Source organism: Papaver somniferum, chromosome 6 (genome assembly GCF_003573695.1).
Source record: "Papaver somniferum cultivar HN1 chromosome 6, ASM357369v1, whole genome shotgun sequence".
Lineage (NCBI taxonomy): Eukaryota > Viridiplantae > Streptophyta > Magnoliopsida > Ranunculales > Papaveraceae > Papaver > Papaver somniferum.
Genome location: NC_039363.1, coordinates 107,070,343 through 107,141,094, shown reverse-complemented (window position 1 = coordinate 107,141,094; position 70,752 = coordinate 107,070,343). Strand labels below are relative to the sequence as shown.

The 70,752-nt window shown below is 36.3% G+C and overlaps 8 protein-coding genes and 1 long non-coding RNA gene across 12 annotated transcripts; 7 read left to right on the top strand and 2 right to left on the bottom strand.

The window, feature by feature from the left end:
- Window positions 1-429: 429 nt before the first annotated feature.
- LOC113291278 (protein MAINTENANCE OF MERISTEMS-like) lies at window positions 430-1,765 on the bottom strand. The gene is made up of 3 exons (XM_026540831.1): window positions 1,603-1,765; window positions 876-1,124; window positions 430-800 (listed from the first exon to the last, which is right to left on the bottom strand). The coding sequence occupies exons 1-3, from the start codon at window positions 1,763-1,765 to the stop codon at window positions 430-432; spliced, it is 783 nt and encodes a 260-aa protein (XP_026396616.1).
- A 20,499-nt stretch (window positions 1,766-22,264) lies between these two features.
- Window positions 22,265-23,171, top strand: LOC113291277. The gene is made up of 2 exons (XM_026540830.1): window positions 22,265-22,591; window positions 22,701-23,171. Exons 1-2 carry the CDS (start codon window positions 22,265-22,267, stop codon window positions 23,169-23,171), a joined length of 798 nt encoding a protein of 265 aa, XP_026396615.1.
- Window positions 23,172-24,874: 1,703 nt separating this feature from the next.
- On the top strand, window positions 24,875-25,984 carry LOC113291276 (uncharacterized mitochondrial protein AtMg00810-like). The gene is made up of 3 exons (XM_026540828.1): window positions 24,875-25,017; window positions 25,441-25,583; window positions 25,692-25,984. The coding sequence occupies exons 1-3, from the start codon at window positions 24,875-24,877 to the stop codon at window positions 25,982-25,984; spliced, it is 579 nt and encodes a 192-aa protein (XP_026396613.1).
- A 3,822-nt stretch (window positions 25,985-29,806) lies between these two features.
- On the top strand, window positions 29,807-31,010 carry LOC113291275 (zinc finger BED domain-containing protein RICESLEEPER 2-like). The gene is made up of 2 exons (XM_026540827.1): window positions 29,807-30,543; window positions 30,617-31,010. The coding sequence occupies exons 1-2, from the start codon at window positions 29,807-29,809 to the stop codon at window positions 31,008-31,010; spliced, it is 1,131 nt and encodes a 376-aa protein (XP_026396612.1).
- Window positions 31,011-32,501: 1,491 nt separating this feature from the next.
- On the top strand, window positions 32,502-35,225 carry LOC113288761. Of its 3 annotated transcripts, none has more exons than XR_003330701.1 (3): window positions 32,502-32,950; window positions 33,317-33,569; window positions 35,086-35,225. It is a non-coding gene; the product is annotated as an uncharacterized LOC113288761 (long non-coding RNA). The 3 variants fall into 3 exon arrangements; XR_003330700.1 differs by lacking the exon at window positions 35,086-35,225 and adding an exon at window positions 34,609-35,071; XR_003330699.1 differs by lacking the exon at window positions 35,086-35,225 and having other exon boundaries at window positions 33,317-34,285.
- A 9,388-nt stretch (window positions 35,226-44,613) lies between these two features.
- On the top strand, window positions 44,614-46,629 carry LOC113286014 (diacylglycerol O-acyltransferase 1A-like). Of its 2 annotated transcripts, none has more exons than XM_026534737.1 (4): window positions 44,614-44,780; window positions 44,864-44,985; window positions 45,496-45,668; window positions 46,338-46,629. In XM_026534737.1, exons 2-4 carry the CDS (start codon window positions 44,896-44,898, stop codon window positions 46,339-46,341), a joined length of 267 nt encoding a protein of 88 aa, XP_026390522.1. In that variant the 5' UTR covers window positions 44,614-44,780; window positions 44,864-44,895; the 3' UTR covers window positions 46,342-46,629. The 2 variants fall into 2 exon arrangements, with proteins under 2 accessions (XP_026390522.1, XP_026390521.1); XM_026534736.1 differs by having other exon boundaries at window positions 45,466-45,668.
- A 3,760-nt stretch (window positions 46,630-50,389) lies between these two features.
- LOC113291274 lies at window positions 50,390-51,046 on the top strand. The gene has a single exon (XM_026540826.1). The coding sequence runs from the start codon at window positions 50,390-50,392 to the stop codon at window positions 51,044-51,046; it is 657 nt and encodes a 218-aa protein (XP_026396611.1).
- A 7,902-nt stretch (window positions 51,047-58,948) lies between these two features.
- Window positions 58,949-60,939, bottom strand: LOC113291273. Its single transcript, XM_026540825.1, has 3 exons — window positions 60,736-60,939; window positions 59,911-60,583; window positions 58,949-59,061 (listed from the first exon to the last, which is right to left on the bottom strand). Exons 1-3 carry the CDS (start codon window positions 60,937-60,939, stop codon window positions 58,949-58,951), a joined length of 990 nt encoding a protein of 329 aa, XP_026396610.1.
- A 3,752-nt stretch (window positions 60,940-64,691) lies between these two features.
- On the top strand, window positions 64,692-67,065 carry LOC113291272 (protein MEI2-like 6). The gene is made up of 4 exons (XM_026540824.1): window positions 64,692-65,007; window positions 65,117-65,261; window positions 66,567-66,708; window positions 66,895-67,065. Exons 1-4 carry the CDS (start codon window positions 64,692-64,694, stop codon window positions 67,063-67,065), a joined length of 774 nt encoding a protein of 257 aa, XP_026396609.1.
- The last annotated feature ends 3,687 nt before the right edge of the window (window positions 67,066-70,752 follow it).

The following is a 70,752-nucleotide window of genomic DNA, read 5'->3' as shown; positions in this document are numbered from 1 at the left end:
TGCGTAGCCGTTAGGATACCAAATTGGTCCATAGTAAGGCGAGACGGTAGAGAAACCATTCATGTCTTCTTCATCTACAACAGCGTATGGGTGAAATACCACATCGTTCACCGTAAGTTTATCCAATTTATCCCTCGAAGAAGTCAACTGCTCTTCTTTATACTTCTTTCGTGCGTCCAAAAACAACAATTTTCCTGTTGTAGGTTGGCCATAGGGATAAGGTGTCTTTTCCTTAGCCAATCCCAATTTAGGGAAGTGGTCGTAAATCCAAACCTATGCGAAAATACGAAAATATTAACCACATATATGAAAATTGAATTGGAAGCAGAAAAATTTAGCAAATAATTTTCTAATTAACAATGTAGAAGGTCACCTGAACAAGAGTTAAGTAACCTCCAATTTGATTTGTCTTAATCCCCGACCCTTTGCTCATCCCCCTAGAACAAAAGCAAGCACCCCAGTGGCCCAAGAGTATTTGTTCATTTCATCGAGATGCTCCAACAGCTGTAGATAATGTGCATCCACCCAATTTCCAGAAGTGTCGGGGAAAATGACAGTTCCTAGTTGATATAACCAATAAGCGGTGACATGATGCCTAAGGGTCTCCCTATCCATCACCAACTTTCCTTTCTCCACCTTCTTTTTTGTCCCTCCAAATGTTGCCTTCGACTTTACCAACTTGAATTTCTTCACCTTCTTTTTCAATGTTCCATTTGCCTCTCTTGGATTATACTCATCGTCACGTTTAGGGGACCTCACAGAACGTCTAAACCCACATTGATCCTTTCTTGCATCCCATCCTAGACATTTTAGAGCCAATTCTTAAAGAGCTTCACAAGACATCGAGGGGTTGTAGCCTTCTCGAAGACATTTACCTTCCACTGTTAAGCCGGTGATACTATGGAAATCATCGTGAGTAATTCCCATCTCGCCAAATGGAAGATGCATAGTATATGTCTCGGGATAATTCCTCTTGAGAAATGCGGATACGGCAACATCGTCAAAATCCACATGTGCATACTCAACAGCTCTCCATAACACACATTCTTTAACCTTCGCTTGAAACTCGTCACACTCCAATGTTAGATCCCATTTGGACGCCTTTTGACGTTTAATAAGACGAACTGCATCATTATGATCCCACGAAAAGAACATAACACTATTAATACTTGACGAAAAATATCAAAAAAAAATAAAAATTTGTTAGTTAAGAATGAACTTAAAGAATATCTTTGTCGCATAGATCTTCGCGGCCCATGAGTGTTTGTAGATAAACAATGTTTCCCCTCCATCATTTGGAGTACCATAAGTTGGGTTCTTTGGTGACAAACACAAATTATCAGAGGGAATGTGTGAGTATCTAGCACTAGGCGGCTTCGGCTTATTTTTCTCTTTAACAAGAACAATTTCTTGCTCTTCCTCCTATTCCTCCTCTTCTTCCTCTCCCTCCTCTCCTTCCTCTTCCTCCTCTTCCTCCTCTCCTTCATCTTCATCCTATCCCTCCTCTTCATCCTCTTCATACTCTCCCTCCTCTCCCTCCTCTTCATACTCTTCCTCTGATTCTTCCTCTTCCTCCTCATCCTTGTCCTTCTCCTTTTTTGCCCTGTCCTTGTTCTTCTTCCTCTACATTTTCAACGTGTTCTCTTTGTTGTCCAACCTCTTCATTTCCTTGGTCTTCATTTCTTTGCTCTTCTTCGTCATCCTCCTCTTCTTCAATAACATTATCAATTTTATTCTCCATCACCTCTTCATTCACATATTGCATTACATCACGAACATTCTCTTGGTTCACTTCCTATAACGAGCCCCCTCCATGTTTAGCATTTTTGGCACCACGGTTCCGGAAATCTAAATGTTTTGCTCCACGAGGGGTGAGAGTTTTCAAATCCTCGTCTAAGTGTAGTTTCAATCTTTTTCCTTTGTTCCTAAAGAACAAAAACCAAAGTATTAGCTACACATAATATAATATTGTGTTATCAAATCAAATAGAACTAAAGAATGAAGTAAACACAACATTTGGAGTTAACAGACTATAGTTCATTTATCTGACAAAAATTGCGAGGTAACCGAACTACATATTTCACAAGATCGGTAACCTGATAAAAATAGCGAAGTAACCGAACTACTTATTTCAAAAGTTCGGTTAGCCAAAAATTTTATCTACAAAACCGAACCCATTCTTTTAAATGACTGAGTTAGGTTACGAAAGTTTTTTTTGCGAGCACACCGAACTATGTAGTTCGGTGAACATATATTAGTCTACTTAAACGAACTGTTCTTATTTTTGGAAGTTGGTTAGAAAATCTAGGGTTTGACGAAAAATATCCTAGCCAAACTGTCTACTGTAACTACCATTTTCAATGAGTTTTCATGATTTCTAATCGATTTCTTCAACAAATAACGAATTAAAAAGAATGGGTATGAAGGAAATTACTTGCGGATTTGCATTTCACTCAAATCAGACTTCTTTTTTTCCTATTGGATGCTTGATTTGGTCTCTCAACTTTGCTTGAAGTTGTTTATAAATTTGAAATTGATTTGGGAGATTCGCTATACTTGCAAGTCCAGGACTCAATCCTGGAATTCTTGGTGTCTGTTTAGAACGCATTGTTTATAAAGATTGATTAATCGACGATGAAATTTTTTCGAATCGACGATTAACGTCGATGTCTACGAAGAAGAAGAAGATGAAAAAGAAGAAAAAAAAAATAATCAGTTTTGAAACTGATTTTAAGTTTCAATCTAGGTTTTAATTAGTGGGTTATTAGGATTAGTTATAACCTTAATTAGGGTGAGGGCAGATTAGTCTTCCCTAATCTTTTAGGAAACCCCTTATAATGTAGGGTGGACATTTCTATCACAAATTAGCCCCCCACCCTTTTTGAGTAGTCCCCAAAAAACGGTTCTTCCATAACCCTAAAGGAAGTTTCTGCAACACCTAGAAGGGCTGCTGGCCCACACAGAGAATGTTCTGGACTATTCCAAAAGGCATGCAGGGCAAGTAAATTCAATTTATCACAGGGAGGCATGCAGGGAATTAATCACAGGGAGTCATGCAGGGAATTTATCACAGGGAGGCATGCAGGGAAATTATTACAGGGAGGCATGCATGGGAATTATTACAATTTATACTCACCTCAGAATTAGGTTGTGGGCCTAATTAGCACCATATAAATACATGGGTTCACAACCCCAAAGGGTATGCAATCTTCCCCACTAAAATAATCAGTGAAAAACCTAAGCTAACTTAAGTATCAGAGGGTTTTTTACAGGTACCCCCCGTTAGAGCATAGATCGGTTGAACCCACCAAGCGTTGGTATGTCAAGTTTGGTTGTCATATTTTAGTGAATCAAAACTAATGTTAAGAGTCGCTTGATTATATACTAGAGTCAACTTTGTATAGGTTACCTTGAAAGTATTAGGATATGAGACATTACAAGTATTGCGAAGACTTGAAGATGTGAAGAAGCAAAGAGCTACAACGACAACAATCATCCTTCCACTTGAGGTTAGTGATATTTTACTTGAACTGTTTCATTCCCTAAGGTATCTTTCAAGTCGTGCATATTGAAAACAAAACTGCGAATCATATTTGAACTCTAGATAGACATAGTATTAAGGAATACAATACGGGGTTTATTGCTTAACCATTAAACTTTGTAGATAAGACATCGCCATAATCATTTGAATGATATTGTGATTATGTATGGGTATGAGGTGAGGATTTCATCCTAGGGAAAAATGTTTTACATGTGTTCTAAGGAAGTAAGTTCATAAACTTGTTTGTGAACCGAAAAGGAAATTGCCAGGTGTTATTGGTTTTGTTATTCATCGCTTATCTTATGAACAACCAATATGTGTGATTGAGTATAACCGCTCACAACTTGTTTGTGTTCTTGGTAGAACTATTCACAAAGGCCTGACTTATGTATTGGTATGACTTTTATTAGTGAAACCGATCTTAAGTAATCATCTGAGATGGTATGATCGGGTTTGTGTTTTGTCTGACCAAATTTGGGAAAGGGAAACCGATCCTAGTAAGAGGTGAAGTATGTCACAAAGGGGAAGAGATCCTTGTACGAGGTGCAACAAGGTTTATAGCAGAAAGGGGAACCGATCCTATGAACATGTGCAACATGTTTTTAGGCAAAGGGGAACGGATCCTATGGACATGTGCAACACATATAAGTTAGATACCATATATATGTGGGGAACCGATCCTAGTACCTAGTCAACCGAATTTTGGAAAGCTAGTGTGACTATGCACAGTACTCACATGGAGGTATAACCGAAACTTGTTTTGGGGAACCGATAAACCCATGATTGTGATTGAATGTTTGTTTGATCAATCACATAGTTATTGAAAACCAAATGAACCAATTCTAAACTTGTTTGGAAGTGTGTCAAATCGGTTTCAAGGTTGTAAGTGTGAAAGAGAACTTACAAAGTAAGGATGTCGACATACTTTGAACACGTGCTGTGAATGTTTATTTCTTTAATTGTTGAAAGTTATTCCTTAATAGCTAAAGAAAGAAAATCCGAGGATCGAAACATAAGTAAGTTAAGAATCTTTTAATTAGGGATATTAATTTCATTTTGTAGGGAAATACAAGAATTAGTAATGTGCATTTACTAATTAGATTTTCCGAGAGATTTCGATCATTATTTTTGGACAGAGAATTTCCAGGAATTATGGAAACCGAATTTGTGCTTTAATGAATATCTTGAGCATATTTTCGGTTTTGGAAATTCGCTGGTGTCCGAACTTCCTTGTCTATAAATACTTGAAGTTTGCCTTTCTAGAAAACTAATCCTTTGTAACAACATACTTCCTCTTTTGTTGTTGTTACTGGTGTAGCCGCCTATTCGGAGAGGAGAGTAACCTAATTAGGCGAAATCTCTTACGGCCGCTCAGTTTAGATTCTTCTTTGGGATTGAGAAGCTCTAGCGTGTACCGTTGGTGGGAAACTAGATAATTGCGGTTTATATTTTGTTTTCGATTGATTTGATTGACTAACGGTGGTTGAAATCTGATTGCACCTAGTTTGTTTATGCTTGAGAATCTTCTCTTCTGATATAAGATTCACTCAAACTAGTTCGGAGTTTTCGACAGGGATCTTTAGACTGTTGTTAGTTCTAAAGATGATCTTGCGATAATCCATTGTTAACAGACTCCATTCTGTGCGTGATTGATCATAAGAGATTCAAGTGATTGTGTGCAGGTTTATATTGAAGATCTAAGAATATTTAAAGACGAAGAACATATTGAAGATTTCTGATTTGTGAGTTCATAATCTTTGGTGCGCACAATACTTGTTTCGGTAAAAGAGGATCCAATTAATAATCGGTTTATCCTTGTGTAGATTGGATTGATTAATTAAGTAGATCGGCATCAACACAATTATTTGGATTAAGAGTGTTGTTGGCTTAATCTTAAACGATTACTTCGGTAATTGAACATAAGATAGATCTAAGAACCTGACGAAGGAGTTTATGTTAAGATAAACAGAAGAGCCTTTGTCCAACTCATATCACTTGGTTGAACAGAGTTCATACCAAACAGATTTGTTGTTCCTTTACTGTTTGGAATACGAACCAAAGGAATTGATCCAAGTACGTGACTTATTTATAAGTTGGAGGCGTGGGAATACAGACGGAACTAGGTGAACTATAGGTTTAGTTGCTTGGTCTCAACTATACGAAGTTGGTGTAATTTTGTGTAGCGGCTTAATCCTGAGAGTATTCAATTATAGACAAGGTCCCGAGGTTTTTCTGCATTTGCGGTTTCCTCGTTAACAAAATCTTGCTGTGTCATTTACTTTATATTTCAGCATTATAATTGTTTTATTATAATTAAAGTAAATTACACAAACGTTAATTCCTATTTACTTGATAAGCAATTATATTGTGTTTGGTTAAGTCCGAACCTTTGTATCAAGTAATCATACTTCGTTATTGTATTGTCTTGATCTCGTATCCATATACGATCACACGAAGTGTGAACCGATTAGTTGTATTGTTTCGACTCAGTCCATAGACAATTACTTTCGGAGAAAGAACTTATAGGTAGGAAAAGTTTTAGCTTGAGGTATATTTGGGTACCCTCGCCTTTTCACCCCCCAACACTATTCACTTGGAGAAATGCAGTGGATCGATCATCAGCAAATCACCATTGAAATCGTGTTTGAGGTAGAATAATATTTTACCATTCAAACAGCGGTGATAATCCATGGTTAAAACACAACCATCATAAAATATCTTAAATATGCATGGCGGTGATCATTTATTTTAAATATGTCGGTAAAAATTATTTGTATGATTTCCCAGCCAATTAACTGAAGAGAATCAAGTCCTAATTACAGGTGTAGTTCTATATAAGACAAAGTAGGGACCCATTAGACGTTATCTACAAAGTAAAAGGTTTTGTCTGTCATTAACTGAAAGTTATGCTTGATTTTTCAGGGTTAAAATGAGCACAATCAAAGAGTATGGATACAATAGTTACTTCATATAGTGTGGATTAAATACTGATTGTTGGTATTATTTATTTGAAATTATTGTCATAAAATGACTTAAAGAATCGCTCAATTCCGCGTATATGTTAAACGTACTATTGAATTCCAAAAACATCATGTATAATCAAAAGGGAAAATATGACCAATAAAAATGACGTCCATATCCATGTACATGACTATACTATAAATGTAGTAGGAACATTTTCGGGAATGCACTAATAGGGCAGTCGAAATATTGACCAGTCAACTGGACTAATATTCATGGTCAACAACACTCGACACTCTGTAGTCATTTTTCTAGTGTCCAGTAAGAGTGTATCCGAGTGCTTGGGTCAGTCAACTGGTATAGTCAACAGTCAATGGTATGTTTGTGGGATTTAACAAGTCCTCAGAACAACTGCAGCGCTCAGGTTCTATATTTTCAAATTGCTATCTCATATATAGCATTTGATTTGGAAATTTGGTATCGTGGTGTACTGACACACCAAATTCTGATAAACAACGCAGTTTAAAAATGCGTTTGTATGTAAACGTAATTATTAACTCTTTGTGTCTTACACGTGTTTTATAAAAGCGTTATAGTTTAACGCAGTTGAAAATTCCGTGTTAACTTAAATGTGATCTAATACTACGTCTATAATCGAGACGCAATTTATAAAAGCGTTTTGTTAAACGAATTTCAAATCGCCGTTTTCCTGCAACGCGTTTTTAAACTGCTTTTGGAAGCCGACGCAGTTTATAAAAGCATTTATCTTTAAGGTTTTCAAAAAATCATTTAACCCAAACGGTTTTATAGACTTCATTTAAAAACATCTTAGTAGTAAACGCGCTTTATAAACGCGTATTAATAAGAGAAAAAAATGAAGACATCTCTGCCGTATGAAAACTAGGATTAATCTTGCCCCTCCGCTAAATTTGAGCAATAATAAAACAGAGATTAATTTGGGCAATTACAAAAACACGTAGCAAACCCTAAAATCTTCACACGTCGTCTTTTTCGTTTTTAGTTCTACACCAGCGGCACCAAGCAAACCACTCTACACCAGCAACACCTCGTTCTCCTCCAAATTTATCTAGCATCAGCTCGTTTCTTTGAACAGGAGATTCGGATGGAGAGTAAATAGAAGAGAAAGAGTATTTATATCAAACGGATTTATAAAATGAGTTTTGTTTATCACGGATTTAGAATTTTTTTTTGATTTAAGCGAATTTATAAAAGGAGTTTCACTACCACGAATTTATAAAATGAGTTTAGATATAAAAGGATTTATAAATACCATTTCACTAAACGTAAATTTTAATTGCGTTCTTGTTAAAAGGATATATAAATAACGTTTAAAGTGAAACAGATTTTATATACACTTATATTCGAACGGAATTTAAAAAGACGTCTCACTTTGACGCATTTATAAAACGCGTATATTTGTAGACGCAGTTTATAAAAGCGTTTTTGAAAACGCAGTTTTAAGAGACGTCCACACCTGACGGGTTTTTAAATACCTTCCACTTTCGAGACGAGATTAAAAAACGAGTTTCGATTTAAACGTAATCTAAAAATACGTTTCAACAGGAACAATATTTATAACAACGTGGTCCTATATTGTCAAATTGCCAAATATAGTTATCAAATATAGATATTCCGTTTGGCAATTTGACAATTTGGCTTCGAATATAACATTTGACAATCACGAGTACGCGATGTTTTGTTGCCAAATATAGCTTTTGGCAACAACACTACCGCTGCTCTCATTTGACCAAAACAGTTGTTAAAAATCTATTTTTGAGGATAAAAATGGTACAAAACGCTTGATAAAAGTTCAAAATGTTATTTTTGTAAATTCCAATCAGGAACACTAAGTGCGTCAACTTCACCCTCTCTTAAGTGCTGTTCCGGTAAACAGCTCTTATTATTTTGGGTTGGCTACAGTTTTGAAAGGTGTAAATGATGTTTACCGTTGTTATAAAAGGGTTCGGTTATTTTTGTATGACTTTGAATTTGTTTCTTGCATTTGAAATCACAGGGTGAGTCAGTACTACGCTTCACTGGTAGTGTGGACCCTGAAATACTTTGGAATTTCATATTGTTGTTGGTGTACCAATGGCTAATTATTTAACGAGGAAGGAGAATCCCTTCGCATTTTTATTTTCACTATCTCACATTTTGAACCTGGCGTTTTTAGGGGTCATTCAAAAGGATTTAGGGGCCAACAATAAAACAAAAAGATCATCCAAAGGGAAAATATACCCAGCCCTTATCTCGCGTAATTCGTAATGGCGAAATTACCCTTATATATTCGGAGGATATGATAACATTGTTACCCTCCGAATGCAATCGAAAGCCAAAATCGTTCCCATACTTCCGATTGTAGTCGGTGCAGTATTAGAATGATTTGTGTTTCATTTTTTCCATTTCTTTTTAATTTTTGAGTTGTTAGAGTTATAGAGAAGAAGGTGAAGGAAAAAAAAGAGAAAACCCAGTTTATCACTACAAAAAGGGATGGATACGAAGAAGAAGGTGAGAATCATGACGAAGAACAAAATGTTGAGGGTTCACGACCGTTTAGAGAAGACGATTTGGGGTATATGTTGAATGATCCAAACTTTTGTGGAGAGGAAAACATAGACGACCCTTTCATGGAAGAAAATGGAGAATCGCATGATATTGAAGCTAACGATGCATGTAAAACACAGGTATTGTGTTAAGAAACTCAAATACTCGATTTGCATGCGTTTGTGTGCTTTTGTAAACAAGAAAAACCGATTATTGCATGCATTGAATGCCATGAACTACCCAGATTCGGTAGATAATTTCTAGATTAAACTTACGAATATAACACAGTGAGTACCAAATATGTATATTCGGTAGTTACAAGATACTAGTTTACTGCCGAATATGAGAAAAACCCCAAACTGGTTTTCCAAAAATATCTACATTCGGTAGTTATGTAGAGTTATTTACCTCCGAATGTCCCCAAAAACGAATTCCTCAGAAAATTTCAAAACTCAGTATTCTTATCCTTTACAATCGGTAATAGTTTAACATTATTTGACTGCCGAATATAACAGTGGCCTCAAAATAAAATTTCCGAAAACTTGAAAATCGGATGTTTATCGATTAAAGTTATCTCCCGGTTATTTATATTCGGCTGTTTTACTATATATTTTAGCTTCCGATTATATCATTTTTTGCACTCAGTAAACTGTGTACATTCATTTGCATAAATCGGGTGTTTTGGGTAACCGATAAGATTCCGAATATAAAGTATTCGGAAGTTTGACTTATTTAATTACCTCTGAATATATCATTTTTTTCACTCAGTAAACTGTGTACATTCATTTGCATAGATCGGGTGTTTTGGGTAACCGATAGGATTCCGAATATAGAATATTCGGAAGTTTGACTTATTTAATTACCTCCGATTATTGTATAATAATTTGTTGCTTTCATATGCAGGCCGTTGAATAGTTTGTTGATGACTTCTATTTGAGGCCCGACACTTCCCTATACTATGCAAACGATTTGGTATACTCATCACTACTTTTTTCTTTTTTTTCAAAATTTATATGTTAAATGGTTATGCTTATTAGGTTTGTTTTGTTTTATGCACGTTTAGACATTTGGAAGTAAGAAGGAGGCAAAGGAATGGCTTATGAACAAGGCAAAATATAACATGTGCATGGTAGTTCAAAATAATCATGTTAGTGACACTCGATTTGAAATGATTTGTGAGCGAGGTGGGACGCGAAAGAGTCACCAGGGAAAGAATAGTAAGTACATACGGAAGACGAATAGGAAATACCGAAGCAATACCAAGAAGATAGGATGCCCATTTAAGATTGTCTTCTATAAGCCCGATGGTATTAAAGGTAAAGAGTATAAAATGTATAAAGTTGATAACGGTTGTCACAACCATGATGATCCGTTGGATTTAATTGGACATGTAATGGTTGCCAAGTTAAAACCACATCAAATGCAGACGGTGAGGTCTATGCGGATCCAAAAAGCGAGTGCGATCTTAAGTAAAATAAAGGCGGACGATCCCGACAACTTGTCTTCTTTGTCTACAATTAAGTCGGCCCTAGCTACGATCAAAAGGACTGATTGGGATGGTAGAACGGTCATGCAACAATCGAGGTTAGGAGTTAGCGGAGTTACACGGCTACACCTTGAGAAGGGAAGAAAAGGATGGTATAGTGGTTCGTATTTTCTTGGCACATCCCGAAATGATCCAATTGGCTCAATGCTTTCATCAAATTTTGTTGATAGATGCTACTTATAAGACAAACAAGTATAACATGCCGTTGTTGAACATTGCTTGCCATACTTCGGACAAAAACACGTTTACGATTGCATGGGGTTTAATGGATCATGAGAACAATGTGAGTTTCATTTGGATTTGGAGACGTTGAGGTCCATTTATAACGGTGATAATTTTCCAAGGGTTATTGTAACGGATAACGATCAAGCCTTAATGCATGCAATAGCGGTAGTGTTTCCGGAAGCCCAAAACTTGCAATGTACGTGGCACATTCAATGCAATCTCAAAACCAATTGCCATCATCATTTCCAAGCTAAAAGACCAAGGAAGGGTACCAAGAGGTCAAAGGAAGAGGATGAGCGCATTAGTAAATTAACCTTGGAAGAACGTAAGGAAGAGGATAGGCTATTTGAAGAAAAGTGGAAGGAGGATGGAATAATTTGGAAAATGTTCATGAAAGCATGGGACAAAATCGTTTGGTCGATGACCGAGGAAATTTACGAATGTAACTTGAAGAAATTTGAGGATGAATACAGCACGGACTACCCAAAACCGGTTGAGTATTGTAAAACACAATGGTTAACGATTAAGGAGAGGTTTGTGTTTGCATGGACATATGAATATCGTAACTTCAAGAACGAGGCGACAAGCATTGCGGAGGGGTCTCATGGTCGACTAAAGAAAATACTAATTGGTAGTCAAAATGGAGTTGTGTCGATCCAAGAAGCAATCCATGAATTCACCAATCGTGATCTCGTAAAGATTAGGAAATGTATGCAATTTAGTGTACACCAATTCCCGATGGAACATATTAAGGAAAAATTGCTTCTAAGGGGAGTTGTTCATAAAGTTTCAAGATGGGCAATAAATCGCATGATGAAACAATTGAAGTTATATAAAACTTATGATGACGAGAATACGGTTTGTGTTTGCAAGGATATGATAGGTATTGGACTCCCATGTCGTCATAAGTTGGGTAGGTATGTTGAAGTGATTGACATCGATGATATTCACCCATTTTGGAAGCAATTAAATTTCACTCCGAACACCCCGGTAGTTGATGGTCCGTCTTTCTTCGAGTCGGAATTGTATGCACGAATAGCCGAGCGTTACGCTACATCAAACGGCACCAAAAAGCAAATATTGATGCATAATTTGGAGGAAGCCCTTCACCCTTGTTTAAGGGAGGTTGATGAACCTATTAAGCAAAAGAACACCGGTAGGCCGAACACCGAAGTGTCGAGGACCATCCAAAGAAAAGAGTTGAAGGAGTATTTGTCTAATAAAAGAATATTGTCTAGGCACGAGTGTTCGGAAGCCGAATTTGAAGATGAGCCGGAACCTAAGAAAAGAGGTCGTCCAAGAAATGATCAAAGTGGACCAACCACCCGACAAGTAAGGCCAAAGATCTCTACAGAGCCTTCTCAAGTAAGTCAACCCAATGTTGTCGAAGAAGTTGTTGAGCAAATGAACGCCTCGCAACAAACCCAACCAATGGAAATTCTTACTATAAAAGAGGACAAAGGTACTCTTCGTTGCCCTAGAGATCTTAATGGAAGACCAAATCGATCCACATATACAATATACAAAGAGTATTTGGAACAACTCCCTCCACTTATCATTCCATTTGTTTTGTCGACCGACGAGGTTGATGGGGATGGAAATTGTGGGTTTCACGTTGCTACGGAACAAATGGGTTACTTTAGAGAGGCGGATATCGAAGATGTCACCCAATGCCAATATTTAAGAAATAAGATGGCGGTACAACTAGTGAAGGACAAGGGTTTTTATATGGAGATGATGAGGCGAGGAGATAGATACGACAAAGAACAAGAGTTCAAAGACTTAGTTGCGCGTGTGAAGTGTCGAAAGGGATTGAAGACAATCGGATCCAAGTATTGGATGACAATGCCTAAATTTGGATATCTCCTAGCGGACGTTTTGAATTGCGTGGTACATTTCTTCGTTCCTCCTATGTATGGACTTAGCATGACGTTTGCACCCACAAGAACGGCTTGCGACGAGTCGGTTAAAGATAGAAGAATCGTAATGGCATTTGTGAATGAAATGCATTTTATCGGTTTAAGAGTAAAGAAAGATTGTCCGTTACCTCCGTTGAGTAAGTGGCACGATTACTTCCCGATGAACCATTGCAAGGATTGGGTGAAACAATATGAGTCCAACATGGTTGATTGGGATCGTGTTATGGACAACAATTTTCCCGCTGAGTTACTCGAATTGATCCCCTCGGATGATGACGATGTTTGATCGTTTTTTTTCGAGGCACGATTATAATTTTTTTTGAAACTATGTAATCGGAACAACAGTATTATAACACTTCAATACGATTAATCATATTCGGGAATTCCATATTTTATCAAACCGCCGATTAATATTAAAAATTTGAATTTACAGCACTCAAACATCACATGTTATTCTTTTTTCCCAGTCCAAGATGCAACAATCAACGCGGCTTCGAAATGTAGAAACGACTCTCCTCTACACTTGGAATAAGCATCTTGTGCCGCAAACCTGTCGTCTCTGTGCCTAGCAAGAATACGGTTGTACTCGGTGCACAATTTTATAACATGGTGCACCCTTGAAGAAACATGGGATGGTTCATAATTGTGGCGTGGCTTCTTGTACTTACCAACAAAAGGACCCAATGAAACGTTAATCCAAAATATACGATCGTCCTGCTGTTCTTTGGGTAGATCTTTCACAATGTAATAATGGGCTGTCTAACATTCTATATTGGCCCTTGGAACCACCTAGAGCCAAGGCGTGGTTTGTTTTGAACTTGCTATATTCGGAGGATAATTGTTTTGTAAAGTCCCGAATGTACGATGGCCCAAAAATCAGAATTTGGGAAAAACTTATACTTTTCAAATTTTGAAATTGAAATAATCGGAAGTATAATTAGTTACCCAAACTTCCGAATATGGGCTGTCTAACATTCTATATTGGCCCTTGGAACCACCTAGAGCCAAGACGTGGTTTGTTTTGAACTTGCTATATTCGGAGGATAATTGTTTTGTAAAGTCCCGAATGTACGATGGCCCAAAAATCAGAATTTGGGAAAAACTTATACTTTTCAAATTTTGAAATTGAAATAATCGGAAGTATATAACATTATATTGTCTTCCGAATAAATACTGGCCCCAAAATGGGATTTTTCCTATATCAGAAATTTTGAGATTTTTCAATATATATATATATATATATATTCGGTAGTGAGTGTACTTCTGAATACTGTGTGTCTACTTAAATATATTCGGGAGACAAAAAATTCATTAAACTACCGATTATTACCAGTTTGTATCCAGGAAGATATGACCAACAATATTCGGCCGATAACCATCAAATATTTCTCCCGAATACTGTCGATGTTCTTGAGAAATGAAGAACACGACTACATTCGGAAGTAAAGGAGCATGAATATCGCCCGAATCTGGATAAATAACCGAAAACCCTAGAATTATTTTTTCTCGATTCGCCGAATTAAAGCGAAATAAACCCCAAAAATGATAGATTCTTACCTAATTGGGGCCATTTGACTTTGGAGCGGAATTTTTTTTTTCTTCCACAATCGAAAGATAATAGGAAACTGGAAGAAGAAGAAGAGTTGAAATGAGTAGAATTGTTTTTGATTTGGTTTTCATACAGTTTTACCATAAGGGCATTTATGTAACTTCAATATCATATAGGGTACCCCTTAACTAGAGTCTTTGGCTGGGTATAAATTGATGGCCCCTAAATCCTTTGGGGTGGCCCCTAAAAACGCTAGGATTTTGAATCCTAATTCTTCCAACAAATACAAACGGTGGCTTAACTGGAACTAACAATTTTCCTTCCTAATTTGGGTCTAGTGTGATTACCGGGGGCGTATATTTTTCTTCATCAATATGGAAAGCGGGATATGTGGTAAAAGTATTAAATTATCCTTTAAATAAATCTTAATAATTCAAATATAAATACAAAAATATAATTATTTCTATTAACAAATACAAAATCTTTGATCAAATCCCTTTTTCTTATCTATTGCTATCAAAATCAAAAATTAAAACCGAATCACAAACAAAAATTGAATTCTCATTTTTTTGGGATTTTGAAGGAATATTAGTCGATAAACAATTCAAGTGATCGAGTTAAATCCCTTTAGTCCGTCCTTTAAGAGAAACTCAACAATGATTTAACCATGAATCTTTGAAATTTCCTCATCAAATTTTCTGAAAATCAACCCAGAATCGGTATATGTGTACATTAGCGTAAAACCGATTGTAGTTGATGTTTCTAGGAATCGGTTTTTGTTGTACACATACATAAACCGATTCTGGTTTGATGTGAAGAACATCAACCACAATCAGTTTATCCTAATGCACACATAAACCGATTCTGGGTCCAAGTTTGGATTTGTAGAGAAATCAAGAATCGGTCTTTATGTGCCTCACAAATGAACCGATTATGAGATACCAAGCTTTCTGTATGTGTTTTTTTCTTTTTTCTTTTTTGCTGAAACTGGATTATGTGAAAGACCACATAAACCGATTATATATTTCATATAAAGACGGATTCTGGTTAACCAATTTTTTCCCAGTTAATACCCGATCACAGAATGAGTATGAAATCATACTAGATTTCAGTTGGAGTACAAATGAAAATAGTTTTATACCCGAATTGAAAATGCGTATGATTTTACACATTTGAAAAAAAGTATAATTTTATACTCGAGTATGACATCTCAAACGATCTGAAAATGAGTATGAAATTATACTCATTCTCAATCGGGTATATATATGGAGTAGAATGAATTTTAGTTTTGTTTGATGTTTAACAACACATAGTTTACCGATCAAAAAAAAACAATTTACCCATAATTGGTTTATGTTCATGTCCATATAAACCGATTCTTGATAATCGGTTGATTTTCATGTCCATATAAACCGATTCTGGGTAAAAGCAAATTTCAAAAAAAAAATTTATATGTTTTGAAGTTACAATCGATTGATACGAATGTCAACATAAATCGATTTTGGGTTGGTGTTCTTAAAAAAATTTCAAATTTTCAAATTTTCCATGTTTCGATGATTTCTTAACAAAAGATAATTTCACTTCTAACACGATATTTTTACTACTAATCAACTAAATTAACACTAATAAATTAGGGGAAATTAGCCATTAATTAAAATAGTTGGATAAGGGGTTTTTTATTTTAATTCAAAGTATCCCTTTTTATCTTTTAGTCGTAGGCCCAAATAAATTGTATCGGCCCAAATTAGGAAGGATAATTTGGGGACATGTTCGTGTTACAAAGCTTTACATACCCATAAAAATGAGCGCATTCCGAAACGTATAACTCCACCGTCTACTACTTTGGTATTTCAGAACGCGCTTATTTTTTTATGGGTATGCAGAGCTTTGTGACAAAAGCGTATCCCCAAAATATCAACTTAAAATACTGACGTATTTGAGTTTTATCAAGAAAAATGTCAAAATGTGAGACGGTGTGAACTTAAGGGTGTGAGGGAATCTCCCCCTTATATAAATCAAGAACTTAAGGCAATACAAAATAGGATAAAAGGTGAATATAAAAACTAAAATAACTACATGTTATATGTGCATCACCAAGTACCGCTGCCATGGGGAGAGCTTTCCTCAGACATGGAAGGCTCATAAAAATGAGCGCATTCCGAAACGTATAACTCCACCATCTACTACTTTGGTATTTCAGAACGCGCTTATTTTTTTATGGGTATGGAGAGCTTTGTGACAAAAGCGTATCCCAAAATATCAACTTAAATACTGACGTATTTGAGTTTTATCAAGAAAAATGTCGCCCAAAATGTGAGACGGTGTGAACTTAAGGGTGTGAGGGAATCTCCCCCTTATATAAATCAAGAACTTAAGGCAATACAAAATAGGATAAAAGATGAATATAAAAACTAAAATAACTACAGATTATATGCGCATCACCAAGTACTGCTGCCATGGGGAGAGCCTTCCTCAGACATGGAAGGCTCATCCCCGCCCCGGAGTTTAATAGATAATCCTATTACCAGGAAAGAAAAAAAAGAAGTACTGCTACCAGGCAGGTAAAGCATTTTTACTTCATGGACTGTTGCATTCAACAAAACTAAAATATTACTACTAAAAAAGCATATTTGTGACACTGAATCAAACTTTTAAGTTTTAACCCCTTTTTAATCTGTTACTTATATCTAGTTAGATTCTGGCCTTTTAGCTAGGGAGGGTGCATATATTTAATACATTATCGCTTCTTAATTTCTTACGTCTTTCTTCCATGTATAGAAACAAGTCTAAGATTTGTTCTGTTTTACAAAGCATTCATTCTTACTTTATTTATAGCCTCACACCACCGCTTTGCGTAACCAAGGAACTGAGTTGGGAAAACAATATCCCGCGTAATATGCGTCCCCATCCTCTGGTCTGATACTCCCCATGCACAAGCCATTACTAGACTCACAATGATTGTAACTTAAGGCAGCAACAAACCAAGCCAAGTCGGCTTCTTCCTCTTCTTCTTCTTCAATTCATTACTGTAAAAATAACTGACGACAACTGACGACAATTTCTTACATCTGGACAACATGCACATGTCATGGCAGTGATAATCTTACGGTTAAAACACAGCCGTAGTAAAATATCTCTGAGCATTGTCTTAAAATCTCACGGTTAATATCTCTGATCACTGACTTAAATATGTCGGTAAAAATAATTTGTATTAATTACTGGAAGAGAACTCCCACTTGGAGTAATTAAGTCCTGATCCCTGAAGTAATTACAGGTGTATTCTAGATAAGACAAAGTGGGGACCCATTAGATATTATCTACAAAGTAAAGGGTTTTTCATAAAATTATCAATGTAGTACGAAGGGGATGAACTGCAGTGAAGAACATTCTCATTCTTTATAAAAAGCATAACCCTAATAAAATGCTATTCATTTTCTCTTTCATTTCTTCACCCCTCCGGCTCCAGTGACCTCCTTCGAAGTACTTCCCTCAAACCTTCGTCTTCAATGGCAGCTGACAGGCTGAACCCATATGCTAGAGAATATTATCACTCATCTTTACTCCCGAAAATAACTCATCCGATTCATCTTCCTTATGACATTAGTAGTTACAACAACATCTTGCATTTTCCTCCTCCTCCTTCCATCAGTTTCAATCCTACTTACTTCTTCGCTTCTCTTGATACTACTCTTGCTTACTCCTGTAGACTTCCTTCTCCCCCAAATCTTAATGTTCTTCCAGCTGATTTTTCGGTTGGAGATTGTACTACTACTCAACAGACTAGTCCTCAACCTTACTGCCCAAAGTACTGCCCAAATGTTAACTTCAATGATATGGGTCTCGATTATTATCATCACTGGCAGCAAACAGGGATCCAACCACCATCACTACCACTAGTATCTTCATATTCATATTCATCATCACCAATCATGAACCAGAGTAGGGTTTCGGAACTAAACAGTACTGATGAAGCTGATTATCATCAGCAGCAGCAAGCAATAACAGTTGCGGCAATAGCTTCTGAATATGATGATCTGGTGGGAAATAAGAAAATCATAGCAGAGATCTGTGAGAAAGAACAACCAATTACTACCTCTTTATCTCCTCCTTATGAGCGAGGGAGTAGTAGTAGAAGTAGCAACAGCAGCAGAAAAATTTGGAAGAAGGGTTTCAATGGTAAGCCGGTGGGAAGATTTTTTTATCGGATATGTAATAACTCGCTGGGAAGTACTGCTCATCAACATCAACATCCGGGTGCGAAGATCTACAATGGAAAATCAATATTACCTTCAATGATGTGTTCCGAAGGCAAGATTCGCGAAGACGATGAAGTTGAATCGGTTCAACAGAACAGCGACAAGACAACCGTTATGATCAAAAACATTCCTAACCAATACACGTATAATACTCTCTTTATCTTTTGATTATTTTCGCACGGGTTTTTGTCCAAAAATGAAGAATAGTTACTGATTGTGGTTTAGGGTTCGTCTTATTGTTGTTTTTGATCATCTGACTAATTTTTGCTTATACCCTTTCCGATTCCTCGCTGATTATGAAGTTTTCTAGGGTGAAAAAATGGGGATGAGGTAATCCATAAGCTTACACCCTTATAGACGGGTGTCCCATTAAGCTATTATTTCCAAGGAAAGTTGATTGATGGCATGGCAGAGATATCAAGGAATTTTTCATGTTTGCTTTATTGGTTGTTGTGTGTTTCAGGGTATCTTAAAAGGTTTGCCTGTTTTTAACTCTGGGTATCGATCTTTTTATTTCTTCTAATACTGCTTTTGTTTGTTTGGTGTGTTTTTAGTCGGAAAATGTTGATTGAATTCTTGGACAAGCATTGCCAATCTGAAAACGAAAAGGCGAAGTTGTCATCAACTGACAAAGAAAGTCTACTAACACATCTATCAGCTTATGATTTTGTATATCTCCCCATTGATTTCTGGTTAGTACCACGGAAATACAACGTTTGCAGCAAATTAACCTTGATTGTAAAAGATGAGTAGAGAGGCCTTCATATGATAGCCTAGATTAGCTGCTAATTTTCTGTCTAATTTCTCTCTACTTCTGTAGTACTGATGCGAACAAGGGATACGCGTTTGTGAACTTCACAAACCCAACTGCGGCTTGGAAATTGAACTCTTTCTTAAACAAATATGAGTGGAATGTCTTGAACACTAAGAAGATTGCTCGCGTTACATACGCGAGACGGCAGGTGAATTATTTCATTTTGGGTTTCTCTATCTTACCTTTAGCTCTCTAAATTTTGTAAAATTGATACATCCCAGTGGAGTGATCATATACATTTTTATATGCAGGGTAAGGAAGAACTAGTGAATTACTTCGACGGCACCGAGTTTTATTGTGATTCTGATGAATTGCTACCTGTTTGCTTTGTTCCGTATCGAGATGGGTCTGAGAAGGAGATGGTTAAACAAAGTATTGTGGGGAAATGTATTGGCTATCGCAAAGAGTGCTATCGCCACTGGTGTCGTTGCCATTCAGCTCGAAACCAGAAAAATGTCTAGTGTGGCTAAATTATTCCGTTATTGTGTCTTTCATTTTAACCTGTGATTAGTCAAAATCTTGGCTAACTAGCTAAAAAAGTTGAATCTCGAATTAGGTTGGGCAAGGTAGACCTTACCACCTGTAATGGTACTGATCAAAGTACCTTGTATAGGTGGTGGTGTCAACCATAACCCCCGTAAGGTTAAGTTTTCATTTACTAGTAGTAGTACACGATATCAGTTTGTGTGTTTGTGTTCGGTTTCCGTCGAGCGAAAATATTGTTGTTAATCAGCTAAAAAAGCTAGTTTGTTGTTTAGGTTTGGTTTCTGTTTCACTAGCAACAGTGCTGTTAGTTAATGTTGGTTTGCTGTGCTCTGTGGATCATGTAAAAGCAAAATGAACGTAAAAGTTAGTTATAGTCTGGTCTAACCAGTGTTATGTATGCTTCTTCTTTTTTGAAGCTATGTATGCTGTAGTTGGCCTCCTTCAAACAGGCAATCCCGATTTGGAATGGCTCCTTGAGAAAAACTTATTTAGGAAATGGCTATACTTGTATTACTATTATGACCGATCAAGTACTCTGTTATTCCGAAGAACAACCATCGTCATGAGCAAGTTTGAACTAAAACTTTTTATATTTTTATGGAGGTTCTATAATTTAAATTGGCCTCTATATGTACTACGCAACTACCTTTGGTTACCGAGTGGATTGAGGACTTGTGAATGTGCAGGAAGCTCTCCTGAATCACTTAGATTGTTACGCATTGCCCAGTGTTCTTTTAAAAGTTCTTTTGAAATACAGAAAAACCTCCGGCTTCCCGTATTTTGCACCTTTTATTGGGCTTATAGTTCTCGAAACGAGTATATTTTTTTTGTGAAACATGTGTTTTTCACTTGCATTTTGAGTGATAATTTTTGTTTTCACTCGATATATTTAAAAAATATTCAATAGTGAATGATAATAAAAAATTCAATTTGTATATGAACTTGTGAAGTGATAGTTATCTTTGACACTGAGCTTTCTTTTACTATAAGATTTCTGGGAAAGAAATATTATTTTCATTTAGAGAGAGAAAAGGTACAGGGTTATGGGCTGTCAAAACCCTAACTTGATTTAAATTCTGGAAATGCCAGGTCTTATTTAATTTCATCTTCGTGATTACCTAAAACTAACGAGCTTTGTTTTCCATTACGTTTTTCTAAGGAGATAATGCAGAGTATCTTTACGCAGGTGAGGTCAGAGTGACACAATCTGACTAATTAGTCTCGTCTAAAAAGGTGATCCTGGAGAGAGAGCAATGAAGAAGAGAGGCAGAGTGGCAGACTGATGGGAAAAGCCACTGAGCCTCTTGAGTATAACTTTCTTGTCAAAGCAAGGACGGTGGAGGATGAGGAAACATTCGGCCGCCGTCTGAACATCCACATTAACGGTATCACATCAGTAAATGTATTAAATGAGCTAACCGGATAATGTGCGCTGGTGGGTCATCGGATAAGAACTAATCCAAAAGGTTAAGAGTTTCACGGAGTGTAGGTTTTCTTAATAGTTCACGGCCGGGCCAAAACAACAATTCTAATTCTACCTATGTAAAATGGGTCATTTGTCCAAATATTTTTAAAACATGATTAATAAAAAAATGGACACAAAGAAAATAGCAAGAATGAAACTGGATTCATCGTGGCTTAAATTTAAAAAAGAGCGGGGATGAAACTGGATGCATCTTGACGTAAATTAAAAATAAGAAAATGTATTTGAAAATAGGTAGGATGAAACTGTTTATATCCTGACTATTTTTACATTTTCGTCCATTTAAACAATATCAAATTTTACATGTCTTTTTCACCCAGGAATTGTTGATTTTGATTTTTTTAACCAATTTTGCGTTCTACTTACTTAGTAACTCTGGGCCTCAGGATGTATCAGTGATAAATTCAGTATGTTGTTAAGTTAGTTTATTCATACAGGAAGTGTTGAAGAATAAACCAAGATACTATGAAGAAGACAGAAGGAATCAACAAGAGTTGTTGATACAGTAGTGTGGATCAACTATGAGAACTACAGAGTATGGTTGGATCAATTGGTACAGTTGATATGAAGTAAATGGATCAACAAGAATTGTTGACGCATGGTACGATATTTAGAAGTTTACTTGGGTTGCAAGCATTACTGGTTTTAGAGTTTGTTTACATGAGTATTTTCTAGAACAGTCTTTGTTAGAGTTTGATTATGTTAGGAAAGTGTTTATTACTTGAGAGTCAAGTTTGTAAACATATATATAAATAGGCTGTTAAGCCGTGAGTTTTAATTACATCAATTAAGAGAAGTTTGTTTGAGTTTAGTTTTGTGTTCTTTCATTAAGTCTTTGATATCAGATTTTCTACATCTGGTATCAGAGCGCTGGTATCAGATTCTAGGGCTTTGGGTATGAGAAGTTAAGTTGAAAAAGATGACGAGTTTAAGTTCAATCAAGGTGCCAGTGTTTGAAGGCAAAAACTTTGAACATTGGAGGTTACAGATGGAGAATATATTTACATATCAAGAAGTATGGGATATTGTGAAAGATGGTTATGTAGAACCAGCAGAAGGAGTTGTAGTTGAAGGAGATGCACAAACTCTATTAACTGAAAACAGAAAGAAGAATTCTAAACCTACATATATTCTTCATAAAGGTGTTCATGAATCTTTCATGGACAGAGTTATCTATATTAAGCAAGATAAAGCAACATGGAATGGTTTGGTTAGCTACTACACAGGGTCTGACAAGGTCAAGAAGGTTAGATTGCAAACTCTAAAGAGAAAGTATGAATTATTGCAGATGGAAAGTACTGAAACAATATCAGATTTTTTTCTCAAAGACTTTGAATCTTGTCAATGAGATGAAGGCTAATGGTGATACTGTAGAAGATTCAACAGTTGTTGAGAAGATATTAAGAAGTTTGCCTGAGAAATTTGAATCAAAGGTGACTGCTATAGAGAAATGCAACACAGTTGCAAATATGACTCTTAATGAGTTATTGGGTTCATTACAAGACTATGAACAAAGATTGCTAGAGAAGACAGTTGTTGTAAAACAAGTTGAAGAAGCACTTCAAAGTCAAGTTAGCTGGAGAAGCAACCAAGGAAAACCTAATGCTGTAAGGTTTCAAGGAAGATATAACGATGGAGGAAGATCTAATACTGGAAGTTATCAAGGAAGAAAACCAGTTGATAAATCAAAAGTTCATTGTTACAACTGTGGAGATTTTGGGCACTTTGCTCCAGAGTGTCCAAAACTTAGAAACACTACTGAAAATAATTATAAATCAAATTTCAAAGCTAATATTGCTGAAAGTCAAGGAGAAGAAAAGGCATAAGAGCAGAAGGCTGAAAACATGTTACTAGCATGTCATACAGCAGAAGAACAACCTCAACTTAAGTGGTACTTAGATACAGGTTGCAGCAATCATATGTGTGGCAGAAAAGATTTGTTTGATAAGCTTGATAAGCCTGTCAGATCAATAATAAAGTTTGACAACAGTTCTATAATTCCAGTTATGGGAAAAGGAAGAATTGGAATTGTTCTTAAGAATGGTTCAAAAGCATATATCATGGATGTGTTTTATGTACCAAGATTACATCAAAACTTGTTGAGTATGGGACAACTATCTGAAAGAGGATACTCTATGAATATTTACAATGGTCTGTGTTTCATCAGAGATAGAAGAAGAAAATTGATTGCTAAAGTACATATGACCAAAAACAGGTTATTTCCTTTGAATATTCAGCATCAAAAGGAAAGTTGTTACAATACTAGTGTGCATAATGATACTTGGTTATGGCATAAGAGGACGGGACATGCGAACTTTAACAGTTTACAAAATTTAGCAAAGAAGGAGATGGTGTCAGGATTACCTTTCATTCAAATTCCAGAATCAAGATGTGAGAATTGTATCTTTGGCAAGCAGCATAGAGATCCATTTCCAGTTAACAAAGATAGAAGAGCTGAACAACTGTTGGAGATCATTCATAGTGACTTGTGTGGTCCTATAGAAGTTACAACACATGGAGGTAATAACTATTTCATAACTTTCATTGATGATTTTAGTAGGAAAGCATGGATATATTTACTTAAGCAAAAGAGTGATGCTTTTCATGATTTTAGAAGTTTCAAAGCATATGTTGAGAAACAGATTGGTAAAAACATCAAGATATTAAGAACTGATAGAGGAACAGAATATACTGTTGTTGATAGTTTCATGGAAGAACATGGTATTCTACATCAGCTATCAGCAAGATATACACCTCAACCGAATGGTGTAGCAGAGAGAAAGAACATAACTATAATGGAGATGGCAAGACTATAAGAAGAAAAAAAAATTTACCAAAGAATTTATGGGGTTATGCAGTAGATACAGCAGTATACTTACTTAACAGATGTCCTACAAATAGTTTGAACAATATAACACCAGAGGAAGCGTGGAGAGGTGTAAGACCAAGTGTAAGACATCTGAGAATTTTTTGATGCATTGCATATGTACATGTGCCAAAATAACTGAGAAAGAAGTTGAATAATAAGAGTGAAAAATGCATTCTTGTAAAGTACAGTTCAGTGACAAAAGGATACAAGCTATATAATCCAGAAACTGGAAAGATAGTTATAAGTAGAGATGTGATATTTGATGAAGATTCACAATGGAATTGGAATAATGGATCAACAACGAATGTTGATCCTCATAACAATGGATCAACAAGGGATTTTAATCCACATAATATTGAGTCAACAAGGAATGTTGATCCATCTACTACTGTCAGAACAGTTCCAATTGTGGTTGAAGAAGAAGAGCAAGCTCAAGACAATGTTGAAGAACAACATGAAGAAGCAAGAACTGAAGCAATAACACAACAAGGAAATACAAGACCAAGAAGAAAATATATCATACCTGTTAGGTTGAATGATTATGTTGTATCAAGAGATGATGAAGATACTGATGATGATGTGGTGAATTTTGCACTATTTGGAGATTGTGATCCTGTAGCTTACGAAGAAGCTTCTAAAGAATAAGGTTGGATTTAAGCCATGAATGAAGAATTGGAGTCAATTGAGAAGAACAACACTTGGGAATTGACAACACTCCCACCAGGAAAGAAACCTATTGGTGTTAATTGGGTTTACAAAACAAAATACAAGTCAAATGGTGAGATAGAAAGACTGAAAGCAAGGTTAGTTGCTAAGGGATATATATAGAGACAAGGAGTTGATTATTCAGAAGAATTTTCACCAGTTGTAAGACTTGATACAATAAGGATGATCATTTCTTTAGCTGCACAGAAGCATTGGAAGATTTTTCAGATGGATGTTAAGTCAGCATTCTTGAATGGAGTTTTAGAAGAAGAAGTTTATGTTGAACAACCAGCAGGTTACATTATGGAGGGGAAGGAGAATGAAGTATACAAGCTAAACAAAGATTTGAATAGTTTGAAACAAGCACCAAGAGCTTGGTATACAAGAATAGATTCTTATTTCATTAAGAAAGTATTTACAAGATGTCCACATGAGCATACTTTATATTTGAAAGCTGATACTCTTGGCAATCATATTATAGTATATTTGTATGTAGATTATCTTATTTTCACTGGAAATAGTTTTGAGATGATCAATGAATTCAGGGAGGATATGGCGACAGAGTTTGAGATGACAGATATTGGTTTAATGTCATATTTTCTTGGCATAGAAGTACAACAAACTGAAAGAGGAATTTTTATCAATCAGCAAAGATATGTAGAAGGTATACTAAAGTGTTTCAAGATGGATAATTGCAATCCAATCTTAACACCAGTAGAGGAGAGATTGAAGTTGACAAGAGAAGGATCATGAGAACTTGTGAATTCAACAGACTTTAAAGGTCTTGTTGGATGTCTGAGATATTTGACTGCTACAAGACCTGACATTATGTATGCAGTTTGTTTGGTTAGTAGATTTATGGAAGAATCCAGACAATCACATTTACAAGCTGCAAAACGTGTTTTGAGATATGTTATAGGAACAACTAGTATAGGAATTCTCTATAATGCTTCAGAAGATCTAAAATTAGTTGGTTTTACTGATAGTGATTGGGCTGGTGATACAGAAGGAAGAAGAAGCACATCAGGTTATGGATTTCAGTTAGGAACTGGTTTTTTCTCTTAGTCATCAAAGAAGCAACAAGTAGTTGCTTTATCTACAATAGAAGCTGAATATATAGTTGCTAGCAACTGTGCTACACAAGTTGTATGGTTGAGAATGATGCTGAAGTCATTATTTCAAAAACAAAAGACACCAACAACAATAGTTTGTGATAACAAGTCTACAATTTCACTAACTAAGAATCCAGTACTTCATGGAAGAAGTAAGCATATTGATATCAAATATCATTACATCAGAGAGATTGTAAGCAATAAGGAGATAGCTGTTGAGTTTGTTGAGAGTGAAGAGCAAGTGGCAGATATTTTCACCAAGTTTTTGAAGTCTAACACTTTCATTTACTTGCGTGGAAAGTTGGGGATGATTAGCAAAGAGCATCTTGGTTTAAGGGAGGATGTTGAAGAATAAACCAAGATACTATGAAGAAGACAAAAGGGATCAACAAGAGTTGTTGATACAGCAGTGTGGATCAACTATGAGAGTTGACAGAGTATGGTTGGATCAACTGGTACAGTTGATATGAAGTAAATGGATCAACAAGAGTTGTTGACGCATGGTACGGTATTTAGAAGTTTACTTGGGTTGCAAGTATTGCTTGTTTTAGAGTTTGTTTACGTGAGTATTTTCTAGAAGAGTCTTTGTTAGAGTTTGATTATGTTAGGAAAGTGTTTATTACTTGAGACTCAAGTTTGTAAACATATAAATAGGTTGTTAAGCCGTGAGTTTTAATTACATCAATTAAGAGATGTTTGTTTGAGTTTAGTTTTGTGTTCTTTCATTAAGTCTTTGATATCAAATTTTCTACAGGAAGCATGTCTAAAGTAGTTATAGTTGTACTTACCATGCATTTCGTACTGCATGGAATGAAAGTTAATACTAGTATATGAATGTTGCAAACATGTATTTATTAATTTTATTCCCGCCGGACTGGAGCAACTGCAAAATGATATTTTTAGTGAGTTTAAATGCGAAACTTCTTTTTGATTATCGTAAAAGAAAGATGTTCGGAATTTGGATCCTGCAAGAAAATAAACATTGCATTCGCACTGTCAAAAAGAGAGCATCAGGGGATAAGGGTTCAGAAAGGTGGCATCAAACGCTAGCGAAGTAGCACGAAGACCTAATTGTTGGTAGAAGTGGGACTTGATTGGGTCGACCCATCCAACTCATGCGCAACTCGAATGTCGGGTAGGCAATATAACCCGAAGCCTTGGGTGAGCATGGAAAAAAATAATTTTACTAACCCGAACCAACCAGAAGAATTATGATATAGTTATAAATGAATTGCTTTAATGTAAGATATATAATTATTTACAATAATTTATAACTATAATTCTTAAATTTAACATAGAACATTTTATATTTTATATATATATTTCATTTTAAATTTATTATATAATTGTAAATAACTTCAATTTTCCTGAAATCAATTTGTAATGACCTGTTCCTCTATCGATATTGTCCCCACTTAGCCACTACGGTCATCCGATGGTGTGGGATTTTCAGCAGGCAATGTTGTGGTCATCCTTCAACAACTTCCTAGGAGGTCACCCATCCATGAATTACTCCCATCCTAGCATGCTTAATTGCAAAGTTTTCTGCCAACTTTAGAACCAATTGAGAAGACCTCAGTATTAAGAAAGGACAAACCATTTAATTATATTTCTTCCGTTAACCCTACCTTCTGAATTGGGGTATTACATAATTATAGATAAAGTAGTCCAATACTTCATCTATTCGAAGTTAAGTGGGTGGAATTTTGATTTGAGTTTGTAGATCTATTTCCAAAGTGGTTTCTTAGGTATGTCCCGTACTTATGATGCATTGGTGTCACCAATATTAATTTAATAAGGTAAGTTTATTAGAATATGTTAAAGGATAAATTAGAAAAAAAGACCAGAAATGTACGAAAACAATAATATTTTCTTAAAATTTTGCGCATACAACGAATTTTTAGTTCGAGTTTGGCTTGGCCAAGAGCAGCGGTTATGGGATCAGAACGATCACTCTAAGCGAAAGAAATTGAACGAAATTGGAGCTACTATGGATATTAGAGAGGTCCACTTTTATCCAAACTCATTTATACATCAATTCAAGTGAAGGAGCGATTGGTAATAGAGATTAATTAAGAGGTTGATTTTCAGCTGCTTGAAAAGAAAATATCTTGATCGGCCGATCATATCTAGGACTCTCAATGGGTACACATTATCCGGATCCGAAACCGGACCCGGTATATTAGGATCCGGTTCCGGGTCCTAAAGTTGGACCCATTAGTTACTTAGGACCCGGCGGGTAATTACCCGATTGGACCCGAATTTAAACGGGTCCTAACGGATAATATCCATTGGGTACCCGCGGGTATCGGGTACCCGTTTATTCATTCTTTTATTCATGTTTTTAGCAAAATTATAAGTATTTTTTCTAGTTTTAGCTTTGATATTTTACTTATTTAAATTTTTTCTCTTACATTTAATCTTTATTTAGTACATTCAAAAGAAATAATAATAATCTTTTATAAAAAATTACTTAAATCCAAGCTAAAAAGAGAAATATATTAAGTTTTTGGGATTTTCTAAATAATTTTCTTTAGACCCAATGGGTACCCAGGTATTTAAATGGGTCCGGTTCTGGGTCCACAAATTTAGGAACCGAACCCGGAACCGTTAGAAACCGGACCCGACCTTTATAAGTAGGGTCCGGGTCTAGTGATACCGGGAGGACCCGGACCCGTTGACACCCCTAACCATATCTCTTAAATATTTTTTTTATTCTTTTTAAAACTCTTTAACGTGGATCCCGTGCAAATTAAATTATTAATCTATAAAAAAGGGGTAAAATTCAGAATTTTTTTTGCTTTTCAAATGTATCCCCGTATTTTTGAACTTTACAAAAGTACTCCTGTTTTGACTTGGTCCCACTATTTAAATAAGAAAAAACGGTTTCCATCTAGTTAAGTGCAAGGTGACAATTATCCCACTTATTAGAAAGTCTTATTTATCCATGAACCACGTCTCTTTTGTGCTTGGTCGATTTTCCACCATCTGAAAAACTCTAAGCCCTGAATTTGGAAATGATAAACCCCAAACTAAAAACCCTGAATATCAACCCTGATATTGGAAATAGGGATGGCAATTTGCCCCACCCAAACCCATCCCCGTGGGGATCCGCCCCTATGGGTTAGGGTTTTACCCGTATAAACGGGAAACGGGGCGGGGTACGGGGAGTCCCCGAAGTACTAATGCGGGGATGGGGTGGGGATGAGATTCAAGGTCCCCACCCCATACCCGCCCCGTACACCTATTATATATATATATATATCTGTTATCTAGGGTTTAATAAAAATATATATATATCGTTTTTGTTTATTATTTCGGTGTTCATGCTTATTAGGGTTCAAGGCGCTCGTAAGGTATAACTCATAACTCCCTAATCTATACAATTTATATTTTTGATGATTGATCATGGAATGTTAATTAAATCATGTTGTAATCCATTTCCATACCGAAGCTTCGACGTTTTCTCATTCGAATCTATATGTTCAAATAAGACCACATGTTTCGTTGAATTCATTGACATTTGTAAAAAACAAGTGATACTTTTTTGTAATTTCTTTCTTATTGTATAAGAACATAAATGATTTTTGATTTAATAGTTGGTTGTTTCGTCTTCTTATTAACTCCACAGTTCATAGTGGGGTATATGGTCATGATGTGAATCTTTAGAGATGGATACATAAAATGTCTTTTTCTGATTATGAATCTTTTACTATTTATTTTATCTTAATTCTTTATGTGTATACAGTTACAGTGATTCCAAAGTCGTAACAAGATGATCATTACACCGATCCTAGACGAAACTGAAGAATCTCAATATGAAGACCATGTACGGACAACTCCAACTTCGCCTCCACCAGCTAATGACGTCCAACTTCAATCTAATGATACTGCGCAGCCAAATGCAGCTGATGGTGACGATGCCGAGGATGAAGCTACCAAAACAAGAACAGGGAGGAAGAGGTCCATAGTCTGGGGTCACTTTAAAAAAAAGAAAATAAGAGGGGAAGACAAAGCGGTTTGCGATCATTGCAACAAGATACTAGGAGGAAAAAGAAACCATGGGACAAAGCATCTACATGATCATATGAAAAGATGTCCTCGACTTAAACAGACAGACATAAGACAAGCGGTACTTACTCCGAGTAGAAAAAAAGATGTGCGAAACCAGCTTACAACATATAATTTTGATCAATCTGTCGCCAGGAAGGATCTCGCTTACATGATAATTCTACATGAATACCCGCTTTCCATCGTCGAGCATGAAGGATTCAGAAGATATTCAAATGCACTCCAACCACTGTTTAAGGTGGTATCCCGAAACACCATTAAAAATGACATTTTCAAAATATACGATGAAGAAAAAGTTAAAATAATGCATCTTTTAGAGAAACATCAAGGAAAAATTGCATTAACCACTGATATGTGGACCAGTAAACAAAAGAAAGGATACATGGTCATTACATCTCATTTTATCGATGATTCATGGATCCTACAAAGCCAAATTATCAGGTATGAATACATATACCTATATATTTTATGTAAATGTTTTTTCTATTGCTAATACATGTGTTATCTGTACTAGGTTTATGTATGTTCCATGTCCACATACAGCTGAGGTCTTCTCGGAAGCATTGATGGGATGTCTGTTGGATTGGAATATTAATGGTAAGATATCTACTATTACTGTTGATAATTGCACCACTAATGATCTTATGATCAAAAATACCTTGGAAAAATTGTCAAGTAACTCATTACTATTGGGTGGAGATTTGTTTCATATGCGTTGTTGTGCGCACATACTAGCTCTCATAGTCAAGCAAGGATTAGAAGGGATTAAAGGGGCAATCGAGTTGATTCGTAATAGTGTTTCTTACTGGAAAGCAACACCAAAACGAGTTGAAAAATTCGAAGAGGCTGCCGGTCAGTTAAATATTGCATGTACAAATAAGCTAGTCCTTGATTGTGAGACTAGATGAAACTCTACATATGTGATGCTTAATATTGCTATTAAGTATCAAAGGGTCTTCACTCGCCTAAAGCAACGAGAGCCACAATATAAGTATTTGCCCGGTGAAGAAGATTGGTCGTTGGCAAGGGAGATGTGTGATAAATTGAAGATATTTTATTACTTCACGGAGAAGTTTTCTGGAGTAAAATATCCTACAACCAATCTTTTTTTTTCCAAGTATTTGTGAGATTAGATTGTCATTGAACGAGTGGAGTAAATCTAAATTTGATGTGATAAGAGAAATGGCATCAGGTATGACAGAAAAGTTTCAAGAGTATTGGATGGTGATCAATGGGATAATGGCAGTAGCAATTATGTTGGATCCAAGGTTTAAGATGAAATTGATTCAGTTTTACTTCCCGCAAATTTATGGTTCATCTTTTGCAGACTTCGAAATGACTCGAGTAAGCAATTTATGTTTTGATTTGGCTAAAGAGTATGAACTGAAAGTATTTGCTGATAAATCTATTGGCCAAAGTGATTTTTCATCCACTTCTCGATCAGAGATGTATGGTTTAGATGATGACGTAGATCCTTTGGATAAATTTGATATGTTTGTCTCTAATAGCACTCAGACTAGTACTGTTAAGTCAGAGTTAACATGTTATTTGGAGGAAAGTCTTTTACCTAGGGCGAATGATTTTGACATACTAGCATGGTGGAAGACAAATGGAATCAAATATCCGGTCTTGCAGTGTATGGCTAGAGACATCTTAGCGATTCCAGTGTCTACAGTTGCTTCAGAATCTGCTTTTAGCACTGGAGGTAGATTTGTGAGTATCCAATGTAATCGACTTCATCCAAAAACATTGGAAGCTCTGATGTGCACTCAAGATTGGCTGTGGGATAAGATGGAAGGTAAAAGAATATTTGTTATTAAAGCAATTTTTACATTTAAATACTTATTTACGGTTATATATGATACATTTTATTTATATTTCAATAGGTGAATTAAAATCAGAACGGGGAACTTTTTGGGAAGATAATGAAGAAGACCATGATGAGATTATTAACATGGAGGAAGATGGTTAACAATGAGGAACTAAGAAGTAAAAAGAACCATGATTCTTCATTGTGGATCAATTGTTTCCTTTATTTTTCAGTTTTAGCTTAGTTATGATAAACTTAAAATTTTAAGATACACTGCACGGGTTATTATTATTGTTTGAAACATTATAATTATTTTTAAACTATTATTATTTATAAAATTCTAAATATTTACTATAGTGTTATGGTAACCCATGGGAAACCCATCCCCTACGGAGATTCCCCATACCCGTCTCCGCCCCATTCTTATGGGGAACGGATAGGGGATAGGTTTTGGTTTTTTGAACGGGGTAAGGGATGGGATTCAAGGTCCCCGCCCCATACCCGCCCCATTGCCATCCCTACTTGGAAATGATGAAACCAGAAATAAAATCAACAAACCCTAATCTGGAAAATGACAAACACTGAACTAAAATCCATAACCCTAAATTTATGAAAGATGAATCCTGATCTAAAATCCATGAACCCTGAATTTGTTGTAGGCATATCCTAAAAAGCCCAAGTTTAAATGACCGGCACTATTTGTCATATGAGAAAAGAAAACAGACTCATTAGAATCTATACTCTTTCCTCCTTTATTTTCACTATCAGAGAGAAAAAGATCCAGATCTCCAACTACTAACCAGGGGATTTCGACTGTCCTAGCTAATTCTCCAAAATAATTCCAACTCACATGTTTTTTAACCCTATAAGGACATCCATAAATCGCAGATAGCATCCAATCCAGTTTCCTATTTTTATCACATCGATTTGATTATCAGAGGTGTGAAGAATTTGGAGATCAATCTTAGAAGACCAAGAAAGCACCATTCCTCTAGTTGTTCCAATAAATCCAGTTGGGTTCACAACAATCATATCCAGGTATTGAAGTTTTCTTATTAAGGGGTTAATGAATGATTCATGATGTTTTGTTTCTCGAAGGAAGATTAAATCCGGATTATGTTTTGTGACTAGGTTTCTAAGATGATATTTTGTGTTTTTTCCTAATCCCTGACAATTCCAAGCTAGTATATTGATAGATATTAATCGCTATAGCACTTAAGATATTTGGTGAAAAGATCAATAGAATCAAGAAGTAAATGAAGAAATGAGGAACCCTTAAGATTTATGTTTAGGATTACCCGACTTACCACTGAGATTTGAGTCCCATTGCTTGAGCTAGAAGTTTCGTTAATTTCTCTGCTTGTTGTTGTAGTAGTCCATTTCTCATCAGATGCTTTGGTGCAGCTTTTGAGGGCAGCCATCATGAACGTTTCTTTGCTAGCCTCCAATACTCCAACAGTTTGAGGCAGGGGAAAGGATGGACTGAGGATATCATGCATAAAGGGACAAGGAGATGAATAGGAATGAGGAGAAGGTTTGTGTGGAGGGTTTTGAGATGGTGTGCTGATTAATGGCCTTTTTTGGGCTGGTTTTGGCTGAGAAAAATGGACTAATTCCTGAGAGGCAGGGTTCTCAGTGTTTAGCTTGGATATATGAGGTACTTTTACTTTTCCCATGAGATGGTGGGAGAATTTTAAGAGAGGTTTTAGCTCAAAATTCATTTCAATTACCTTTTCCTTTTGCTTATGTTGTTCTTTGACTGTTTCAGAAATTATTGCCTTCATCAATCTTTTTTCAAAATTTCTTTTTAGAATCTTGCTTGAAAGTCTCATTGGATGCTTTGTTACCCTTGATTTAGACAAGATTTTCTTACCCTTGACCAATTTATCACCTTTCTTGATACCCTTCAGAATCTTTGGTAGCCCATTCACCTGAGCCTTCATGGGATCCAAGTCTGCTGCTGAAACTAGCTCAAGATTTTGTTGTTGAGCTGACATCACACCCGTTTTTGTGGTTCCTATGGTGTGCCTACCTTTGGAAAATTCCTCAAACTCATAGCTTTTCTTTCCTGTTTTATTATCCAAGACCAAAGTAGTTCTTCATTTCGCTCCTAAACAGAAAGTAATATTTTCCCTACTTCCTCTTCTCATGTGTTTGCAATTGTTACTGTGGTGTTGCATTTGTTTGCCCCCGTATTATTTTGATGTTGATTCTTTTGGTGTGAGTACTCTTGGTTTAAAGTTTTCAAAACTTGGAGGAGGATCTGAAAAGCATTCTTGATTTTGGATTTTGAATAAGGAAGTTGCATTTGTATCAAAATAAACTTTTGCTGGGGGACCATGCACAAAACTGAAACTACATAGTTCTTTCTCTTTTCGTTTCTCTACAATACTGTCAGATCTTTATAGTTTTGTTGTTGTCCCTGTTGAAATTTCTTCATTAGCATGCCTTTTAGCTGAACTGGACCCTGCGTGTTGCTGGATTCTCCTATGTAAAAATTTGGAGTAGATCGGTTCGCAGGTTCAGTACCTTATTCACAGAAAGCATTTGAGATGTCTTCTAGCTGCTCCTCTATAAATCTTGCTTGCTCTTCTATCTTTATTATTTCCTCCAGATAAGAGTCAACTGCTGCATTAGCCAAATGCTTTGTAACACATTTATTGGTTGGATGATTGAGAACTCTACATCGTTTGCAGAAACCTTTCAGAAGTTTTTCGAAGAACAAGTTAACTCCTAGTTTTCCTGGTTTCCCAATGTTAACTGGTATGTGATCCCACATAGTGATCACATCCATGTTAACAGAATCAGGTGCTACTCGATAAACATATTCTTGTACTACTAGCGGAAAAGGACCGAAGCTCCATATATTTTCTTCTAGAGCTTTGTTGACACCAGATTGAGATTCTATCCCAAAAACAAAGATATTTCTATTCCTTTTATTATCAGCGTACATTCAAGTTCATAAGAAAGATTCCAAATTTTTTGGACAACATCTTTTGCCTTCTCCTTGCTGAGCTTGAAATAACAGTTAATTTTTGCTATGATTGGTGCCTCACTTTTGTTTCTACTTTTCTGCATTTGTTCTTGTGAATCGGTACTCCTTGTTAATGCCCATTTGAGTACTCATTTGATCAGCTAAATCTTCTCCTGATAACTACATTTTCTTGTTGAAGATATTAAAGCACCCAGATGAATGGTTGAGAACTATATCTTTGAGTGCATCACACCACATAACAGATTTCAAGGGACCAGTTCGAATAACCAAATCCAGAAGTACCACCGATAAAATTGAACTTCTTCTTTGACCATAGGGTTAAACCACATTGGGGGGTGGGGAAGGGGGGTACTTTCCAGGAGAGAGCCATAAAGGAAAAAGAAAAAAAAAAGGCAGATATGGGACAATGCAATAGAGGGCAATAAGGTGGTTGAGAACAATTAAAAAAAGAAATAAAAAAAAAAAGCAAAAAATGCGGGGGAGAAGGGAAATGAGAAGAACGATAAAATGAAGAGGGGAATGGGATGGGTCAAAGGTCATTGGAGAGGTAAGGGTGGATGGGCAATGAATAAGGTTGAAGACCAAGAAAGATAGTGCATTAATGTAGATTTCTATAGATGTTAACAGATTTCATGGTGAGCGGTTCGAATGACCAAATCCAAAATTACCACCAATAAAATTTAAATTCTTCTTTGACTATAGAGTTAAACCACATTCGGGGGTGGGTGTACTTGCACAACATGAGAAAGCCATTCAGGAGAAAAGAAGCAGATATGAGACAATGCAACAAAGGGAAATAAGTTTTGATGGGTATAAGGTGGACAATAAAAGAAAAATGAGAGAGAAAATAATGCGGGGAAAAAGGAATGAAAATAAGGAACATAGTTTGTTGAACAATAAGAATTATCCTCAAGTGGGTTGTTCTTGGTTGAACAATAAATGAGATAATCCAATGAACATTTCATGCTTGAGCTCATGTTTCAAGATTAAGTAAGTTAGAACTTCAAATTTCTTCTTTGCAACTCATCATCAAATACAAAAATCATCGATGTTGTCTGTTTCTTCAAACCTGTGTGGTGGTATATTTAAGAACAACAGAAAAATTCTCAAGCTTAATGTTACTGTCTATGCACACTTTGAAGAGCCTTCAAAGATTCGAAATATATTTTTCATTACTTTTATGTACAGAACTAAACATATGTACCCCAAGAAACTACAAGTGAAAAAAAATGCTCCCCCTCTCTCTCTCTCCCATTCACCTGATTTCTCCCCTTCTATTCTTCTAACGGTTATTTGTGGCCGTTTTTTCATGTATTTTCTCTCCAACGTCTCTCCCAGTGGCTCTTTCTCGTCGCCGTTACCCTGATTCTTGCCGATTTCTTCTATCTCAGAAATTCTGATGATATCTTCTAACTCTCTCAAGACCCAATCATGAATACTACCCAAAGAAATCACATTTGCAGCTGTAATTGCATCACACATATCATACAAATCACAAAACTCACTTAACTCACACAAATCACCTATTCCGGCAACAATAATCAAATCACTATAATCTCATCTGATTTCCCATTCCTTTCTACTGGAAATTACAACCTTAATTCTATTATCACAGACGATCTTCAAACTTTTGTTGCCTCAAGACAATCTATAAACTCTCACCATCCAGGTATGTGTGTCCTTTATGAGACCCTTCCTCATTCTAGTTTACCTCAATCTCCACCTGTCAATATTGGGAAGTTATACTACAAATTGGGTTCAATGGAACAGCCTATATCAAGTTGCTTGGCTGCTCAAACTCAATGTCAAGTTTACATCTTCAATCACAATTTGCTAAACGAGCTCAGACAACTCTCCCTGAAACTCCACACTATGATAATATCTTTGATCTATGGTTATATAGTTATACTCAATCAGTTTCTACAAATTTTATGCAATAGCCATACCATCTCTTAAGGTCTGATTTTCTACAAAATCTAAGAAATTTCTAGCTACTAACGAACATCATAAAAACAATGCAATTGCCCCCTCATTACCCATACACCCACTTATCACTACAAAGAAGTTCTTTTACTTATTGTGAAACCAAAAATCCATATATGTTTTACAACCCAAAGCAATAACAGAAAGCAAATAGTTCATTCAACATCCAAAAAAAAAGAAAAACAAGTTGTTCTTTATGATTGTGGGAAAGATCATTCACATTCACAACCAGGATACCCACCACAGAGCCCTAAAACAAAGGATATCAGAAATTCAAGTCACTCACCAACTCCTGTTGCTGCTGCCGAGTATGACTTCGTGTCCCCCTGCTAACACTGCGAGTCTGACTACGAGTCACTCGCCGAGTTGGCCTGAAAATTTCAGTTCGTCCTACCACGACTTCCTCCTCAGCCTGCTCAGCAGCTGCACCAGCAGAACCTTGAGAAGGCATCTCCTCGGCTTGTGGATTAGTGGCTGCTTGACTAGTACCGGCAAAAATAGCACGACCAATCTGACCAGTTGCAGGACAAAGCGCATCAAGAACAGGGAAATGCATTGGCTCACTCTCACTCCATGGCTTAGCATCCAATTGGCGAACTTTGGCTTGAGCATCAACTGGCAAAGTGGTGGACTGAAATCCAACCCTGCTCAATCCAGACACGAGAAATCAATCAACAACAACAACAACTCCTTCATGCACTTCAAATGGGTCAAAGCCCGGATGATATGCATACAGGACCCAATCATCATCATCATCAGATCCATGTCGCTTTGGTTTCCTCTCGGGCTCAGTATTTTCTGCAGCACTGCTTCCTCATCCATGATGGGTAGCACCAGGCATCCTACAATCACCTTGTTCAACGCTCAATTCAGGCCTAATAAACAGATTATTGGTACTCTGACTCACCGGAGTTCTTTGATTAGCCTTGAAGAATTTCATTCTTTCTACAGGAAAATCAAGCAGCAACTCATGCACATCACCGGGAGCACAACAGTGCAACAATCTCTCAGTTTCTATCTTCACATCTATGTTATGTTACATATCTTGCAAATACCAGTCGAATCCTGCTCTGAAATTGAGAGACTCGATTCCTTGAGGAAAAGAAATCCCATGAGGCAAACAATTCACCAAATACTCATAGGCATACCAGTGAATGCATGGTTCCGACTCCACCTCAGAAAATTTTCTTTTTCCTTTTCGATCAACGGGTTTGTTTGCACCAGACATGACTTGGATCGTTCCAGTTTTTTCTCTGATGGAGGTCTTGGTGAGAATGAAGAAGTGGTTACTCTTCCGCAAAGAGAAAATGCCATTTTATATGGGGAATCTCAATCAACTTCGACGGCTTCACCAATAAATTGCGTCTCTCCCCAATGATTTTCTCAGAACACTCAACCGTCTCCTCTCTACTTTAGCATTTCTAAACCTTATTTTCCTCTGTTAGGTTATCATAGCCTAACCGACAGATTATACACTCTCACACTTCTAACCATTTTCTACAGTGTGATGATGGCTCCAACATGTGGCACCATTTGTTTTGAACTCATCTACCTTCCTTACTACATCTGTTGGACATGCAACATTATACAGATCTCTAGAACACTTCGGACTCAGAGGATGACTTGTGCTCACTCCACTCAGAATAAAGCTAACTCGAGTGCGGGAGGGGCCGATTTTTTTTTTTTTTTGCACGCTTTCAAAGCCCATCATCGGTTGGCAACGACCCATCAATCTATTAAAACAGTACACCCTCTTCTACCAGATGGACAACAAGGACTAGATACAAGCTTCCCACACGTTTGAAATACATGTTGCTTCTTTAACAAATAACTCAATGTTCCCTGACTCGCCTGCAATCAAAGCTCAATGGGGACGGAAATGTGTTCAACAAGACTAAGCCCATCAACAGTAAGCAACAACTAAACAAAATTTCACAGACAAATATAGGGGTAAAAAGCCTACAATCCTATTTACCCTCAAGCCACACTAACTCTCTTAGGCCGAGTAAGGCTTTTCAGTATTTCTTTGCCATGAACAGGTTTTGGAAAACTCTGCTCTTAGTCATGCTGGTCCGAGTCAACAACTCTATTTCAGCCTGCCCCAACTGCAAGTACAAGGACGATGTCCGGATCATCTTACACTATTACGACAAGAACCACTGCCATCCCGTGTAAAATTTTCAAATTAAATTTAGTCACATCACCATCACTTACTTGGATTATAGTAGCTCCATTTGGATTACAGATAATGCTACCAGGAACTTTTAAGTATATGAAATTCAAATTACTATCAACTACCCCTAACGGAAAAGACAAGGTAAAATGTTTAACAACTTAGTCAACAATATAACCCTTTGTTTGTGCAGGAATCCGAGCCAGATCCCATTAGACATCAACACCAAAAACAGTCACCACAAGCCAAAATACGGACACAAGTGCATAAATAAGAAACAACAAGCCAACCAGGAAAAATTTAATCACTGCAATTGTTATACCCCACCTATTGACCAGTACCCATCTAATCCATATAGAATAAGCATGAGGACAACCCACAAAATAACCAGACACTTACAAAGCATCTGGTTTGCTGACAGGGTGAAGAATCTTTTTCAAATTAAAGCCTGGTTTGAATCTCTCCATCATTATTGCTGGCTATATCTCACCAAAAAACACAGTGGTCAATATAGTTACTGGAGGATCCTCTTATATTTTCTCATCTTCTCTCCACAAATGGCATCCTCTTCAAACTCCTCCACTCCATCCATAGAAAAACTTGTTGCTCAGATAAACAAATCCCTCAATATGCCTGAAGAAGATCTTTATCCCAAAGTTTTCTTAAACCCGGAGAATGTCAGAACAAAACAATCTCTAGACTGGAAATGGTGTTTCATTCAAAAGCTTTGCAGCAATATATGTTTTGGAACATCCAGAGTTAGCAACTTCATGAACAACAACTGGGAATTCAATGGCAGAGTTGAACTGGATATTTGGAACATGAGAAGGAACTACTACATTCTCAGACTCACTCAAGAAGAAGACTAATCAACTCTTAGGAATGAAGGAACTAGAGTTGTGTTTGATAAGATTATGGTGTTGGTTGGAGTTCCAGAGGGAGGTACAGACTTAATTCATGAAGAACAATTCACAAAGGTTATGATATGGCTCCTCATCAAAAGAATCCCAACCCACGTTATATACCAGATATCCAAAACATCCTGAAACCTGTTGGTACTACCAAACTGCTAAGAAACCCTATGCACTAGTGGAAAATGGGGTATTTTCAACCCACAACCGTGACTCTCATTGACGGTCAACAGACCTTGGACCGGTCAAGACGGTCTAGGATTTAAAAAAAAACACGGAGCACATCACCGATCGCCTGTACTGGTCGTAGAATGAATTTTTTCATTATTATTTTATCCTAATTCGCCGACCGATTCTGTGACGGATGCACCTAGTACTTCCTATGGTTCAATTTTCTAGGCAGTCATCTCCCCACCACTCTCCTTATCTCTTCATCTCTATTATTTCTCTCTTCTCTCTCGAAACAAGAAAGAGAAATTATTTTGTTCTGTAAACCTTCTTCATCTCTCTATTACTCCTTATTTACCAAAACTAATTAACCTGCCTTATCTCTTTATTATGCTGCTACAACCTAAATCTGTTTGAAACAAAAAAACTTCTTCTCAGGAAACCCGAAACCCTTTTCTTCATAATCAGAAAACCCGTTCTCTCTGTCCAAAAAAAAAACCTTTCTTTTTTATCATCACAATCAGAAAACCCTAACTCTCCATCGAAGATGAAAAGGTATGACCCTAATTTTTCCAGTTTCATACTTGTCAAGACTATTATTCCTTAGTAACAGAAATCATTTGAAGAGTAATAGAAATCAGTGAAGATGTTTCGGTTGGATGAATTGTTGGTAATTTTTCGTATCATTTCTTCTTAAATATTTTGTGAATTTTTTAACCCCAGACTTCATTTAAACATCACGAATAATTGGGGATTTTGTTTTTTTTTTTGCAGATTTGGGCTTGATTTTGAAGTTGGGACTTCAAAAAAAAAAATCGGGGGTTATGTTGTTTGCAGATTTGGGTTTGATGTTGAAGTTGTTTCTTACAGAGTGAACGCCATTTTCTTTTAAATCTAGGGTTTTATTGATTTTACGATAAGAGAATCATAAAGATTGAAGCTTATTGGTTTGTATTAATTGTTGTTGTCAGTTGATTAGATTGTGTTTGATTTGGTTGTCTGTATGTACAGGGCATCAGCTTCGGCTCATAGAAGAGTTAAGGAAAGTCATCTTAGTTCTGATGCCATCTTCAGACAGGTGATTTTCATTCATTCTGATTTCGTCTACTCAAATTATGAATTTTGTAATTAGTTAGCTAAAAAGTTATACTTTATTTGAAATGAAAGTGGAAAATTCTGTAAAATTAATGTTTTCTTGCAAAATTAAGATGCCCATGTTGTGTTTGTTCGTAAGAACTGTTAAATTTGATCAGGTTGAGACTAGTGTTCATGGATTTACATCAATTTTAGGAGATAACACTATATTTAACTTCTCTTTCGGATTAGTGGGGTACTTTTAGTGGGAGTATCTTTGAAAATTCTTGTTAATGCTTTGTTAAGTTCTCTTATTGCAAAGGATTGTTACAAGCAAGTCTAAAACTTTGTTTTTGGTATTCAGGTTTTGTCCAACTTTTGAGTTTGGTCTAACATTTGTCCAGCTTACTGTTTGGTACTTGAAAATAACGTTGACTCACGTTGACTCTCGACTTCTTTAAAATTTATTAAAATTAATATAAAATCTAATATTTGACTGAATTTACTATTATGCCCTTCATTTTAAACTGAAGGGGAGTAAAGTTTACCATATGTTTCCACCGAGTTTACATGATGTGTCGTCCGCCTCTCGCCATCCCATCCCATCACCGCCTCCGCCGCCGCCACACCACCACCACCACTCTACCGCAATTATCACCATCAAGTTATAATGAAACCTTTTAAGGCATACTAAAATTCAGTTACAACCCTACTAATCACTACCAAATCATTCCTACCATCACCCATCTCACAGTCGTTTCAGGAAATCAATTAACACATTCAAGATCCCCAAAACAAAAATCAAAACTTAAAATTTCAACTCCTAAAGCAAAAAAATACAATTGAATCGAGATCCAAATTACAACAGCAACTCACTACCATTTGCAGCTTAAGTTCAACTGCATCATCGGGCAAATTCACTTAGACCACCTCTGCAATACTATTACCAGCACCAATACCCATCATAAATCAATCACACACAAACCAAAATCAAATCTGCAACCCAATTTTTTAATCAACAACACCAGCGTCTTGTTCTTCTCGATCTCAATTTCATGTTCTAATTCGTCACAAACCCTAACCTTCATTCTTCCTATTGATTCAGAAACACCCACTTTTCTGCTCTGTAACTTCAAGAATCATCCGTTGAGTTTAATTTCTTGTCGTAGAACTAAATCCGACAACCTATAATCGATTCCATTACAACCATCTCCTCTCTGGGTTCTTATCGCAGAAACCATCATTATTACCACCTGTATCTTCTTGTTACTTCGATTCTTATCTTCTGTTCTTCAATTTCATCTTCATTCAACCAACAACAGCTTCAATCTCCCTGCTAATCTCTGTTCTTGATCTCCTTTCATAATTCCACTCGATTTCTCATCATAAATCTTCCCTCTCTCAATCTCTCTCTCTGTTCTCGATTTACTCTGTTTTGATCTAAGTTAACAGTAGAAGCGGAATAAACGAAGTGAAGAAATGAAAATAAAAAGTTAGGGTTAATAGATTGATCACGACTGTAGACTAAATGGGTTTATTAAAACCGTTGGATCTAATGTAAATATTAAGAAAATGATGGGTATGATAGTAAACTCATCTAATAATTATATTTTTACCATTTTCTAAAAATTTATTTATTAATTCATTAAAAGAAGTCAAGCTATAACTGAGTCAACGCCTCTAGATCCGACGGCGGGGAGTAAAGTGAAGGACGGTGGAAGCGTCTAGATCACGGACGGGGAGTAAAGTGAAGGACGCCTCTAGTCAACGCCTCTAGATCACGACCGTACATATGGTAAACATATGGTAAACTCGTCCAGTTGAAGGACGGTGGAAGCGTCTAGATCCGACGGCGGGGTTGATATTGTGGTCAACGTCTTTTCCAAGTATCAAACATCAAGCTGGACAAATGTTAGACCAAACTCAAAAATTGGACAAAACTTGAGTACCAAAACAAAATAACCCTATAGAATTTCTAATATGAAATGTTGGAAATGTTGAATGAGTTACAATAGCTAGTAATCAATCTCAAAATCTTGCTTTAGCTAGGAAATGTTGTTGTGATAATTGTCTGAAGATATTGATGTGGAAAAGTGTGGTAACTTACTATGAACCAGTAATGAAGTCTGGTTATTTGATTTTGTTAGTTGAACTTCTTATATTGATTGCAGAGTCATCATGCTGGTTTGTCCAATCTCTGTATTGGTGTACTGGTCGCGGCCAAACGAAGACTTATTACTGAAAATTTAATGAAGGTTTGTATTTTTTTCCTTAGTATGCTACGCAGTTGAATTGGAGTCCGCTATTACAGGAGGCTTACTAATATATTCCTCAGTTTTAAATCCAATCCTCTTGTGTATACGACTATTTGGTTGTTTGAGTTTTTGTTAGGGAAAATTGGGAAACTGCCCCAATTTGGAGTGCAATCTTGGAAAACTGCCCCAACGTTAAAAAAAGTTGGAAAACTTCCCCACTGTTAGAAATCTCAGTTAACTCCGCGTGTGCGAGTTCTCACGTGCCAAAACCTTGAACCCTAAACCGACGCCACCACCACCCGAACCTTAAACCTTGAACCCTAAACCTTGAATCCTGAATTTTGAACCCCAAACCCTGAATTCTGAAGGATATATTTGACTTTTTTTTTCGCATGTATAAGCTCACACATGTGACTTAACTGGATTTCTAACGGAATGGGGCATTTTTCCAACTTTTTAAATGTTGGGGCAGATTTCCAACATTGCACCCAGTTTTGGGGCATTTTTCCAATTCTCCCTTTTTGTTACGGTTATTGCAATATGGCTTACTAATTGGATCTGGATTTTGGTTCAGCTTTACATCACTAAGAGACTGGCCACTTTTAAGTGTTGGTACGCATCTACCCATGCTTACTTTGAAGTAACTATATCATTGGAACTTCCTGACATGAATATTGTTGTACCGTGTTTATCTGAATTCAATCTCAGTCTACCTTTGTTTGCGGTTGCTTCTTATATGGTTGAAAAGATAGCTCAAAATAAGCTCGTTTCGGAACCAGTAAGTAATAACAAGGTTATTTCATTTTGCATTTTATGCCCTTTAGCCATCAGCATAGTTATCCATGACTGTATATGTTCACAAGATGTTCTTTTAAGCTCCCTTGGGAAATTTTAGTTCTTGTACTGGACTTGCCAGTTTGACATGTAGGTGAATACCCTTCCATTTTTTCAGCATACTTGACTTCGATTGTTAGTCTTTACTTTAGTTGCTAATGCCCACACCATATGTCACACGGACCCATTTTTGAATTAGATCGAAAAATTGGGTAACTGTTCGGAATCTTAGGATCTCTCCTGAACTAATCACTTAATATAACGCAAATATTAGCTTTCAAGATTGGAACAAAGGGAAAAAAAAAGGAATGAATGGTTATTGCTAATTTAGAAGCTTGCTCAGTTACTCTCATATCTTGCAGTTTGTAATTTCTCTTCGTGTAGTTATTACCACAGGTTCAATTATGTACCCAGCTTGTATGATTCTCAATTGAGTGAACTTAATGCATTTCGACTTAATCCTTACATTCTCCGGGTACATTTTTTTGTTATATCAATGTGATGGTTTTACTGTTGTATGTTAGAGACCCCGGTTTGAGTTATTTAGCTTTTGTGCAGGTTTGATTCAACTGTTGTATTTGGTGACACTAATGCTTTTCGCTAGTGTTGTCTGGTTTAAGTTGGTGTCATATGCACATACAAATTACGATATGAGGGCGCTTTCCAAGTCCAGCGACAAGGTAATCTCAACACTCCTGTCACATAAGTACATATAGAAAAAAAAACCTAGTGGTGGAATATTCTAGAGATTTCAATTTATTGAATAGGTGGATATATAGGTAACGTGCAGTAACATACTTGGCCATATGAGGACTTAGATCATATTAAGCAACTGTAACACCAAAAGCAACATGAGCTTCTGTTTGTTATAATGTAATCCAATCCACCAAGGAACAATCACTATTTTATTAGATTGTTATTTGGTGTTCGTATACCATTATACATAAAGGGAATAACATTCCAATGGTATGCAAGTACTTATGAGAGCACAAGTGTGATATCCCAAGTTGGCCGAACTTCGATAACTTGTTCTAAACCTTCTTACGATTCCATATTCTCTTTCTAGTATACAGAAATGTTGCTGATGGACATTATGGATCCATTTTCATCCTACTCATTCTAGAAAATGATCAGAAAAGTTATCGATCTTTCCTGCACAGGTGGCCCCTTACAGTACTTTCTATTCGCAGATGGAAGAGCACATGAGCCAAGTTGGTGTCGACACAACTAACAACAAATGGAACGAAACGCTTGTTTTGGGTTTGGTGGATCCAAACGATTCATTATCTCATCCGGCAGGGTCTTTGATGTTCAAGTTAATTCTGCTACATGCTTTGATTCTGATCATTTTGCCAACTTCTTGGTATGTTTCCATCTCATTTTCGTCTTAATGGTGTGAAAGAGAGGATTCAATTATGTTTCAAGCTCTGTAGTATAATTTCATTTCTTCCTTGTATGGTAGTTTTCTTTATCAAATTACAGGTGTTTGTAGTTGAACCTCCTATGTTCTCAGAACTTACAAGTTATGAAGTCTAGTTCCAATATTTGAACGGTTTGTGTCTGTTCATTTTGCATGTTCTGCAACTGTTGGGAGAAAATAGATAATTTGTTTTAAGGTTGGGTAACATTAGTTAATAGCTGGGCTGACATGCTTGTCACTAGAGAAATACTCACTTGTCACTGTAGTATATCATTTGCTGATCCAGTTGACGTGAGGCATGCTCTGGAAACAATTTCTGAGTTGGCCTCTAAAGATCGTTATTCTAGAGTTCATGCATTAGATGTTCTACTTTGATTGTAAGTGGTGATATAAGTATTCTTGCATAATCGAATGTTACATCTCAGGATGGTGATACTAAAATGAAGCTCGCATGCAGTTTTATGTCTGCTGTTTTCTTACAGAATTCTTTGTATGTTGATATTTGTTTTCATAAGCATGGTCTTTGGATTTGTCCTTGTTGAATAATTTATATTCCCTGTTTTGCCATGCCGATTTTAATAGGCTGGAATATGTTTCATTTTCTCATTACAGGTGAAAATCTGGGCAAAGCTTCTGAATGCCTTTTGTACTGAAAGCTGGAACTTGAATTAATCTACAAAGTCTAAATCCAATGTTATGAGGACACCTAGCTGATGAAGTTATTCCCTGAAATTGTTTGAAACATCTGTGACCAGGACGTGCTTGCAGAAGATAAGATTCTTCAATGATTCCCCTAAGGATTAAACCTCAAGGGAAGTTGAGCAGTTGGGATATCACTTGCTAGAAAATTCATAAGCTTTGATTTAATTGTTTGTATCTGGTGACGATTTTGGATTTTGTACTTCAAGGCTTATGGTTTATAATGATGATTTCCATAATTTTTCTTCTGGCATATTATCATGAATATGTGGCAAACTCCTTCCTTTCGCTTATTAGAAAGATAACCCCCTCCTTCTGAAGTTGGTTTAATATCCAGTATAGTGAGAGAGATACAAGCTTCAAACAGGTTACATATAGAATGTAGATACTCTTTGATGTAATAAATTTTTTAGATTCAAACAGATTCGAATGACCTTCAGATAATATTGTTTCAGTATTGCAGAAGGAAAAAACCTTGTGTTGTCGGTTACATCTATCATGGGAAAGGAGCAGATCTGTACCGTTAAGGACATTTCTATCCAAATAGAAAATGACCTTTAGACTTTATTACTACAATATATGTTTGTTACTTCATACGGGAGAAGAGGTGAGCTTAAGTTAATGAGTGGCCATTTTTACTCCTATCTTTCTGTTTTAGGCAGACAAGAGCATATCATTATTAGTTTTTCATGGGATGTTTATTTTTATTTTATTTTAATTTTAATTTTGGTGGGTTTGGTTTGCTTGAGACACACAACTGGTACTCATATCTTTTATAATTGTGAACTATGATTTGGTTCGCAGGTGAACTATAACTTGTAGTCCCCAAGCAATTGATGTGCTGAGGAAAACTAATGTTCTTATTACTCCAACAAAAGCTACTAGCACCGGAGGGGTATGAATAACTATCCCATGAGATATTGACATCTTCAGTTGGTGAAGCATTTGTTACTAAGTTTGAGAATTACTATGATTATTTGGTACTTGTCTACTAGGTTCATAGTTCCAGCATTCCTCGCTTACATTTTCTTGTTAGATACCCTTGGTCGGCATCTCATACTTTGATCTAACATCATAAGGTGGTGTATCTTTATAATATCTATCTATCTATAAGTAGAGCTTCATGATATTGATGCAAAAGTTTTCAATTAGGTTCAAAGGTCTTGTAGATGATGGCGGTAGATTACTACCTTCGGGAAAAGCAGAGAGGTAATACTATCTCCTTAACATCTCAATTTTGTCTTATGTTAACTCTGTCTCAGTTCACCATTGTGATTAGTTTCATCTCAAATATTGCCGATAAGTCTTATTGGTATCATGCGCCGTGCTCGGGGCTGGGTTGTACTTGACAGAGATGGGTTCACAACAAAGAAACAAACACATCTCTCTGATATTGTGAGGCGGCTCCTACGAAGAAAGTTGATTCAACAGCTCATTGTAAACCAGGGTATTCAGACTTGCACTTGTCTTTAAGAATTGTCTTTAAGAAACATGTGAACCCATCAGCTAAAACTTGTATTGGTGCAAATTCAGGATTTTTTTTTCCTGATTTTGAAGCTAAGTGCAGGTTTCATTTCATTGAAATTTTGCAATTTGAACATGTATGAATTGTACAATGAATACTGGTTCCTAAATAATTGTCATTTAAATTTATGAATCCATGTTTCATTTGATTATAATTTGAATTTCATTTTTGTCTCAGTCAGACTTGTTTCAGCTCAGACAGATTCAGTCCAGGTAAGTCAGCCAATCTGAATCTATTATTATTTTTTATATTAAAATGTATATCTACGACTGAGGAGGACCAGTCTTACTACCTTCACCTTTAAAATCGGTCGTTGATATAGGTTGTTCTACGAACCGCAGAGCCACGTCATAGATGAAAAAGACGCCCAAACAGTGACTATTTTCGCGACTGTTGAAGCAAGTCATTTAACTCGGATCATGACTTGCCTTGGCGGTCTCGAAACTGCTATTTTCCACTAGTGATGGGAGAGACAGATTTGAGAAAAACTTAGAAGTTAAGCTCACCATTGATGTTACTAGGCCTTTAAAGTTTGGAATTGAAGCCTATGAAACACCAACTGCCTCTCATTGGATAGAATTTTCTTATGCTCTAAATAGTATTAGATTCTGCAAGGTCTGTAGAACTCTAAATCACCCTTCCCCTCATTGTCCCATACCACCTACACCCTCAAAATCTCACTACAATAACCTGCCAACACAACAACCATTACCACCACCCCAAACTGCACCTCAAAAAGTTGTTCAAGAAGGGAGAAATATCACCCATAGAGGCTACACTGATGTTGATGCTGCAACAACTTTTGAACTCAAAATGAGAAAGGCTAAGCAGAAAGATCTAGAGAAGGCAATTGCAAAATTTGCTCCCTCATCCTCAAAAGATCTCACTTTTGGAGCTTCCTCTAGAGCTGATCATGACTCACCTCATTGCTTTCCAAATAAGGAACATGAAACTTGAACTTTCCAAGAAAATCTCTATGAACTACAAGAATCATCAATCAAAGATAAAGCTCAAGGAAGCAGCCAGAGCCAAACACTCTCATCCACCTAACACCAATACCTTTCAAGCTCTAGACCCAACTAGTATCTTCCCAGCTGTTCCCTCTCAAACTTTACCAACATTATCTCAAATCAAAGAAAGGATGGATGCTGAAACAGCTAAGCTCAAAAAGAAGGCTTGGAAGGCTAGGAAGACAATTCATGTCTTTGCTGAAATAACTACTCCCACTGACCCTGACACTCCTTCTGAAACCGGCAAGCTCAAAATTATACCTAAGAGGAAACAATCAACACCTGCTGAAGTACCTATGGAAACTAATGAAGCTGACAACACCAAAAGATTCAAGGATTATCCTGACAACTATGCTGAACCACTGGACTCAAGCATTCCCCAAATGGCTAATGGTGACTCTGGCACCTCCACATCAAATTCCGAGGTACATCTCACTACTATCTCTCCATTTAATCATAATTACAAGCACCAATGCCACAACTCTTTGTTTTGTTGCATCCTAACTTACTATGATCCCATAGTTAGAAGGCCTACCTCAAAATATCCCTATGTATCATATTTCTGACAGTTCTTCACTTCAATAGCTTGGAACTGCCAAGGGCTAGGGAAAAAACACACCAAGAAATACCTTAATCACATGCTAACTAAATTCAACCCTGACATCTGTTTCATCTCTGAAACCAAACAGAAACATGAAAAACTTATAAAAACTATGCAACAGCTTAATATTCAGAATTATTGGCATGTTAATCCTGGAGGGGCTAGTGGTACTGCTGGAGGCCTAGTAATGATATGGAAGAAAAATCTAGATGTTGAGATTATTGATTACTCCATTAACCATATCAATGCTATAATCAAGCTTACTAGTGGCCCTTATTGGCTTTTTACTGTTTACTATGGCAACCCTTATGACACTAAGAGTAAGATTAATTCTTGGAAAAATTTGGAGTACACAGGTTCCAAACACTCCTTTCCTTGGTTGGTCGTTGGAGATTTCAGTTTCATCTTGCATGATAATGAAAAGTACAATACTCAACCACTTGACAGTGTTGAAGCTAACCTCTTTAGTAACAAAATCATTGATTTGGATTTAAATGATCTAGGCATTGTAGGTTTCCCTTTCACTTGGTCTAATAAAAGAAGTGGCCCTGCTCTCACTAAGCAGAGATTGGATAGAGGACTTGCCACTGAATCTTGGCTTCTCTTGTATCCAAACTCTACTATCACTAATCTTCTAGCTATTGGTTATGATCATCACCCTATTCTTCTTAACACTAATCCTTCTTGGTGCATTGGTAAAATTCCTTTCAAATTCTTTGATCCTTGCTTGGACCATAAGGATTGTAAGGATATTATTGTTGAATGATGGCATAGAAACTTGTCTTGTTCTAGTGCTTTCCTCATTGCCAGAAAGCTCAAAAACATTAAAATGAAACTAAAAGTCCGGAACAAAGAAGTGTATGGCAACATCAAAACTAATATTGAAGAAAGTAAACAACACCTAAACTGGTTACAAGGAAACTACTTCATACATGATAGAAGTGAAGCTATAAAAGCTGCAATGCAAGTTCTCAGAGATTGGCAAGATATTGAAGAAAGATTCTGGAAAACTAAAAGCAGAGATCAATTCATCAAATTTGGGGACAAGAATACTAGTTACTTCCACAGGGCCACCAAATGCAGAATAAGAAGAAATAGGATAGACTCTATACAGGATAGTGCTGGAAACTGGACTGAGGACTGTCAAGAAATAAAGCAGTGCTTCACCAACCACTTCACCATTATGGCCACTGCTGAAACACCTGATATGAATCATGATATTATCGACCTCATACCTACTTCTATAACCAACTCTGACAACAACAATCTCAACAGAATCCCTGAAAAACATGAAGTCAAGGAAATCCTTTTCAGTATGGCCAAAGATAAAGCACCAGGCCCAGATGGATTCCCACCAAACTTTTCAAGCCAATTGGGATATTGTGGGAGAAGACTTGGTAAAAATGGTCTAGCATTTCTTCATGTCTGGGCATCTTCTCAGAGAAATGAATTCAACTTTCATATCCCTGATACCCAAAATAGATAACCCATCTTTTCCTAGTCACTTCAGACCCATTAGTCTCTGCAACACCACCTACAAAATCATATCCAAACTCCTAGCTCAAAGAATGAAACCATACCTAAACAAAATCATTTCTCCTTACCAATTTGCTCATGAAGTTATTCACTCCATGAGAACCAAAAGAGGTATAAAGGGTAATAAAGGAAGCATGGGGATCAAGATTGATATGACAAAAGCCTTTGATAGAGTTGACTGGAAATTTCTTCATACCATTATGACTAAAATTGGCTTCAACTCTAATTGGTGCAAGAAGATCATGCAATGCATATCTACTACATCTGCAGTTGTCCTTATAAATGGTTCTCCAGATATCTTCTTCAACCCTTCAAGAGGGCTCAGACAAGGGGATCCCCTATCCCCATATCTATTCCTTTTCTGTATAGAAGCCATATCTAGAACTCTATCTCATGCTGAAGACTTGGGCATTATTTCTCGAGTAAAAATCTGCAAGAATGCTCCATCAATAAACCACCTTCTATATGCTGATGATTGTATGGTCTTTTGCAAAGCAAATACAACTGAAGCCTAAAACCTCAAGGACATCCTCAATATTTTTGGGGACACTTCTGGTCAACTTATCAACTTCAATAAATATGGTGCTTTTTTCAGCAAGGACACTGATCCAGCTCTAATTCCTACAATCTGCAATTTGTTAGGAGTTCAGGTTCTACCTTTAAATGATAAGTACTTAGGCTCTCCACTATTCACTCATAGAAGCAAGATACAATCTTTCAGACCAGGAGTGGATAAGATGAAGATGAGGCTCCCAAGTTGGAAGAATACTCCTTTAAACCCTGCTGGAAGAGAAGTTTTAATAAAATTTGTCACTTCAACAGCCAGTATCTACCAAATGAATTGTTTCAGAATACGAAAGAAAACCTGTCAAGACATGAACAAGTTACAAAGGGATTTCTTCTGGGGGAAGAATCTGGAAAATCCCACTAGATACTACCCTAAGGCTTGGACAGCTATATGCAAACCTAAGGATCTTGGTGGATTGGGATTCATGAATATGGAACTTTTCAATAGCTCCATGATAACAAAAATAGGGTGGAGATTGGAACAGGATAAAGATTCTTTATGTTTCCAATTGATGGATGTCAAATACTTAATAGGAAGAAATATGCTAAATATGAACACCAAAGCTAAAGATGGAGAATCTTGGATATGGAAAGGGGTTCTTGAAGGTATTCAGAACATTCAGCAACACTGCTTCTGGAGAATAGGCAATGGCAACAAAATAAGAGTCTGGGAGGACATATGGATACCTAATTCAACTGACAAACTCACAAAACCTGCAAACTTCCCCAATGGTATTCAGCTTCTATCTCACTTAATGACGGATCAAAGGGAATGGAACATTCAGCTTATTCAACAGATCTTCAGTCCTGATATTGATCAAGCTATCACTGATCTTGTTATCCACACCAGGGAAGAGGACAACATGCAATGGAACCTCAACAATACAGGAAAATTCTCTGTACAAAGCCAAAATAGAGAATTTTTATAGAAATGACCATGCAACAAGAGACTGGGGAGCTCTATGGAGTTTGGAAGTTGCACCTGCTATCAAAATATTTCTCTGGAAATGTGCTCATGAAATCCTCCAACTAATGCTAAAACCGCAAGCATTCTTCACTATATTGATCTTATATGCAAAATATGCAAAAGTGGAGAGGAGACAATGACACACATGTTCCTCAATTACCCAGCTGCTACTGATGTTTGGTGAAAGTCATGGTCTGTTTGACCATCAAACACCTTTCATGGATTGGTTCAATACTTGGTTTCAACATACAAGCAACAGTGAAAATATCAGCACTTATGCTACTACTTGTTGGTTTATTTGGAAGGCTAGATGTGATCTAGTTTTCCAAAACATCAAACCCAATTCTAAGAAAACCACTCTTAGTATTCAACAACACTTATGTGATTATAACAGAATCCAAAATTTGGCTCATCGTGCCCTGAATACTCAGGGGCATATCTCTGAAACTGGCCTTCAAAGAGAAGAAACATGATTCCATGTTGGGAACCCTCAACAAAAGCAGGATTATGGTTACATAATCAAAATCTTCACTATACAGGATCCTAGCAGTTATCAGTTTTTCTCAGCTCTGACTGTTACTGATTTTGCAGGCAAATATGTTGATAGCAGAGGACACACGGGCCAATTGGGAGCAAGCGGAGCCACAGGAGGAGCAGAACTAGCATTTGGCTACGCTGAGGAAAAGCATCACATGAATATCGAGATACATGCTGAAACCAATGAAATTTTAGAACATTTCAATGCTCTTTACATCAAAGCCATCAAAGGAAGATTCAACAGGAACTATCACAGGGAAAAGCAGCTTTTGAATGAAGACACCACATTAAAAATTAAACTTGTAACTTTTGTTTTAAAAGGGTCCTACACTTCTACATAAACTCCAAAATATGCAAGCCTTAAATATGGCTATTGTCTGTAAAGACCTTAGTAGTGGGTCAGATGTTTGTGTAAACAATGATACCACTAGCTCTTCTAGATATCACGCTCCTTAGGCTTTGCCTAAGTTTTCCTTAAAAAAAAAAAAAAAAAAAATAAGGATAAGATGAAGAAGAGAATGGGATGGGTCAAGTACCGTTGCAGGGACAAGGGTGAATGAGTTAAAAAAACTTAAAAAAAAAAACTAGTGCATTAATGTAGAATCTATAGATGTCAACTCTAGCTAAAAGTTAATATCATACTCCATATTTCAGAAAAATTGGTGTAAAAATTGTTTCTCCAATAATTAAATACGACTCTAGCTAATTTGAAAACACAATTGCGTTGGATTGTAAAATAAAGATCTCGTGTAATAGAAGAAAACTCTAGCTAACTTAAAAGACACAATGACGTTGTATTGTAAACTAAAGAATCAGACAAGAAAAGTGTACCTAAGGTTTGCTAAAGAGTCAAAATTCAAGAAGAACCAGGAATGTAGAAGAAACTTACTTTTGCAATTCAATTGGAACGCTAATTAAATTTCTTTAGGAAGCGAAAATAATTACAAATTCTCGGAGCACCACTTCATGTAGCTAGGGTGTTTCTAAATAAATTTCCTATTTTACTACTTATGTTGTTGGCCATCAATTATTTAAATACTCGGTACAATTATTTTCTATTCTTTGCTTCATGTGATTAACCAACAAAACAAGGCTGTTTATATAATATCAGTAAATCTAATCATTTGATTTTCTTCACATCACCTTCTTCTCCTAGTTAGTAAGTTCGCGAATGATTCGCGAATCATTCACGAATTTTGCCGTATCACGAATTTTACCGTCTTATTCGCGTACGTTTGCAACTCCGAACCCAAGTCGCGTATTATGTGGCATTCCCGGATTATTCGCGAACCGTTCACGAATTTTACGTATCCCGAGTGATACGTCCGCTTAATTCGCCATAAATTCTTTAGCTTTTACTTTTCAAAGACTCCATTTTTTGGGCTTTACTGTCTCCCGAGCGTACACGACCGAATATTAAAAGTGTTGTAATTTTTATGAAACAAAAACGACTGAAGAGATTTGAAGGTGAAGGTGAGAGAGATCTCAAACTCACTAACCAAACATCTAAACCACCATACGACGTCCTCTTGAATAATTAATGTTGTATATATTATTAATATCATCATATTAAATTTATTTTTTCTATAAATAACTCACACATGTGCATAAAAATTGGTCTATGACCTTATAAATACAAATTATTTGTTATATATAGATACCGAATTTTCAGAGCCGAACTCACATTTATAAATCGAATTATACACGTACGTATGCCGTTCCGAATTACTGACGAATCACGTCCCGTTGACCGAATTTTGGACCGAATCTGGATTTTACAAAACCGTATAATACTCGTACGTTTGCCGTTCCGTACATTTGCCGAATCCCGAATTGCTAACTAGGCTTCTTCTCACTATCTTTTCACTTCTTCTCCTTCTCCCTCCTATTTAATGCGGCTACATTCCTAGAGACTACTAGAGTAATAGAGTCTCGGCTCAGCTCCTATTTTTAGACAGGCCTTATCGATACAAAAAGAACATCACCCAAAGCCACGTCTTACACTTTTATATCGGAAATACTCGTTTGCTTCCTAAAGCGAAACCCAGTCACAAAAAATCTTCCATACGTTTGACAGTAGGACCCAATTGATGACGCAGAGACTTAATTAAAGGTTTGCAAAGGTACCGTACACACATTTAAGCAACGAGTAAAGGGCTCACCTTAACGGGAACACTTAACGGCAATGATAGGCAATAGCTCCTACTTGGGTCCACCAATTTCTAATTAGGGGCTTAGATCATAACCACGTACTGTTGGGAATAAAGTATCCAAAATTAGGGCATTTTAGTCCTGAACTATTTTTCTCTCTTTCTTAGACTGAGAGTAGGAAAAACCAAACTCTGTGTTGCAGAGAGATGGAAGAAAGAAACGTTCTCCCTCTCCATCCCATTAAATAACATCGACAACACATTTAAACAAACAAAGCCTTCACCGCCTTCTTATCTCTCTGTTCTCCCATCTCCATTTCTCTCAACCATTAGATAGCAAAAACTTTGGTTCTCCAGAGCTCAAATCAAGCTGCGTGTTAATGGCGACTTATTCATTAAACCCTGGAACGCAAATGTTTATCCATAACTATCTTCTTTCCCCACCACCTTATCATCACCATATTCCATTTACCCCAAGCTCTTCATGTTTTTATCCTCCTCTTCCTTTACCTTATTACAAAAGTCATTCTGCTCCTCCTCCTACCGCCATCACCACTTACAGTTTTCCTTCTTGTGCTACTATCCCTGTTTTTAGTACAAGTACTGCGACATGTCCTCCTGCTAATTTCCCTAACTACTACAAATCATCTCTTGGTCCAGATTGGTTTGAGAGTGTTAATCAATATCCATCTTTATCACAACCATATTCACACACATCTAGATTTCAGACGTCTGATCACCAATATGGCTCAATTTCTGTAGCTGCAGAGGAGGCAGATAAAAATGTTGTTGTTGAAGAAAAACTTGAAAAACCTCACCAGGCAAATGATTTTCATGTTAAGGCAAAGGAGGAGAAGAATATACCACCACGCCTCGGAGGATCTCATCAGCATCAGCATCATCATAGACAATCTTATTTTCGTTCCAACCAGATCAAGAGGATGATTTGGAAACCTAAATCTGCAATAAGTGGTGAAACTGGTAGGATTAGTACTGTTAATCATGATAAAATCATGGAGATGCTTTTACCCTCAAAGAAAATTGTTGCGGAATCGAGTGATGCTAGTAATGATCAAGTTGCTAACAACAACACAACCCTGATGATACGAAACATTCCTAGCAAATACACGTATGATCCCTATCTCTATCTCTCAATTTTTAAAATTCATGTCTCTGTTCATCACATTATTTTGATAGTTTTACTTCTGAATTTTTGTTTGTTTCTTATCTAAGCCAGTTTCATTACTGTGTTTTTGGTCAAACTGTGATTGCTTGTTTTAGGTTCTTGTTTCTGATAACAGAGGCTTTTCAGATTGACCATAGTGTTTTCCAAATTGTTTCACTCAATGTAGTACTTCTGTTTAGCTGTCATCCGATCTTACTGAAATATAGATATAAATGGTTACTGATTCATCAACACAGCATGTCTGAGCATCTTTTTGTGTTGCATACTTAAGGTATGGCATTGAATATATGCCCCAAGGCAGGGTTGCTTTCATTCTGTTTTATATCCATAATAACTAGCCATTGGTTGTTCTGTTCTTTCTCTGTGAGTTGCACCTGTTTCAGTTCCTTGACAGATGCTGATGGAAAGATTTCCATTTTTGTGATATCAAAATTAGGGTTTACTAGTCTGATTCCCTTTGGGGTTTGCATTTATCTGGTTATTCCCCTGGGAGATTGTGACTTAACATGGAGAATAAAGAAGTAAAACTAGTAAAGCATAGTGTTTGATTTTTGGATTTGGGTGTGTCCGCAATCTTTGTTTTGGATTTTTCCAACTGATTACAGCCTTTCTTCTTGTTTTCCCTTTCTGGGTGATATTTTCAAATTTTCGATATTGGAAAATGTAAACTAGGTCCACCGCTTGTGAAACTAGGAGACATCTAGAAAGCGACCTTTGTATTTTGTTATTCATTTTTTAAGTAGTTACTAGTACTTTGTAGTATATTAAATTTGGACTTGGGGCCTTGGGGGTGGTTTTTTAATGGTGGAGAAAGATTAAGGTTAACGACTAATATGCAATTAAACTAATTGTGGTTTTCTCTTTATTTTTTGGTTATGTGATGATTTTTGCAGTAGGCAAATGTTGACGAACCTACTGGAAGATCACTGTAAAGAGGCAAACAAAATGAGAGCAACAGATCAATCGGAAGAGGAGAAAGAGCTGTCTGCCTTTGATTTCTTATACCTCCCAATAGATTTTGAGTAAGTTTTAATGTTACCTATTTTTTCCAGTCAAATCTTCTAAATTCTAAATCATCATCATATACTTTTTACAACTTAGCACGAATTTTTTTCACAATTTTGTACGTTTATTTTTGGTAGGAGAGGGTTTAACAGGGGCTATGCCTTTGTTAATATGACCAACTCTACTGGTGCCAATAGATTACGCCTTTTCTTGAACAACTACAAGTGGGGAGTATTTCAATCAAAAAAGATTTGTCAAGTCACAGACGCAAAATATCAGGTAATGATGAACTGTGAAAGAAAAAGGAAAACAAATAAAGACAAACATTATGTTGATAAATGTTCATAACTTTATAAACTCTCAGTCTTAATTAATGTTATTTACAGTAATTTACAAGTGATTACTTTCTCTTGTACAAGTGACCTGAAAAAGTTGATTATAGAAGAAAGTTAAAATATTCATCATAGCTTAATTCTTGATGTTTGGATGATGTGCAGGGCAAAGAAGCATTGGTAACACATTTCCAGTGTCGCTATTTTGAGTGTGAATCGGATGAATTGTTACCACGGTGTTTCAGTCCTTACCGTGATGGATCTGGTGTATTGGTAGAAGAGTCCACAGTTGGGAGGTTTTGTGGCCAACGACATCATCAAAATGATAACTGATGGTACAAGGCTACAAGAATAGTCTATCAAAAAAGTTGGGAGTATGGCCGTGTGGTAGGGTTGTGAGTTGTGATGCTTGTTGTTTAATTCTTCTGTCCTTGGTGTTTGAGTTAGTTTATATAGTTAGGTTTGTTATCTGGTATGGTTGCTACCTCAACAGCATAGTGACACTTCCAGTTGAAGTTTGTTGCTGTAGTAGTTCCATTTTTGTGAGGGGTACTCGAATTATGGACATGAAGATGGAATGTAGGGGAGGTTGGACCTTGCCACCTGACTGTACTGTTTGTGTACAGGTTGTATGTTCAACCTCAACCCATCAATATCTATATATATATTGTACTCTTTTTCTTTAGTGCTAGAGTAAGTACGTAATCTGCTGTCATGTTTTAACAGCTTCAACCAAGATGTTGTATGTTATTACAAAAAAAGTATTAGTTTTGAATTTTTTTTTTGTTTCGTTGGTTGATCGGGAGTTTTCTTTTTTTCTTCTTTTTTGTTTTTTGGCAAAGGCCTTCAAAAAGGCTAATGGTCCCCCTTAACTATTGGGATGAGCCAAACAGGAGGAACAGAGCGGTACATAGAGGAACACGGTTGACATAGAGGAACACGGTTGAAAAGTAAAGATACATGCTACTAACTTAGAAGAGAAAAGTTTAATATCTTTAAAAATTGCATCCGTCCACGAATCTCCATCAAATTTGACATCTGAAAATTGTTCAATTAGAGATTTCACATCACTCTCAACAATGATGTGAGCGAATTTTTGCTCCAGAGCTTACTTCAGAACTGGCCAGATGGCTCTGGCTTCAGCTTCTTCAGCAAAATGAACTTCAAAGACTAAGGAGGCACAAAAGGAAGCTTTCTTTGAGAAATCCCGCATCACATACCCTGCACCATTAGCTCCATAGATACATCAAAGGCACCATCAGTATTGCATTTAATCCAACCAAGAGAGGGGGCATCCATTTGTTACAAATACCAACAGACATCAAAGGGGAGACTGAAATACTAGGTTTCCTAGTAAGGAGCATAGCTCTGGCTCTAGCTAGGACAGTTGTATGGTTCTCAGATAAATTTTGAAAAATAAGATTATTTCTACTGGTCCAAATGGACCACAGGATGGCAACAAAGAGACTTTGAGCTTCATCAGGGAATTTAGAGGTAGTATCAGTTAACCAAAAAAAGAGCCAATCAATGAAGGATTTGTTTTGAAAAAAATGAGTATTAATGTTGAAATCAGAAATAAACCAAACCCTACTAGCGAAAGGACAAAGGACCAAAGCATGCATAATAGTTTCATGGGGATCAGAACACCTGGTGCGATCCACAGCATGCATAGGCATTCTAGTATGCAAAATAGTTCTAGCAGGCAGAGCATTTCTAGCCTCTTTCCATAGAAAAACTTGGATCCTGTAAGGGATTCTAACTTTCCAGATACACATCCAAAGATTTTTACAGGGAGAAGGCATGAGGCATCTGAGTCTCATATAGGCAGATCTGGAGGTAAATTTGTCATTCTTTGAAAGATCCCAAACCCTCCTGTCATGAGTGCAAAGCTGGCTTAAGGGAATGGTAACAATCTTCTGAACAGAAGCATTGTCAAAATGGGTGTTGAGTCTAGGAACATCCCAACTTCTAGTGAGGGGATTAATAAAATAAGAAACTTTAACATTGGGGTAAGGAGGGACTAGAGGGTTTGGTGTAGCAGAACCCAGAGTAGGTATCCATTTATCACACCAGGAATCAATAAATTGACCATCCCCACAATCCAAGAAATAAAAGCCTTAATCAGTTCTTTTATGGCATGTAAGCACCTCCAGGTCCAAGAACACTTATCAGTGCACTTAGCATTCAAGAAATCAGTTCTTGGGAAATACTTGGCCTTGAGAACAGTAGCTAACAAGCAATCAGGATTTTCAATAATTCTCCAAGCATTTCTAGCTAGCATAGCTAGATTGTTTAATTCAGCCTTTCTAAAACCCAAACCACCTTCTGCCTTGGGGGAGCAAAGGTTGTCCCAGCCAAGCAGATGCAGTTTCCTATCTTTTGGGTCTAAATTTTTACCCCACCAGAACTTACAGAGATGAGAGTCCATCTGTTTATAGAGGTGTTTAGGAATAAGAAAGGCACCCATTTGGAAGAGAGGAATAGCCTGGCCAATATGTTTGATAAGAGTAGTTGTAACAGCCTGGGATAACAGCTTGTGAAGCCAGACAGTAATTCTAGCATCAAAAGCTTGGAGAATACCCATGTGGGTTTGGATTTTTGATGCTTGAAAAACAGTAGGAGTTCCCAGATATTTTTCTCCCAGATCCCTATTTTGGATATCTAAGATATTGGCCAAAAGAACCCTCCTATGTTCAGGGATTTTTCTACTAAACAGAATACCAGACTTTTCAAAATTTATTTCCTGCCCAGAAGCCAAACAATATTTTTGAAAATAGTCTTTTATGACAAGAAAATTCTAAGCAGTGACTTCAGAAAATAAAAGAGAATCATCAGCAAACATAAGATGTGTCATCTCAGGGGGATCTTTACAAACCTTAATACCCTCTACAATACCCTTTTTTCTTTTTGAAGATTATCAATATAAGAAGATAGAGCTTCAGAACATATTATGTAGAGGTAAGGGGAAAGAGGATCACCCTGTCTTAAACCTCTTTCAGGTTTGAAAACACCAGTAGGGATACCATTGAGTAGAACAAAATAGGAAACAGTGGAGACACATTGATTTATAAGCTTAACCCAATGGTGAGAAAGACCCATTTTAGTTAGCACTTTTTCTAAGAAATCTCATTCAAGCTTATCATAAGCATTAGACATATCAAGTTTGATGGCTGCTATACCTTCAGTTTTGTCATTGTGATTGATAGAATATATGGCTTCATTAGCTAGACGAATATTATCACAAATACTCCTCTTAGGAATGAAGGCACTTTGATATTGGGATATAATTTTGTTCATAAAGGGTTTCAGTCTATTAGCAAGGGTTTGAGAAAGAATTTTATAAATGAAATTGCAGAGCCCAATGGGTCTGTACTGGGAACCAAGTTCAGCTAAGGGAACTTTAGGGATGAGGGAAATATTAGTATGGTTGAAAACCTTAGCAATATTCCCAGTTTTGAAACAGGTTTGAGTCATATCAATGACAGCATCCTCCACAATATCCCAGTGTTTTTGGTAAAAGAGGCATGTAAAACCATCAGGACCAGGAGCCTTTTTCCTCTCATTTGAAACACAACATTATTGATCTCCTCAGGAGTAAGAGGCATGTTCAGAGAGGCATTATCCTCATCAGAAAATTTGATGGGAAGGTCAGCTAGGATATCATCCTGAAATTGCTGAGGATGGGAAGAGTAAATGCTTTTAAAGTAATAAATAAAAGAAGTTCCAATACTATCTCTATCAGTTAGAATAATATTTAGGGAATTCTTAATCCAGCTAATGGCATTCCTTTTCCTCCTATAGAGAGTGACTCTATGGAAATAGGGTGAATTTCTATCACCTTATATAAGCCAAACCACACCTGGATTTGTCGTTCCAATACAACTCTTCTAAGTTATAGAGGTACTCAAGTCTAGCTTTGAGTCTATAGGTGGTATTGATGTCAGTGGGATTGGAGACTTGGACCTCAGCCAAATCTTTCCTAATGGTAGATATATTAGTTTGAATATTACCAAAAGATGTTTTGTTCCAATATCTGAGACCTTTCTTCGTATTTAACAATTTGGCTTTAAGTTTATAGGCGGGAGATCCCACCACATTGACAGACCAAGAATTAGTAATGATGTCCCTGCAGGCGGGGTCCTTAATCCACATAACCATGAAGTGGAAAGGTCTAGACATACAAATTTCCTCATAGTTAAAACCTATATGCATGGGGCAATGATCAGAGGAATCCATAGGAAGGTTATCTTACACACAGCTTAAGAAATGACACGAGATGTTAAGTTTTTATGTTTGCACCTTTGACGAAAGTCTTCAAATATACCAAATGAAACAATACTATTCTACGTTTACGGAAACAGAAATCCCAAAACTCCCATCCATCAATACAAACAATGCTTACTTCTATCTTTAACAATCCAAATGCCATAGGATTTTCTGTCATCCGGAACCCCTTATAGGATAAAACACAATATAAATCTCGATATATGTAGAATCGCGTTGGTGAACAAATTTCTCAAAAAAATACTCCCTTCATCTTAGTTTACTTGTCTAAATTGGTTTTTGCACAAAGGTTAAGGAAAGCAGAGAGGGATTTTTTTCTCCAAAATTACCCCAAGCTAGTATTTAAGATACATAGTTTTTACATATCTAGTGTTTTAGTCTTTCCTTGGAGAATTCATAAAAAAAGAAGAAGAGAGAAATCTTAACTTAAGAGAATAAATGATATATAGAGAGAGGACTATTTAAGATTGTGTATAGGAAATATAATTACACAATTCTCAATACCATGACCTGATTCCAACATAGGGATAAATCAGGATAAAATGGTGAAAAATATGAAACCTAGCAACTAAATTAGGACAAAAAAATCCTCAATTTAGACAAGTAAACTAGGATGAAGGGAGTACGAAAATAAAATACTCTCTCCGTCCTAGTTTAGATGCCAAAATAGGGGATTTTTTTTGTCCTACAATACTTGCTATACTTCATATTTTTCCACCTTTTATCATGATTTGCTCCTAACTTGGAATCAGTCCATAACATGGAGAATTGTGTATTTCAATTTTCTAGACAGACTCTTAAATACTTCTTTCCATACACTTTCTTTAATTTGAATTTTTCTAGATAAATAACAAAAACCTAGACATCTAAAAACTAGGAACCTTAAATATCAACCTAGGGTATTTGTGGAAAAAAATCTATTCTCTTTGTGTTTCTTAATCTTTATGCAAAATCTAATTTTGGCATCTAAATTTGAAGGGAGAGAGTATAAAGCATACTGAAATTTCTAGTCAAATACTTCAAACTCTTGCCATTTTGATTTAATGCTGAGGAATGGCTAATGAGCCTCGTTTAATTAGGGTCCCCAGAAAACAATTAGGGGCCCTTACCAATTTATACCCACACCAAAAATCATGGGGGATTCCAAAAATAGATGAGAGTACTATTTTATCATTTCCCTAATAATAAAAACTTAAAACCTAATAACCCTACATCTAAAAATCTAACGACTCAGAAAACTAAAACCCTCCTTTCCCCTCCCTCACCCGACTCCCATCTCTCTGTCTCTCGCCATTAACGACACCTAAAGAAAAATAATTTCTTCAATCGATTTAATCGTTGTAATCGTCGATTTGAAATTAAAAACCCCAAATTTAATTCATGTTTGCGTTTAATTTGGTGGGTTACTTCCGAAATTAGGTTTTCCAATCGAAAAATTGCAGTTACAGTTCTAGGGTCGTCATATCGATAGGTTTATATCCTAACGACTTTTCATTTGTTGTTTTTTTTTATGAAAAATCGTCATCGTGTAAGATGTAGGAGATAACAAACCTAATTCTGGGTTTTAAGATTTAATGACCTAGGTTAGAGTCGTTTGGGTTTATACATAACCAAATGACGACTCTAAAGGGTATATTTATACAGAGTCTTTGGGATGTAGAGTCGTCTATGTATATAGACAACCCTATAACGACTCTTCCTTAGGGTCGTTATGCTATAAAATAACATTGACGACTTTTCATAACATGGAAAAGTTGCAGGTTTGAGTCGTCAATGCTAAGGCCAATACAATAACGACTTTTAGGAGTCGTTTGGGTTTAGACCTCCGATAATGACGACCCTTTCACTGGGTGGTTACCAGGTAGTTGTGATTCGACCACTTTGAGCAACATATAGACCATTAGAAGAGTATATGAAGTTTACCTGGTTATTTTGAGCTTCGGGTTGTTCATTTTCCCTATTTGAATCACTCATTTCTATAAACCCTAGTTTTCCCTCGAAAACCTACTCATCTTCTTCTCAACTTACAAAAACCATTTTTTTTTCAATTCTAATTCTGAAATCTGATTTTAATCTGATCTAATTAATTAATCTAATAAATTAACTATTAACACTAATCATCCAGGAATGTTTTAACCATTTAAAAAAAATTTGGTTAATGAGTGCCTTTGAATTAAGTTTTGGTAACCTTTTGTGTTCTAATGCGGGCTCCTAATTGTTTATTGGGCCCCCAGTTAAACGAGGCTAATGAGTTCCACTTAACGATGTGTGCGTGGGACCAGCAGAATTCCCATTTTCTGATCAAGGGTCTATACTCTATAGTGTCACGTAGTGCTGTAATTAATTCCTAAATAGGGGGTATTTTAGTCCTCAAAAATATTTCTCTCTTTTTTAGAGCGAGAACATTTTCAATCTCCATTTGAGCGAGAACATTCTCAATCTTCAGGCTTCACTCTCCAACCTCTGCTAGTACTTACTACTCATTATCTAACAACTCTGCTTCCTCCTCCTCCTCCTCCTATTTCCAAATAATCATTTCTAAGTTTTTATAGAAACAAGTTATTTCAATGGCAACATATCTAAACCCTGCAGCTGAAATATTTATCCCTTACCAAAACTATTTCGTTCCTCCATCTTATCATCACCACCATCTTCAGGTAAACCCAACTTCTTCATATTCTTCTTACCCTCCGCTACCTTTGCCATACTACAAAACTTATTCTGCTCCTCCTACCACCACCACCACCACTTCAAGTCTTCCTTCTTGTCCTGCTATTACCCCTGTTTTTAGTACTAGTACTGCTACTTGTCATCCTCCTCCTCCTACTACTACTTCCTCTAATTACTATCAATATTCATCACTTAGTCCAGATTGGTATGGAAGTACTAATACATACCCATCTTCATTCCAACCTTTTTTTACCCATTTCAAAGTTTCAGACCTATGTTTATGATCATCAGATGTATGGATCCACATCTGTTGCTGTTGAAGAGGTAGAAAAAAATGTTGTTCTTGAAGAAAACCTAAAGAATCCAGATGATACTCCTAAAAAGGGAAGGGTGGGTATGGGGAAGATTAAGATGTATATACCACCTCGTCTTGGTGGGTCTTATCATCATCAACCAGCTAGTGTTAGGTACCGTACAATCAAAAGAGGATGATCTGGAAACCCAAGTCTGTGACAAGCAATGATTATAATGGTGTGAGTACTACTTCTGATCATGATCGAGTGATGAATATGCTTCTACCTTCCAAAAAACTGGTCGATGAGGAGTGTGAATCAACTCAAAATAACAGCCATGAAACTACATTGATGATCCGGAACATCCCAATCAAGTATACGTATGATCTCTCTCTCTCTCTCTCTAGCATTTTGATTTTTTTTTAATCAGTGTTCATCAGATTTCACTTCATAATTCAAATTTGTCTTGTGCATATTTGTTTATTTCTTATCTAGTTCATCTGAGTTTTTTTTTTTTTTTGGTCAAACCGAGTTTTGGGGGTTCTTGTTTCAGTTTGATTATCAGCAGTGATTCACAAGTGTTTTCCAAGTTGTTAACTCAAAGTAGTACTTTGGTTAACATGAACAAGTTTAAAATTAGTACTTGTGTTTTGTAGTCAACTATTCTACTGAAATATAGATATATATGGGTACTGAATCATGAACACAGCTTATCTGGGTTTCTTTTTGTGTTGTATTTTTAAGGAATGACTTTGACAGTGTCCATCCATGGTAGGGTTACTTTCATTTCTATTTTATATTCATAACTACTAGCAATATTGGTTGTCTTCTGTTCTGGTTCCTTACCAGATGCTGATCATTTTGTTTGTTTATTCAACTTTCCCTTTTTGTGCAATCTAGCTGTGGGGATAACCAGTCTGATCTTGTTTGGGGCTTACACTTATCTGGTTATTTTCCTGGGAGATTGTGACTTGTCATACCTAAAGAAAATTTTATAGTAGTATTTTGAATTTTTGGATTTGGGTCTGCAATCTTTGTTTTGGATTTTTCTAACTGATTACAGACTTTTGTTTAAGAGGTTTCAAAATTGGAATCTTTGTAAAGTATAATAAAACTAGTACACACTTAGAAAGTGACCTTGTTTATGGTGGAAAAAGATTAACCAGTGGTCAGTGATGGACTTTTATAATCAAGATTAACTTACCAAATGTATGATGTGATGATTTTTACAGTAGGGAAATGTTGATGAATCTGCTAGAACAGCATTGCAAAGAGGTAAACAAAATCGGAGCCAAAAAATCTGAAGATGAAAGATGGTCTGCCTTCGATTTCTTGTACCTTCCCATTGATTTTATGTGAGTTCAATGTTTCTTTTTTCTTCAGTAAAATCTTCTTAAGTTCTGATTAATGCATCACTAAAACTTTTACTACTCAGCTGGACTTTTTTTCCACAATCTGATTTATCTTTATTTTTGGTAGGACTAGGTGCAACAAGGGCTATGCCTTTGTTAACATGATCAACTCTAGTGGTGCTGCAAAATTAAAACTCTTCTTGACAGACCATAAATGGGGGGTGTACCAGTCCAAAAAGATTTGTAAAATCAGCCCAGCAAATATACAGGTAATGATGAAGTGAGGAGAAAAGGAGAAAAATAACATCATGTACTTCATGCATGATAAATGTTTACAATTAATTTACTGGTACTTAATTTCTCTTGTCATTGTGAAATGATATGCAAACTCAAAATGTCTAAAGTTGAAGCATTCATCATAGCTAATTGATTCTTGATGTTTGGATGATGAGCAGGGTAAAGAGGCACTGGTAAAGCGTTTTGAGAACTGCTACTTTATGTGCGACTCGGATAAACTTTTGCCACTTTTTTTCAGTCCATATCGGGATGGATCTGGTGGATTTGTAGTTGGCCCTCCATTTTATCAAAATGAAGCTGATGGAGGTCTCAAGCTTACAGCAGAATAGCAAAAGTTACTTGTTGACTTGTCTTCTAACTAGAGGTGTTGGGTATGGGCTCTACGAGACTGGTGGCACTGGCGGTGGTTGGGGTAGTGATGCTTGTTGTTTACTTCTTCTGTTCTTCGTGTTTCAGTTAGTTTATATAGTTAAGATTGTCTTGTTGCTGTAATAGTGTTCCTTTTTTGTGAGGGGTACTCGAATTATGGACATGAAGATGGAATGTAGGGGAGGTTGGACCTTGCCACCTGGCTGTACTGTTTGTGTTCAGGTTGTATGTTCAACCTCAACCCATCAATCATCTATATATATATATCTTGTACTCTTTTTCTTTAGTTCCAGAGTCGTGGGTGTGTATTTTTATTTTCTTACATGTATCGATTAACAGCTTTATCCAAGGGGTTTAGGCTTGTTTTTTTTGTTTTTTTTGAAGGGGGGTTTAGGCTTGTTGTTTGTTTTTGAATGTGTAATTTTCAGCAGCTTAACGTGGTTTTTGTTTCCATTAATCTTTCCACCTTATGAAAGAAATGCTTTCCATGTTATGCATGCAAGGCGGCAAGGGCTTGGGATTAAGTCATTAAGATACCTATAACACAAAATTTGTTAATTTGGTGTTGTCTTTTGCATAGCATAGAGATGTATCGTGGATGTCCCAAACCCATCTTAAAATACAGCTGATGTCCTGTTTTCCATCATTGTGGTGGTATTGCTATAAATAAATTGGATGTAAAGTTGGAATTTGGAACTTTAGCTATATTTCAAACTTCGAATGAGAACAAGTTTCAAATTTTTACAACAAACAAAAATTTGTATAATTGTATTGAAACAATTAGAGAAAAGTATCATAGAGAAACTTGAATATATATGGGCGCTTATGAAATACTAGATTTTATTGAAACCGTTGAAACAAATAGATAAAAAAACACAAAATTGGTTTTGTGTGAAAAAGACACGTAGAATTTGACACTATTTAAATGGACGAGAATGCAAAAATAGCCAGGATGTAAACAGTTTCATCCTACCAATTCTCCAACACTTTTTCTTATTTTCAAATTACATCAGGATGCATCCATTTTCACCATCGCTATTTTTTAAGTTTAAGTCAAGATGAATCCAGATTCATTTTTGCTATTTTTTTGTGTTCATTTCATCCATAATAATTTTTACTCGGCCATTAAAACAATGCTTTAAAAATATTTGGACAATTAACTCAATTTCTCAAAAAACAAAAAGAAACAAAAAGAAAAAACAAAACAAGAAAACTTAAAACATAGCCTCCCTTTTTAAACAAAAAGGCTTAAAACAAAAAATTGGAATTTACACACAAACATGTTTATAGTACTTTGAAACAGGCTGAATTGGGGGCTTTGGAAAAATAATTGGGGATCCCTAGCTACAAGACAAAAATGTCATGAAATATTAATTGTAGGTCATCCCTTATCTCATTTTTAAAAAAATGGCTAAACTACCCCAAATCATTAGTGTTAATTGAGTTGATTAGTTGTTAATCTTACTTAGTTTGATTTTAACTTTTTTTTTTCAAATTTTTTGTTTGCAATTTCTTTTTTTTAATTTTTTTTGTCGAGATTTGTATGAAAAATCGTCATAGAGGTGAAGTGTTTGATTGACGACTCTCAAGAGTCGTTACTATTTCAAAAACGACCCTCAAGAGTCGTTAATGATAGAAAAACGATGCTCAAGATTCGTCATTATTTCAATGACGACTCTAAACAGTCGTTAACGCATATAAAAGAGTCGTTATTATCTTCGGAGAGTTATTAATGGCGGAAATACATTAAAGGGTCGTAATAATATTGAAGACCATGACGACCCTTTGATGTATTTTTCCAGAGAAGATAACGACCCTTTGATATACATTAACGACTGTTTAGAGTCATCATTCAAATAATGACGATTCTTGAGGATCGTTTTTCAATCATTAACAACTGCTGAGGGTCGTCAATGAAACACTTCATTATCACGTCGATTTTTCATACAAATCTCGATAAAAAAATAAATAAAAAAGAATAACAAATGGAAAAAATTAAAACTAAAAAATTTTTAAAAAATAAAAATTAATATGTTGACATGTGTCACAGTCCCAAGAATTAGGTAATATAATCTTTTCATGATATTTAGACACCACTTATCTTCTTCCCATGAATGGGGATAGGAATCTAGTCCCCTGATTATTTTTCCACGGCCCCAGATTGAGCCCTGTTTTGAAACGGAAGGAGTAGTAACTTGCGTAGAGAGTTTTAAAGGAGTAAATGCTTGTATAAATTTTTCAAAACTTCAATCACAACGCTGCCTGCTGAAATTGGGGAACATCTACGCGGTTTCATGCAAGTGCAATCATAAGAGAGAAACCACAGAGGGCATTTTCGAGAACCGAGTCCGAGTCTCTGAGAGACAGTGGTCAGTAGAGCTGTAGAGAGTCTGGACTCTAGAGAGAGAGAGAAGAGGGAAGAGATTTATATTTCGTCGTTTGTACGTAGAGAAATTATCTTTTGGTGCAAAAATTTGCTTTCTGCGATCCTCTTCTTTTTCTCTTTGACAAGGGAATATATTTGCATTTTGTTTTGATTCCCAAAAGAAATGCTCCTAGAGCACGAGGAGTATACTCTTTGATTTTTCTTTCATTTTTTAATCTATTCTTTGAAGAATTTCCAATGTCAACCGCACGAGTGTCTTCTTGCTTCGCCGATGAATATATTGGGCTTCTTTTTTTTCTTCTTTTTTTGAAAGTTATATATATTGGGCATTTGAAATATACTTTGGATTCGGAATTAGATTTCGGATGTGCTACTGCTACAAACAAAAATATACTCCAACAAGACAACACGCGTCTAACTGTTGAAGCCTTGAAGGCCACTTCGTTAGAATGGTTAGCACTCGGCAGCAGGGGGCGGAGAAAGGACTATGGGTAAGCAAAGTTTTATTGCCTACCATGCTACAAGCTGGACAGGGGAGGGAAAATGGGCTTGAGAGCCCATTTTATGAACAAATATTGTCCAAACTCCAAACAAATGCTAAGATGGGCCTTCAAAGCTAAAATTATAACGTTTTCTATCCGGCACTATGAAAATTTTGAAGGAGACCACTCTTCCGATTTTGGTAGGTCATTAGGATATAAAGCTCAAGAGCCCATACCCATATATTTCGGTTAATGGCCAAAATGATCATTTTTCAATTTGCACAATTTGTAAGAAAATGGGAAAAAACGATAACTCTTGATTTTTTTCTCTCGTTTTTATCCTAGCGTGTACAACGTGATATAAATGACATTGAATAACTTACATATTCTTAGGGTCAAATTCATACTAATATTTGCCATAATTGTTGCATATTACTTGTAATTACGTTTGTTTTCTATCATAAGTTTCATATTAGGTGAATCATCACAAAAGAAGTTGAAATAGATACAAAATCTAAAAAGTGAATTACTCCAAGTATCCAAGTGTCTAGATCCAACAGAAGTGGAGGAAATGCGACGAAAATGAACAAAGAACGTCCAAAACAAAAGAATGACCAGTAGCCCAAGTGGAACCCATTCATACGTACATGAGTTTATATCACCATCTCAAAGAGAAACTGAATGCGAAGTCAACGAAAAATGAATGAGGCTAGTACGACGTGGTTTGGGGCCTGTATGGGATGAGAAAGAATAGGTACGGTTTTGGCTTGCCTTGTGAA

What these genes read in the sequence shown, in the direction of transcription:
- LOC113291278 (XM_026540831.1), bottom strand. Translation starts at nt 1,765, where the DNA reads ATGCAATATGTGAATGAAGAGGTGATGGAGAATAAAATTGATAATGTT. An exon ending in GGAAGAAGAACAAGGACAGG is followed by an intron (nt 1,125 to 1,602) that starts GCAAAAAAGGAG and finishes ATAATGATGCAG; the next exon opens with TTCGTCTTATTAAACGTCAA. An exon ending in CACCGGCTTAACAGTGGAAG is followed by an intron (nt 801 to 875) that starts GTAAATGTCTTC and finishes TAAAATGTCTAG; the next exon opens with GATGGGATGCAAGAAAGGAT.
- LOC113291272 (XM_026540824.1), top strand. Translation starts at nt 64,692, where the DNA reads ATGGCAACATATCTAAACCCTGCAGCTGAAATATTTATCCCTTACCAA. An exon ending in CATCAACCAGCTAGTGTTAG is followed by an intron (nt 65,262 to 66,566) that starts GTACCGTACAAT and finishes TATTTTTGGTAG; the next exon opens with GACTAGGTGCAACAAGGGCT. An exon ending in TCAGCCCAGCAAATATACAG is followed by an intron (nt 66,709 to 66,894) that starts GTAATGATGAAG and finishes GATGATGAGCAG; the next exon opens with GGTAAAGAGGCACTGGTAAA.
- LOC113291275 (XM_026540827.1), top strand. Translation starts at nt 29,807, where the DNA reads ATGATCATTACACCGATCCTAGACGAAACTGAAGAATCTCAATATGAA. An exon ending in CTACAAAGCCAAATTATCAG is followed by an intron (nt 30,544 to 30,616) that starts GTATGAATACAT and finishes TATCTGTACTAG; the next exon opens with GTTTATGTATGTTCCATGTC.
- LOC113291276 (XM_026540828.1), top strand. Translation starts at nt 24,875, where the DNA reads ATGAATGAAGAATTGGAGTCAATTGAGAAGAACAACACTTGGGAATTG. An exon ending in ATAGAAAGACTGAAAGCAAG is followed by an intron (nt 25,018 to 25,440) that starts GTTAGTTGCTAA and finishes CACTGGAAATAG; the next exon opens with TTTTGAGATGATCAATGAAT. An exon ending in TCAGCAAAGATATGTAGAAG is followed by an intron (nt 25,584 to 25,691) that starts GTATACTAAAGT and finishes TGAATTCAACAG; the next exon opens with ACTTTAAAGGTCTTGTTGGA.
- LOC113291274 (XM_026540826.1), top strand. Translation starts at nt 50,390, where the DNA reads ATGAAACTAAAAGTCCGGAACAAAGAAGTGTATGGCAACATCAAAACT.
- LOC113286014 (XM_026534736.1), top strand. Translation starts at nt 44,896, where the DNA reads ATGCTTTTCGCTAGTGTTGTCTGGTTTAAGTTGGTGTCATATGCACAT. An exon ending in TTTCCAAGTCCAGCGACAAG is followed by an intron (nt 44,986 to 45,465) that starts GTAATCTCAACA and finishes TTTCCTGCACAG; the next exon opens with GTGGCCCCTTACAGTACTTT.
- LOC113291273 (XM_026540825.1), bottom strand. Translation starts at nt 60,939, where the DNA reads ATGGGTCTTTCTCACCATTGGGTTAAGCTTATAAATCAATGTGTCTCC. An exon ending in ATCTTCAAAAAGAAAAAAGG is followed by an intron (nt 60,584 to 60,735) that starts GTATTGTAGAGG and finishes GCTTCTGGGCAG; the next exon opens with GAAATAAATTTTGAAAAGTC. An exon ending in GGTCAATTTATTGATTCCTG is followed by an intron (nt 59,062 to 59,910) that starts GTGTGATAAATG and finishes CTAATGGTGCAG; the next exon opens with GGTATGTGATGCGGGATTTC.
- LOC113291277 (XM_026540830.1), top strand. Translation starts at nt 22,265, where the DNA reads ATGACGAGTTTAAGTTCAATCAAGGTGCCAGTGTTTGAAGGCAAAAAC. An exon ending in GGTCTGACAAGGTCAAGAAG is followed by an intron (nt 22,592 to 22,700) that starts GTTAGATTGCAA and finishes AATGAGATGAAG; the next exon opens with GCTAATGGTGATACTGTAGA.